The 72,089-nt window shown below is 36.7% G+C and overlaps 1 protein-coding gene and 1 long non-coding RNA gene across 3 annotated transcripts in view; both read left to right on the top strand.

The window, feature by feature from the left end:
* LOC136287869 (uncharacterized) overlaps positions 1-3,687 on the top strand; it is a 13,528-nt gene extending 9,841 nt beyond the window's left edge. For both annotated transcript variants that reach the window (XR_010720403.1, XR_010720402.1), the window contains one exon: positions 2,179-3,687. This is a non-coding gene — a long non-coding RNA (uncharacterized lncRNA). The remainder of the gene's footprint in view (positions 1-2,178) is intronic.
* A 23,696-nt stretch (positions 3,688-27,383) lies between these two features.
* APOB (apolipoprotein B) lies at positions 27,384-63,798 on the top strand. Its single transcript, XM_066179999.1, is given in 30 exon segments — positions 27,384-27,537; positions 28,900-28,938; positions 31,574-31,689; positions 32,546-32,691; positions 33,713-33,866; positions 34,056-34,211; positions 35,200-35,324; positions 35,510-35,595; positions 36,340-36,559; positions 37,337-37,564; positions 37,735-37,852; positions 38,022-38,168; positions 39,657-39,868; positions 40,208-40,445; positions 41,010-41,186; positions 41,477-41,668; positions 42,424-42,591; positions 43,768-43,979; positions 44,497-44,679; positions 44,897-45,018; positions 45,548-45,758; positions 46,965-47,140; positions 47,270-47,457; positions 47,717-47,862; positions 49,534-49,910; positions 50,755-58,335; positions 58,752-58,866; positions 59,693-59,876; positions 60,927-62,536; positions 62,538-63,798. Coding segments are annotated over 30 exon segments (13,896 nt in total). The 5' UTR covers positions 27,384-27,479; the 3' UTR covers positions 62,749-63,798.
* Positions 63,799-72,089: the final 8,291 nt, after the last annotated feature.

Genomic DNA, 72,089 nt, shown 5'->3' with positions numbered 1-72,089 from the left:
TGCAATGCTGTTGTGGATACCTTAAGACCACAGATTAAAAATGTTTTATATTTAATGAGAATCTTACTCATATGTGTATCTTAAGCACTACAATAATCCTGAATATTTTATTTCTCAAATACTGCTACAGTGAAACTGAGAATCTGCCTTCATTTCATCTGGAAATGGCACAGAGTGCTTTTTCTAGATATTTCATTGGACAAACTACATTGTCATTTCTGTAATGGAAAAGGAGGGTTATTGAAAATGGTAGTTTCTCATTCTCCCTGCAATTTTTTTTTTTTTTTCTGTGGGATAATGGAACTGGAAAAGGTAGGAGGAGCTTGAGGGTCACATTCATTCAAATGGTCATAGCAGTTCATGGAACTGAATAGTTTTCTTTCATGTGCTCTGTGTCAGGGTGATCTTTCAGCTGAACAGGTCAGTGTGGTCTGAAATTGAGCATTATCTGTTGATCTGAGCCCTGAAGTGTTTGCTTTGCCTAAATCTTATCATTCTCCATGTCTGTCCATCTCCACCATCCTCCACTTAAAGAATTGCACAATGCGCAATACCTCCAAAAGGTCTTATCAGGAATCTTTTGTATCAAGAACAGTTAAGTCCTAAAAGGCAGAAAAAATTAGTAATTGACAAAATAGCATTATCAAATAACTGTATGCCTCTGGGAGCACATCCAGCAAAATAAAAATCAGAATATAAATACGTATTGAACATAAGCAAGTTTATGAGCACAGTAGCTTTGAACTGGCTACCATGGGTAAACAGGAAAGAGATGATTGCACAGACTTCTCCAGAGATTGTGCAAATGCATGGGGGATCTGAGGCACATGCTTTAGTTCCTCTCCTACTCTGACATCATCTTCAAATTGTGTATTTCGTGCTTCCTTTGACCATTCTCCCCTGCAGTCACACGTTCAGTTGCAGTGTCAACACACACAGAGAAAAGCTGCTGAGAAATATTGTTTTGAAGATTTATGTATCTCTTAACAGTCTTGGCATTTTGGGGACTTCCCCACCCCTCCCACCCTGAAAAAAACAAAACAAAACATAAATTGGAGCAATTTGGGAGCAGTTAATTTATTAAATTACCTCATCTCTTAAAGCTGAAAATCAGACACAGGAATAAACATAACTTTTCTTCAAAATCTAGAACTTTCTAGGAACTTCAACAGACTGGGGATATTTTCTGCTAAATAAAATAAAAATATCATTATTAGGAAATTTTTTCCAACTTTAAATTTTCAATGAATGGTAATTAACAGCTCTGAACTTCTGACACTCTTTCAGAACTCTGTCCTGATCTGCCTTTCTCCTTGCTTGGAGACACAGAAATTTTTGGTCCAAAATTACCATAATGCATGCAATACACTGACACTGGTTTTGAAGTTGCATAGAACTTTGCTACTTAACGGGTGTTGGGGTTGCACAGACTTTCCATATTTCTCCCTTAAGCAAATAAATCCTGTCTATTTTGCACCTTAAATGCCCACTTGTCTTTATGATATTTTTAAAATTTATTTTACTAAATTAATAAAAAGTTTACTTTTGAAATTATTTCATTTAATTTTTTTAATAAACAGACTAATGTTTGGTCTCTTTAACAGTGCCACATCAAACTTAACATTTATTTATCACATTATTTGCCTTAAAATAAGAAAATTCACATAGTTGGCATTGAAATCACAGAGCTGGAGACAGCCTACTTCTGGTAAATTTATTTTCATTTACAGTTCTAATACATAGCCAAAAACTCAAATTGTACTTAAAGTTGGATTGGAAATCTGACTTGCTAAATAAGGGGTAGGCTGGCAATGTGTTACCAATGGTTCTCTTAAGAGAAGTTCATCTCACAAGGCTTCCATCTTCATGAACTGAGTTGATATTGTGTATCAAAACCTTTATTTCACCCTAAATAAAAAGAAATCCTATACAACTAAAAGCAGGTGATACTTAGAACCGTGTAAAACAGCGCCTGTCTTTTTCTATCAAACTAAAAGCAATTTTGGAGTGGGCAGATCCAATTTCTATGTCTTTGTTTCCAGCTACTTCAGAATTGAGGAAGACTTGATAATGGACATCTCTTAAGTATGCCTGTTCTAGGAAAGTCTTACTGTGTAAGAAATTCATAGCTGTTTGCGAAGTACATATTTATTTGATTATTTTATTCTTTCCTCATAGGAGATGGTGCTGATGTATGCTACTTAGTCTTTTTGCCCAGATGGACTGAGGCCACATCTGAAGAGTATTCTAAAAACTAAAAGACAGTGGGTTGAGAAAAGGGTCCTTGCAAACAAATGAATGGTAAAGATATATTGGTAATTTTCAAGGGAAAAAAAACCCAAACTTTTGCAGATGGACTTCACCAACGGGTCTACAGAAAATAGGCTAAAGAGAAATGATGTTAATACATGTGACTTCTCACATAACCTTTCCCTGGAATCAATAAAATAAGTCACAGTCATGGTAATTTCAGGAAGTAAATCACTGAAGATAAACAGTATAACTGATCCAATGATAAAGCAGAAAAAATGAAGATAGCTCAGTCTGCACAACAGCACCCTAAAACTTGGGAGACTGTCCCTTGAGTGTGGTAAACATGCTGTAACTCTTTGCTAACTCACCCTAGAAAAAGTGCATGTGTAGAAATTTAAAATCCTGAATTTATCTTGAAGACTGCTCTATTGCTAATGATTGTACATTATTACTACAAAATGCTGTTAATTGCATTCATTACCTTCCTGGGCCTTTTTAACCACTAACTTACATTTTTCTTTATTTCTGCATCAGTCATGTATGTATCATCTTTTATCTTACTTTAATTTGATGATTTTTTTTCTCTTTGCTTACACAGAGCATTGGTCTGTCTCTGCTAAAGAATTTCTATAAATTGCAATACGATCCTTGTGGTTTGTCACAACTGGGTATTATGGAGCTAAAAACATATATGTTGCCCTAAAAAATTTACACATTGATATCATGACCCTGACCTTATATATGTGGGCACTCTTTGTTCATGCAATTTATTCAACAAATACGAGATTTCTTGGCCTATATTAATTCCAGGAGTCAGACTAATGAAAAGAACTGAGTTTAATCACAACATCAGGTCTAGGGAAGTTTTTATTCCTTTTTATAGAGAATTCTTAGAACTACATCTGAGATACAGTGCCATGAGGCTCTGAAGTAGAAGAAGCTGACAAACTGAAGAGAGCCTGGAGGAAAGCTGATAACAGGGTTGGGGCTGTGGAGCGTGTGATGTGGGACAGCCGGTTTTGTCCAGCCTTAGGAAAAGAGGACTACACAATGGTCTTGTTGCTGCCTCTGACTACCTCATGGATACATCTCTGAAAAAGTGGAACTGCACACTTCCCAGGGGTGAACAGTGAAAAACTGAAGGAGATAAAGTGCAACAAGAGAAATTCCAGTTACATGCAGGAAAGAAAGTTCAGCATGATCAAATGGTAGCCCAGGTTTCCCAGAGAGATTGTGAAATCTCCAACCATAGAGATTATTCAGAATTCATCTGGATGTGGCCCTAAGAAACCCGCTCAGACTTTGAATTCAGCTGTGTTTAGAGAAATGGTTGGATCAGATAGCAGCCTGATTTCTCTGTCAGCCTAATTTCCTGTGCAATTCTATGATCAAACCAGTAAAGGGGATCGATCTTTCAATGCTTACCCCCCATAATTTTTTAACTTTCCTGTACAAAGTTTGGATTATAGGATTGTTACTACCACAAATCAAGACAAAAGATACATAATGTATCCATAATTGTTAAACCAATTTACCTTAAGAAAATAGGAAAACTAAAATTCAGCTGCAAAAATAGCGCAGAATCCCTCAAAAATATAAAGGAATGATAAAGTTTATGGCGCAAATTTGCATAACATTTCATCTAAGTTGATATCAAATATAAGAAAGAAATGTATTTTGGATGGTCCAGATTCAAAAGATGTAGCTTTTGAAAATATTCTTTGGCTGTCTCAATTAGATGCTTTTCAATTCCTTTAATGTCACAGAAATATCTCTGTATTCTGAAATTATTTTGAAAACATTTCAGAACACAAGGGTATGACTTGGAAATACCTTTTAACCTTAAATACCAGTAACTTCAATATTACTAACAGCATTATTATTTATGTCGGTGCTTTTTAACCAAAATATCCAGTGTGGTGTATTTATGATGTACCTATTAAAATCCTAAGTCCTTCAGGAATTAAATGTTCTTAACTGCCAGTTCCAGGTAGTCATGATAAATGACTTCCTGCCATAGGAATGGATTCTGGAAGAGGAAATAATTTGCTTTTGGCCCTTTCCAGTTGTCTGTAGTTTTGGAAGGGCAGAGCCAAGGTGTTGTTACTCTCTTCTTTCTGTTTATTTCCTTCCTACCTGAGATGAAAGGAATGAGCATGTACTGAATCTGCCCATGTGTAATGCTAGGAAACTGGCACTAGGGAAAAAACAAAACTGAAATCCAGTTAGGTCTGTCATGGTCTTATACATCAGCATATGTCTGAGCCATGAAACAGTGCTGGGCAGAGCCACCACTGTGTCACCAGCTGTCACAAGAAATTAAAGGGAACCTATTCTTTGGAAGTAGAAAGATTTCAGTACCGGTTATTTATAGAGGATGATGGTCTTGCAGTTAATTAGCAACCTTCACAGTGGCAGCTCTGACAACTGAAAAATGAGCATGATAATAATGAGATTTTAATAAGTTTGTACTGGTTCCTGGTAACACTAAGACCATTGTCTGGGAGTGGAGCATGAGTTCTTTTCTGTACTTAGTCAAGAGTGCATTTAAACACCTGTTGATGAGTGTATACTTGCTCATTTGTTTATCTCACTTTTCTGGCTAGAGTTTATAATTCCCTCTGTGTTATTTTTTCCATCTTCTTAGTTTTATCATCCAGTGGAGATTGAGGTGAGATGAGTTCTTGTGATGTCTAGTTCATGTTAGACAATGGAATTGTCCTAGATATACTGGTTCCGATTCAGTTTTATTGAAAATATTCCCAGCACTATCTCCTGGTACTTCCTCTAAGTTACATGGATGTGGAGGTGCCCGGGCAGAGTAGACACTGTGGTTGCAAGTGCAGTGTAGTAGGTTTTTAGCTGAAAATAACTTGGACAAATAGCCTAGTGGTTTTTCTCAGCTGCAAGGCCTGTGCAGTATTTGTGCAGGGAGCGGGAGCCTTATCAGCAGTGCTGACTCCAGTGCCATTTATCAGGATTGTGCATGTAGGTTAAAGCTGGTGTCTGCGGGTGAACGAACTCGAGCCTGAAACCAGTGACTGCCTGTACCTGCTGTTTACCCCAGCCCTTATCAGAGGAGTTATAAAGAAGCTGTTCTACCTGAACTCGTTCGGATTGTAAAGAAGCAGCAAGAAATACCACTTAGCTTTAATTGCTAAGATGCCAGATACCTGAACTTTGCACATAACAAATCTCTGTTGTCTGCAACCTTTGCACGGCACAATAAATATGTCTGCTGCGTGGCACTGAGCTCATGGAGTTAGTAACAGAAAAACAAAGAAATTACTTGAAGTTAGTCATGTAAAATTACACTTAAATGCAGAAGGAAATGCTGTTCTACAGAAAATGTTTGGTCTAATTTGTTGAATAAAGAAATTAATAGAGGAAAAAAAGTTTTTGTCTTTCAGTACTGTTAGTTAATAGCAGCATTATATCAATGTTTGAATTTTACTCAGACACAAAAGTCAAATGTAAATAAACAAAATAAAAGCACCTTTTGCCTAGAAAAACACTTAATATGTGCCAATTGTAATGCTGGACTAATAGACTTTTTGGAAAACTAAAACCAGATAAGTAATTCAAAATGTATTGTATTTGTTTTCACCCGAACTTTTTCTTGTGTTTTTTTCTGGGAAGAGCTGAGAAAATTCATGTGATTTTTCAATAAATATCACCTTTGCATTTTTCACTTCAGTAAAAAGACCTAATTTTATCGTTTTAAGAGCTAGAATTTTAAAGAGAATAGCTCTGGGAAGAGAATTCCTTAAGGCAGCATAGTATAAATGACATAAGTGGGATTGCTTGAAGTAGTGGCATAAATGGAAAACATAGACTGGTGTTTTCATTAGGTGCCTTTATGTATCACAAGATCCTTAAATGCTTTTGTAAACTGGCTGTAGTCATAATTCTCTTTTCTTTGGGTTTCATTGTTTCAGATTAAAAAAAACAGTGCAAGATATTAGCAAATCACTATTCTAAAAAACAAAAACAAAAACAAAAGCCAAAAAAAAAAAAAAGGCATAAATTTCAGAAATATTCATATTTGTTCACATTCCCAGTATTCAAACTTACCTGGTTATTTTTCACATTCATGTTTTACAGGGAGATCGTGTAGAATACTGTTCATGGAAGTGCATTTGCTTTCAAAGGGCACGGAAGAAAAAACACCTTTGGGCGCTTGATATTGAATGCAATTAGGATTTTAAGCAATTGATCTCATTAGAGTTGTTTATATAAATCTTATCTGAGTACCTGCTGTTTTGTGAGTGGTTATTATTTCAGTGAGAACTTAATTTGGTGCCAAAATCCTTTATGTTCCCTGAAGCATCACTGTCCTGGCTTCTCCATTCAGGCTGTTTATGATTTACAAACAAAGCATTTCAACCTCAGCTTCTCTGGGAGGTCAGTTTAACCAGTGGTCTCCCGGCACCTCTAACACACATGGACAGAATTTATTTCAACACAAAGTACAGCAGTCACAGACAGTTTCATCCAAGAGTACAGCTGGAGGAAGCATCAGACTTGTGTATAACAGTCTAGAGAGTTAAACCAACTCTCCAGGAAATGGAAGTTAGAATTTCCAGACTCTCCTCAGTCCATACGTGTTCTATCTGACTTTTCTCAGCTTCCAGGTGGCTGCTCAGCCCGGTGGCTGATAAGCAAAAATATAATGTAAACTAGTCACTACTCCTCCTACTCAATAATTTAGAAGATAAATCTGAAGAAAATTTTTATTTTTTATTTTTAATTTTTTATTTTTTATTTTTATTTTATGATTTTATTTTTATTATTCCGATATTAGGTCTGTAGCATAGCCCAGCATTGCATGCTGTGTCAAAATTCTTACCTAGATAAGTGGTTGAGCAAGCAAAGAATACCAGGCTTAGCTTTGTTTCTTACAAAGGTAGTAGCATTGACAAAAGAAGGCTAACACCATCTTTTCAGTTTCTAAGGAGGTGGTAATAATAGTGATAGCATACTGGCTTTTCGAATTAACCTTGGCTTAAAATACCACTTCCTGAGAAGTGATACTTAATCTTACTTGTTCTTTAGTGGAAAAGACACTGTAGCCCTTTTACTTTCCTAAGTACACAAAATAAAAGCAAAGAAATTAAAAAGAAGCAACCAAAATAAATAAAGAAAAAAAAAAAAAAAAAGAGGAAACAAAGTAGCCAAACCATGAATGGCTAGACTTCCCCAGTGACAGCTGGCAGTGTTTCAGGGGTAAAAGGACAAGACACTTCTTTTGGCTATAATTCTGGCTATCTCTGGCTACAATGAGGAAGAGACAGGGGAATGAGAAGTGGGTTGTGATGCAGGTAGGTACACTAAAGAGGAATAAATCACTTGAGATTATCTGAAGATGCAACTACATTCATGTCTTAGTTTGGAGCAGCACGTGTTCCTAAAGGAAGCTTCCCCCTTTTTCTGCTTTGATTCACATCAGAGCTGTCTTGGAGTGCACAAACTGGACTCCTTTGAAATGAGATTAAGGCAGGAGTGTACCTTAAGATCTTCAGTCCTTGCTTGCATTGTCTGTGGGACCAGATCAAAACTGGTCTGAAGTCTGCAGAATGTTCCTGCTATGGTTAGAGGCCTCAGCATGGGCAGTTCTGGTCTGCATGGTAACTCCAATATACAGCACTTACAGGTGAAGGAGTAGAATGATAAATGCCCAGGAAGAAAGTACATCTTTCTAATGTCTATAATTGAATCTCAAGAGATTTGCCAGATCAGTGTCCAAGAACAGGAGGCTGAATAGGATCAGTTAATCTCACAGGGATTTTTCTGCTTTTGTATTAGGCACCACATAAGCCTGTGCCTCCTTATTATCAATGTGTGGCAAAGCCAAAGTTCAGTTCCAAAAGAGTACCATTTTTCAAGATCAATATGAAGTTCTTTATTTCCTTAGTATTTGTTGTGCCCTCACATAATATTTTTTCCTGGTAGGAATGTGTTGACCATTTTTTTCTATTTATGCAACTTTTAGGAGTAGTAGATATAAAGTGCAGATAGAGCAAAAGAATTGCAATCAAACTGTTGTGCACTTAAGAAATCCCTGACCAAAATACTGTATATATTAAAATAAAAATACTAAATATTCACTCAAGTGTTCAGCTTTTAGCTCAGATAAAGACTTAATATATTCTGGCTTCAGAAGTTATTTCATGTCAGCTAAGCTGATCTTGCTGTTGACATACATATGCTTAACCCTATGGAGATGTGAACTTAACCTGACACTGAGATGCATTTGCTGCAAGCTGGGAGTGAGCACATGGAGAATTAATTTGGTAACTTGGCTTTTCAACTAAACCTTCATTCTATTCCTAGTGGATAAGCATTCAGACATATGAAAAAACCCTACAGCCATGTACCTTGCATATTATTTCTTTTCTTTAAGGTAATAGGGATTTATATGCTTTATGATTCACTATAGAGCAGTGGGAATGGTTCATGACCTAAACTATATTAAGCTGCAAGCCCTAAGATTTCAAATCATGTAAACTATTTCTGCAATTTATGTTTAACAGACAATACTTCCTTTACACCTCTTTGTAGATAGAATACTGTAGTACTCACTGGCACTCATAGAAACAAATGGTTAATGGTGAGGATAGCAAAATGAGCTTTGTAGAAACAGTGGTCACCAAATGAATGTTTAACTAAAATAAATTTGCCCTAGATTTCTTTGGCAAAATAACCAGGACACTGAAAAACACACAGAAGTTTTCCCAGCACTTTTCATATTCCCTTTTCATGGAAAACAATCGTTTAAAATTTATGAAAAAAAGCTCCAGTCTCAAAACACTTTGCCTTTCTATTAGTATGTTTTAATGAGAAATTCTTCTTAAATCTGTAGAGGGTTTTCTAGGAAAAGTTTTCTGTGTTTAGAAAGTATTTAAAAACTCATAAAAACATGGTGAATCTCAGTTTAAAAGATACGAGTTCAGTGTTTTGCTTTGGGTTTTGTGGTGGAGTTTTTTTATTTTATTTTGTGGGGTTTTTTTGGGGTTTTGTGGGGGTTTTGTTTCTTTGTTTGTTTGTTTTGTAGTGCATCTTTAAATATTCGTGGCTTCTGTGTAGTGTTTTAAGGGAGCAGAAATGCAAACCCACCACTGGGTGGGTCCATGGCAACATGGCACGTAACTTCTTTTAGCCAGAGGATTCTAGGAGAGCTGTAATCCCAATAGACCCTGACTGTAACTTTGGGCCAAAAACTGTATTTCAGTAGCCTTTACCTGCTGTCACCTATTCGGTTTGAGAGTCTCAATCTGAGCATGTTCTGTGCCAACCCTTGTCCAAGTCAGAGATCTATGAGTGTGCTGATAATACAAAGACAGAGCAACTGGGATTTCTTGGCTTAAACTCTTCCCTTGGCAGATTTTTTTTAATGGATAAGTAATGAAATCTTACAGGCCTGAAAGGTTCTTGAAGGCCCTTCCTAAGGCGAGCTCTATTGGTCTCTGTGAACAAAAGCTCAACGGATGAAATCCTGGCTCTCTTGTAGTTGATGGCAAAACTCCCATTGACTTCAATGGGGATAGGATTTCTTCCAAAGTGCACAGAGTATTCCCAAGTCAAAATGTAAGCACACCAGCTTATTAATAAATGCACAATAACACAGCAAGCCAAAGGCAGTATAAATACTTACATGGAGTCTGATTCAGTTTAAATGCCAATAACAGACTTACTTTTGGAATCTGTGAAGGATCCAGATGCCACAGCTAAGATCTCTCACGTTCAGACATCTGGATTCACTGATTGCTATTCAAAAGGAAATAATTAATAAAGAAAAAGTGGCAGTGTGGTGCTATATATCTAATGGCACAGGACTTTATAGAGATTATGAGCTATTTTCTAAAGTTTAAGTGAGAACTGGATTCCTTTTCTACAGTCCTTACTCTACCTTTTTCCAAGGGAAAGTGAAAAATAACAACTGGAGTTAGCTGAGTGCTTATGAAAATGCCAAAGTTTTAAAATTTCAGTTTAGAAATATGAGAGAATATGAGGATTTTAATTAATATGTTTTCCATTTTATAGATATCTCTACAAATTAGCTGGCATTTGTGTCTGTGTTTGAGTTAGAGGTAAGTATCCCACTATGAACTGCTTTATACAAAAAAATCCCAAATCATATGGTTTGGGTACATCTTTCCTGTATGGAGTTAACTGAGTCTGAGGGCAGTGGTCTGTTCATTTTCTCTCTGCTTCAAAAGATCATATCTGCTAATTAACTTGATGCAAATGAGAATTTTTTTTATACAATATACAATTTTCAATGTTTCTTATCAAAGAAGAGTCTTGAAGTCATTGTTCCTGCCTGTAAGGGCCACAAAAAAAGATATTTCATGCCTTAGAGAGAGAGAGAGAGGGAGAGGGAGAAGTCTTTTACATAAGCTGTTTTTTCTGGTTTTTTCAGTCCTATCTTTGGAGGACTGGTGACCCTAACCAGGGGCTGCAGCGACAACCTTTAACAGTGGTCTGATAAGCCTGTGAAATAATCACCTTTTTTCTAATCACTTCCACCACCATCCTATACTGAAAGCATTTGCAAGGCAGGCATCTACTCAATAAAAAGTTTCTTTATACTCATTGCTACATGATACTTAGTTTAAGAGAAGTATTTTTACCAGCTTGTGTAATCATATGAAATGTATCATACTAAGACTGCTTTTGAAATCCCTACATGTTTTTATGACATAGACCTTCAAACAGTGCTGATTTTTATACTGCAGATATCAAACACAAGCAAATACTGACTTCCTCTCAGTTGTAATTTTTGTTGAGTGGGGAGCATCACACATGAACTCTCTATTTTTTTACAGTGAATTTTATATTTAGTTTCTCATTTTTAATGCTTTTGTTACCTGTTAGGTTAACAAGTTTATGCTGTCTTTTCTTTAATCTTTCTTAATTTTATCCCATGTACATTGCTCCTTGAGCCCTTCCTCAGACTGAGTTCATCTGTTAGGTTAACAAGTTTATGCTGTCTTTACTTTGATCTTTCTTCATTTTATCCCATGTACTTTGCTCCTTGAGCCCTTCCTCAGGCTGAGCTCAGCTTGGCATATATCTGTGTAGCAAGACTGCAGAGCAAGTTGGTGATCTTGAACTCAGTAATCGTGGTTCTGTTCTCAAGCAGAGCCAGCTTAGGGCAGAGGTCAGAGCTCAGAGCACCTTTGCTGCCAGTCAGTCACCAGGTGGGCTTTGCTGCTTTGCTGTCATGACTGATAACAAGCTAAGATTGCCCCTCACCCTATTTTACTGTTAAAAGCCAGAGTTGATACTTGGATGGTAGCAAGACCATAGGAAATTAAAATCTTAGCAGATTTACTGATGCTGCAATAATTGCTGTGGTGTATTTCTTTAATGTCTGTAATTGCAGGAATACATTGAGCTAAATTGAATGCAGATTCAAAGAGTGGTTTTGGTGACACTGCTTGCTTTCTCAGAGATATTCCCTGGAAGCAGCTGCTGCTCTGGCCAAGAAGCAGTTGTTCTAAGCCTGACCCTCTCTCCAGTGTTTCACATGAACTCCCAGTCAACACACAACACACATTTCACATGCAGTGAAATGGTATGTCAGGAGTTATTACCCTTAAGCAATTCTCATATTCTTGAGGAAATCCCACCATTGTGGCTAAGAACTCTGAAAAGTAATTTATTCCACAGTTTTTTAAATACATCAGTGAACATAAAGCATGTCACTAGAGCCTTTTAAAATGCACCCCCCAAAAAACAAATTAAATGTATCACTGAGCATCTGTCAGTTATTAACTTTTGGCTAAAGAAGACCCAAAGTTTTTAAAAGGTTAATTGTTTTTAAATTTTAATTCTTTTTTAAAAGTTGAGCTCCCAAGTCTGTATTAAGTATTGGAAATTGATTTCAATTCAATCAACTTTTTAATCCACTTTTTAAAATTTAAAGGAGGCTACTTGATTCTGAAAAAAAATCTCCGTGGTGCTTATTTTAATTGGTTGACTATGCACTCATATTTAGTGCAGTCAGCAGCCTCGTTTTAATTATTATATTTTTTCAAAATCCTTCCCATCATTACCTTTTATGAGTTTGTCTACATCTCTGTCAGATATATAACTTAAAAATGTTTGTCTTTTAACTGTGTTCATGACATAATGAGTTTTTCACAGTTGAATTTATACCTGTGCTAATGAAGCACAATGTACATGTTTTACCCCACATCACCTGAACATCATTTCTTGGTTGATATAAGTAGCCAGCTATTTTCCAATGGAAAATAAATCTTTACAATATTTATAGGAATTATCATGAGTAATGACAGCATAATAGAGTAAAACAACCCCACAAATGTGAGAATAGTCAATACTTTCTACCAGTAAAGTGTCAACATTCATTTACAAAATTTAGTTCTTTATTAAGCTCTTTGCGTTGTCATCACATTTCCCAGATTATAGCCAGAAAGATAAATTAAAGTTCACAGAGAGTTTTGTGAATTCCACTGTCATTGTACAGTTCATTGAAATGCCTACTATTCCTTATAATTCCTTTCTTGTCACAAAATGGTACATGTTGTCAAGTATATTCTAGTAAGCAGAGATCTAGAAAGTTGTTTTTTTAAAATGAAATTTCTTAATAAAAATTGCCACTGAAGGGAAAAAAAAATTATGAGCATTTTGGAAGAAAAGACAGCAAAGGGCAAAATGGGACCTGGCAAGGTGGGGCTGTCAGTAGAGGTGACTAAGCCTTCCTGCTGAAGGGAGCTGGGATAATCCATGGGAATGAATCACTTTTAAATCACCACTTGCTCCAGACCTTATTAAATAGGTCAGAGGAAATTATTTTAAACATTATTCCTCTACATTAATTATTGATATGAAATGTTTAATAAGCAGAGTGTTTCATGCAGGCAGAGTTCTTGGGAGCAGGCTGACTGACTTGGTTTATCGTATAGTTTAGAAGAATAGCATTATCACATTAAACTAGATACCTTATTGAAAACTGCTGTTTTCTACCAGTTTCAGTCATTGTAGGAAAACAGGTCTGTTTTGATATTGGTTTGCATTATAAAAGCTTTTTTTTTTTCTTTTTTTTTTTTTTTGGAAGTGCAGTGAAACCAATTTCTTTAGTCAAGGCTAAATTGTAAAGATTTTAAGGGAAAGGAAAAAAACGTATCCAATTGTAGAACAGTTGGTCTGACAGAAGTCCTAGATTTATTGCTGTGATTGTGTGCCTTTTTTGTATATAACTGGTAGCTCTACATACATCACTAGCGGCAGAAATTATGAAATCTATATGTAAAGGTGTAATAACCCTTAGGCACCTGTTTTCCATTGATAAACAGTTCTTGGTACCTTTGAAAATACTACTTTTTGTCTTCCTTTATGGTTGTGCATTCCCTGATATAATCATTCATCTCATAATGAAACATAAAAAGTAAAATACTGGACCTGAGTATTTCAATGTCCTAAGATTTTAATAATGTGTGTTTTTCTGCATAACTGTCAGCCATAGACATACCGAGTTTTTGTTTTAGAAGCATTCCTGAAATCTCTTGGTGTAGATTGTTAGTAGGATTTTTTTTTGTCTTTTTCTTTTTCTAAAAACCCATTAGTGTTTGAGGAAAAATACCATCTGATGTTGCAATGAGTGGCTTCAACTTTCAGGATAATGTTTAACCATAGGTGTAAATGTACGCAAACAGAAAAGTTTTTCTGTAAGAACTCTGTAGTTTTAGTCTTTGAAGCAGACAATGTGTATTTTCATCATTCTCTTAATTATTTCTGCTGAGATAAGCTCTGCAGCATTTCTGAAGCCAAAAAAATTGGAAAGGACTATCAAAATTCTTTGAACCATAGTACTACTTCCCATCACAAGCAACTGTGTTTTCTTATGCTGGTAATAAATGTATTAAACTAGGCTCTAAAAGTGTTTAAGTTTGGTTCCTTAAATGCCATTGTTTTTCTGCAAAGGCTCATAGACTAATGCATAATTTCCAGTCTTCAGCCTTGATGTCCCATTGTCTGCTTTATTTTGTGCCTTTAACAACACCACCCTTAAGCTTGTATGGCTCTTCTCTCTTTCTGTGGATTTAGAGGGACCAGTAATTGCCCTCTTAGACTTTTCCAGGATAGAAGTGTCAGGCTGCTTTCTCTCTTCTTGAAAAAAGACTTTTTGCTTCCATATTGATTTGCATAGTCCTTCCATTCCCACCTACTTTGAATCCATGTTTACTGAAGATAAAGAATAAGAAGTGCTTAGAGTGTTCCGCATGAAATCCCACCAGTGCCAGGGAAAACAAACAGTAATACTGTTATATTCTACTGCATAGAACCCTAACCTAACCCTAACCCTAACCCTAACCCTAGTACCACCAGGACAATACTTTCAGTTGCTCCTATCTGTTCCTAGATTCATGACCTTTCCCTTTGTACTACAAAAACTGATGCTGTTCCTAATATTTGAATGCTTAAGTAAATTTAGTTCCTTCCTGGACCACTTTCTGATTCTTCCATGTTCACTATAGCCTAGATCCACAGAGAGATGTGGTAAGATTCAGTCTCAGTTTATGTTTGCTGTTTGTGCTGGGTTGCTTCCCATCTCTGATGGCAGTGTCATTGTATCTCTCTTTATCATTAGAAAGTGTCACAGCAGTTCTGCTGCTGCGTGTGCCCTGAGCTTTGATAGAGAATTGAGTTTGGTGCCAGTTTAATTTTAAGACCAAGCTTAACAGTAGCTTTCTGTCTACTACTTCCTTCCTCTCCTTCCTTTGCTTTCTGTTTTTTCTTGCAGCATTCATGCATTCCCTCTGGAATTTTGACACAACTCCCTCAACCTTCCAAGACAGAAATTTTTGCTGCTTCTTTTCTTAGTCATTGTTAATAGTCTGTTTATTTTTATAGTATTTTCTGACATTCTGACATGATTTATTCAGTTAGGCTGGCAGTTCTTAATTTCAAGTTTTGTCCTCTTGTTTAATATGGAAATTCTGGAATAGTATTGCTCTAAAGAAATTACATTCTACTTCCATGTTCTGTAGATCGGTCTCTTAATCTGAAGGGTTTTTTTTTTCCCCTAACAACAGTCTCTTTTCATAAATGCTCATTGTTGGCTGAACATTTCTCTGATTCCTGAGAATTAATAATAAATAATCTACCTATTTTCCTTCCTTTTTCAAGGCTTTATTCTCCTCCTTTGAAATTAAAAGTCTCTGAAATTGCACCAGAAGAATCACTGGAAATAAGACTTTATTGACTGTTTTCCCTAAACTAAACTAAATAGACCTGCTTTTGTATGAAACCAGCAGAATCATTGCTTTTCACTTCCTTACCTAAAAATTAATTGGAAATTTTCCAGGTTTCCTCAGATTTCTATCTCCCATCCTTACTTTTGTCTAGCATTTCATTCTTTGCTGCCTACACTTTGATGACAAAATATGATGGTTTGATGGCTTATTGACTAATTCTAGGTAAGGTGCTTCCCATTTTTTTAGATCTGACCTCTCCTGGATTTGAGAGGAATTCCAGCATTTCTCCTTCCTGCTTTTCTTTGGTCCTTAGGTCATGGCATTCCATGGCAGTTCTCGGTATATTATCTTCATCTCTCCTTGGACTCTACTCTCCCAGGCTACACCTACACTAGGAAACTAAACAAAACAGTGGCAATTGAGCCTTACTTTTTCTCACAGCTAAATAGCAGAGTCAATAGCAGGGTTTAATGCCCGGGCACTGTTTCAGATTTCTCACCTGTCACAAATCATTCCCAGTACGTATTTTGCATGTGAGCACCTCATGTCAACGAGAGGATTTAACTTGATGCATATGAACTGTGCTATGACCCTTCGACTCTGACCCAGAAAATTATCCTTGGCCCATTTTATGTGTGAGCTCATTTTTTAAGTACAAACAAACTCAACTGTCCTCATCATCCTTTTCTGCTCTAACTATTTTAATTTCTGGATTTTGCCAGACACTTTCTGTTTGTGTCTTTCCTTCTCCACTACAGCAAATGTGTTTGTCAAAGCAGTCTTTCTATAGAAAGGAGTGTCTGAAATTCTCTTCATGTAAATTACTTGTCTGCATTTCTGGACATCTTTAGGTGTGTGAATATTTGAGCATCACATTCACCCTCCTAAATTCTGTGTTCCATCCTTACTTGAACACCATCTTTCCACTCCTCAGACATTTTTCCTCTTATATTCTACTTTTTCAAATATGTAGCTTCGTCCAGGTAGTCATCCAAAGATAATGCACATTCTAGATTTCTGGACCTACTTTGTCCTAACCATCATCACTTTTTCTCTATGGACCCTAACTTTAAAGAAATAGGGGGGAAATCCCATACAAAGTAACCTGTTTGTAGACTGTTTGACTACTCACCATTTGGTTTTTCAATCTAATCCTGCTTCTCAGCGTTGGCTGAGTTGGATGTCCATCAGCAGTGATTAAAAGCTGAAAATTTCCAGCACCAGTTGAGCTAAGAGCTGGTAAGCCCATTTGTAGCTTCACATCAGAATAATTTTTTACCAAAGTGTAAAGTCATGGGAAAATTTCAAGCACTTTCCCAATATAAATTTCAGGTAACTGAAATTCAGCATTGGGCTTGATACTAATCCCATGAAACTGAATAATAAAAATGGTAACTTAACATTTTAAGCACAACTTCCATTTCAAAGAATTGGAGAAGTTTTACATTGTCATATTTACCCCCTTTAAACTCAACCATCCATCAACAGCTGACTTCATTTTACCCTCCACGTTCTCCCTCAATCTACATTCTACACTTTTGGGTGCATCAGGATTTATTCTACCTAAGGTACAGTAAAAAAAAAAGTCTATCTATGTAAGCCTGTTAGAACAAAATTCTATGTGAGGACATAGTTGAATCTTTTAAATTTATTTCCCACTAGAATCAGGCCTTATGAATTAGTATTTAGATTGAATTTTTAATAGGATTTTTAAATGGATTTTTAGAATAAAAGTAGACTTATAGAAACAGCTACATTCTTTCCCCAGCAGTGTAAGATGATTCAGAGAGATATTCTGGAAACGATCAGAAGGAGCTATAGAATTATTTTGCTCTGAAGGTAAATTCTTAGTTCACATGCTTAAGCATGACAATTTGGATATTTCAAAAATGTTATCTATGATGTTGGCATCTGCCGATAATCTGAATGTTTACATTTGCATTATTCTCTGTGGAGATCTAAATGTTTAGTCAGATAAGTACCTGATGCTATCTGAGCTTCCTTGTGTTCCTCAATAATGGCAGCTATTTTATCAACACGTGGTTCTTAAACTTCAGATGTGGCAGCTGGAAACCAGACAAGATCCTCTAGGATATGAAATTACTTAAGGTGTTCAAGTTTGCAAATACATTAATTACATCCTTCCTGTATTCTTTTATTGTTGTATCTGCCTGCTTCAGTATCTTTAGGTTGTATTCAGATCACCAGCTCTGTCAAGGAAAGAAGTCTCCTTTTATATATTTGTAAAACACTATCTCACAGTCCAACCAGAACAGGACTTCCAGGTGGTAAGCAAAACCAGGAGGTACATTAATAAATATATTTAAACCAGAGATCTCAAAAGCTACCTGTGGCTCATATTTATTATTTGGTTTTGTTTAGTTAGATTAGGGTTTACATTCAGATATATTGCCAACTTTCAAGTTCATTGAATGCAAGATTAAATAGGCCTGTGCATCTAGTATACTTTCATTCCATGGTGGATTGTCTTGTTTGAGCATCAGTTGCTAGCTGAGATGGCTGCAAATCTCCTGTAAAATCCATATATTATTTCCAGTCACCATACAAGTGTCCTTGATAGCCAAGGAGCTAAAGATACATTTGGCTGGCACTGTGTCTGGAAAGGATTTCACACACAAGCGCCCTCCAAATGTCTTCCAGAACTGCAAGAGGAGTAGACCTAATGCTTTTAATCTTTCTCTGTATTTCTAGTTGGTTTGAGTACCTTTATCTTAGTTCTTCTTTTCTCTTCTTCAAAGCACACAATTAGAGCCTCTTCAGTCTCTCTCAGATAAGAGGTGGTGTGGCTCTGACCTGTGTTTCTCTGATCCTTCTTAGCTTCCACTACATGTTCATTGAACTGGAACCACTGGAAATGAATATTAGTTCTTTTTCCTTTCTATTATTTTTTATTGTTGCTGTTGAGAACATATCATTGCTTGCATTACCACAGTACTGATATGATATTTTAACACTGTTCTCCATTCTCTTCCTTCACTATGTTACTTCTTAACTTTTTTGCTCACCTCTACACATTGACCACAATCCTGAATTGCTCACAACTATATGCACATTCTCTGCCCACCAAATCCTTACTGTTACAGTGGAATTCATCTTACCTGAATTTAACATCTGAATATTGTAGGCTGAAAGTCTACTCTACACTAGAAAACAAGGTACAAATGTTGCATCATGAGCTTAGGAAATGAGCAAAGGAATATTTCAGGAAGCCCCACCGTAAGTACTCTGAGGTTATGCATGGTTTAATGCCACAAAAGTGGGCATTTTAAGGAGCTGAAGTGGGGTATGATAAGAATCTGCTAGGTTGTCCTAGCAGAGGAATTTTGGAGATGACAGTGGATTAGAAGGGCTTAGTGAATGGGGAAATGAGGAGCTTTAAGCAGTATAGCACTATAGCAAGACTTAGCAAAATGCTAGCTACAAGGAAGAAGTAAAGATAACAATGAGATAGTATGTGAAATGGGTAATGTGCTGAAACAGAAAATAGGAAGAAAAAATGAAAGAACAGCATTAGAAAATAAACTTTTTTAGGTGCAATTGGGGCAAAGAAAAATTAAACAGAGATACTGTATACAAGAGGAAAGATGGTAAAAGGTCAAGGAGTAGAAAGCAAAATGTGGAGCAGTCAACAGAGAAATAGCTACTGAGAACATCAGATGGCAACAAAGACGCAGCTTCAGAATTGAGCCCAGTCCTCAGATTGATTAACATAGCTCTATCATGGTCAACCAATTCCTTCTTGCAGATAAAGTCACTCTTAGTGTTACATGTCTCTTAGAAACCCTTCCTTTTTCATCAATATATGCCAAAATGGGCATGCTTATATATTGGGTGCCAAAAAGTCTAACTCAGAAATCTTCACAGACTCTTGCCAACTAAATAAATAGTTAGATGTTTTATTTACCTTGACTAAGCATGTTTGCAAAGAACTTTAAAAAAAATTAACTTCCGAAAGTTTTCTTTCTGTTACTAAATAACATCTGAACTAAATACTATTTGAACAACAGTATTTCCCTTTTTTTTTTTCTTTTCTGAGCTCCAGCTGCTATTGAAAGATAAACCTTAACCCATCTTCACAGTTTATACCTTATCTTAGTGTTAAACGACATTTGGTTTCATTTGAGTAATCAGCATTATGAGTCACTACATTGTTGATAGCAGAGACAATTGGACAGTCATGCACAAACATAAGACAAAATGCTCCATCTTCGCTGAAATTTTTGAATAAAAGAGTTTTAGCTCAAGTGGCAACTGTCTGCCACTCATTATTATACTGAGAGGCATGTTTTCCACAGATGGACTGATTTCCAATCCCTCAGACCCCAAAACAGAAGCTCTATACAGAAGGAATTCTGTGTCCAATGTGAGACTATAACCACATAATTTGATACTTAAAATTGGAATCCTGTTACGATGTCAGTCTAGCTCCTGGAACATCATCAAGGCAGGGCCAGCAAAGGGTAGCATGTTCATTTCCAGCACCATTCCTTCTGACTGTGTGGTGGAGTTAAAAAAATAACAGATTTTACTGAGAGAAATGTAGTAATATTGGAAATAAATTTTAACCAAATCTTCAGACTTGGAACCCCCTTGATTTTGTCAGAAGTCTGTATTAATCAATGTATGGAAGTATGTATCTATAGACGAGTGAGGAAATAACCATTCCACATGTAAGATGTTTACTGTAGAACTCCCATTTGCTGTGTGAAATAATAGATACAAGTTAGTGTTCTGAATATATACACCTCTCTCATACTGATTTATATTCCATCAAGGTTATAATTCATCAAAACTGAACTTCATTTGCAAACATACAACTCTTACTAATACAGCTTTTAGGCGACACATTTCCTTCTTTTGCAACACAGTAACAACAAAAAACACTCATCCTGGTTAGAAGACTGATTTTTTTTTTTAATCCAAAATGGTAATATCAGAATCATAGAAACACATAATCAGAGAAGTAAAATAAAATAAAATAAATAAAAAATTCATTAAATAAAGCAAATGCTTTACTTACAAATATACATCAAAATATATTGCAAAATTTTAGGTTTGACAGTGTATTTTAGATGACTTGTTCATGTGATAGGGAAGTATGTAGTATTTTTATGCACCACAATATTGTCCCATATATTGTCCCAGACAAGTAAGGATACAATTATTTCATGAAATATTTTTATTATCTTATTATTAAAATGTATTCAAAGATATTTAAAATATTGTTTTCATTCCTGTTAGTTTTATGTTATTCTAGGTTGATATATTGAGTTTAGAAAGGAACTCAGAGAGAGGGTAAAAAGCCCTTTCTTCTCAGATGCCTTCTAAAAATGAAGAATTTTGGATATCATCCTTAGATTTGTGCTGTTTAATCAGAAAAATACTCAGGTGTATGGGTAAGTTAAAGATATTTCAATGACACAATCTATGTTTAGAGATAAAAGGCAGGGTTTTTTCTCACATCTTTGTGACCCTTGGCCTGTCCTAGAATTTAAAATCATAACCACTACAATAATGTTTCTAATTTTGAAAACCTTTTAACCCAGGGAAGGGAACTGAACCCACTGTTTATTAAGGTTACATTTTCAAAGGTGACCATAAAGTGAAAAACCTTTGATGTCAGTACCAATAAGATGCAGAACATGTCCCCCTTCTCTCTGCCTTTTCAGAGCCTCAAGCCCAACAGGTGCAGTTCATCATCCAGGAATGAGAATTATAACCTGGTCAATATAGAGATTAAAGTTCAGTCCCCACCTGACAGCCATATCTACTGTCGTCACTCCTGTGACTTCATGTGTTTCGTTTTCACTTCTGGTAACATCATGCAAAAGAAATTACTCATTCTTTTTCTCCCTTCTATAGCATCTTTACCTTAGTAAAGGAAAAAGTTATCTATAGATACCTCTTTCTCCTCCTCAGATGAGACACTGGGTAAACCTTTTGCCTCAGCTGTCATGTGTGAGTTCAGTCGACAGAGACTTCCTTGTGGCCGTTGAGCACCTGGTGTGTCACAGGGGGCGTCTTCTGCAGATTTAATTATCTAATATTAGGAAAAAGCTGATAGTGAGGGCTTCCTATGCTCTGTAAGGGAAGTTTGTCTCTTTGTGGTTTTATTCCCCATTACTAATAGGAAGATGGGTTTGGGGTTTTTTTTTCCCCTCTCCAAGGAGAACAGTGCCCTAAAAAGACTCAGGAATGATCTAGTAAAATTTCATATAATATTGTGTAGAAACCTGTGTTGCACAGTATCAATCAGTTGAAACTGATGGATCAAATTGATGGATCGGCTCAGAGAGAATGAAAACAACCTGTCAGACTCTTTGACTTTGACTATTGAACATTTCTCAAAAGCAGAAAGAAAAAATGAACTGCTCAGATGGATGGAAAAAATGAGCTCCCAAAACAACTGGAAAATATTTAAACATTACTCCTCAGTGTATTTGTGAGCAGCAGAAGCCAACAAAAAGAAAAATAGCAAGACACTATTACTATGAATGATAATTCTTACATTCAGAGCTTCCATTTAATTGAAGTGCAGAAGGCTCAGCATTTTACTATAGTGTGATTCTTTGAGGAACATGGTATTCTATAGAAAATTGACATATGACAGAAAAATATTTGAAAAGAAATAACAATAATGATTTTTAAAAAACCCCATAACGTAAAAAAAGAAACTGTTTCTGTTTTGATGAATTCAACTTGTAAGTCTGGAAAAAAAATTGAGGCTCTGAGAAGTGGCCAGAAGCAGAGATGAGGAAAAGCATCATAGAAAGCACAGTGATAGTGTGAATTAATTTTGGGAAAGCAGTTGGAATTTTGCAGGCAGGGATAGCATTCTGTGTACATGAAAGCCTGTGGAGATACCATGAGCTCCAGCAGTATGAAAATGATGGAAATTGAAACCATAGGAGAGATGAAGCAAAAAGGTGCGCAGAGTTTCAGGTTGGAGTTCTCAAAAACCATGGCTTAATGAACCACTTATGTCATGAATACAATATTTTGGCAGGGCAGCGATACTGAAATATTACAACCTGGACAGAAAGGATGACCAAATGCCACTGGTTCAATGGAAGTTATTAGAACAGCAGCATGTAATTTTACTACAAGAAATCCCCAGATTGTCATTCTGAGAGTAAATGGGTTATTTCTTAGTCTTACCTTTTTTGCAGATGCACTGAACATCTGTACCAGAAAGAGTATTATTAATACTAGAAGAGACAAGACATGATCAGTCTTCCAGTGGTGAGCTAAAAAGCAAGCATTTGAATGGAAAATATGGGCAAATAAGAAAGAAACGGGGAAAAAATGCTGGTTTAGAAATACATCAAGCATTTCATGATGTCACCTTATGGATGAGAGAGAGACTAAATCTGAGGTTTGCAACATCTTTGTGGAAACACCTTGGCAAAATCAAAACTGAATTTAGAGATTCAACTTACCACAGTTTTGAAAAGCAGATTTCTTTGCCTAATGACAAAACAAAATGAAGGAGCTGAGGAGGTTTAATACTTTGAAAGGAGAGTATGAATAAAAGGTTCAAAGGATTCAGTACATTTTCTTGTTAGTCCTGAAAGAAGTCAGACCCTTTGCCCAAAAATATACTCAAAAGAACTAAATAAATATGTAAAAAGGAAACATTTTCCACTACCTACAAGGAGGGAAATTCTGGAGGAGATGGCTTACGCCAAATATTTTTCTACTCTTGATGCCTCAGCAGGCTTCTGGCAGCATTTCTTAGACAAACAGAGGGTATGTTTATGCACCTCCAACACCTCCTTTGGGAGACACAGTTTCCCCCAATTGCCACTGGGTTATAGTTAGCACCATAGGTGTTTCACCAGAAAATACAACCATTTTTCTCTGATGAGGGACATGCTAAGACCTAAACAGATGACACTGTGAACTGGAAAACACAGTAGAAGGCTAAGACCAATGTTTCCCAAATAACAGAAGTTCTGGACCTTGACCTGTATGAGATTAAAAAAAATATGAATCCACATAGTGGGTATATTTCTTAAAAAAGAAGGGAAGAAAGGAGGAAGAAAATGGACAGAAAAGAAGGAAGGAGGAAAAAAAAAAGAAAAAGAGAAGAGACAGAAGGAAAGACAAAATGATTCTTTGGAATATAAGTAGGACGGAATATAAAGAATATAGTAACCGTACTAACCCTTGCTGCTTCTATAAACTGTCTGTTTTGTTGTCTTGCAAAAGTCATTGAATGAAAATTAGATGCAAAACTTAATAAAGTGTTTCAATGAGTAAATTAAAGAAGTCTTATAGTAAGACTATGTGAAAACCTTTCCTAAAAGTACTGTCAAAACATCTAACCAGTCTCCAGAGAGACAAAGAAACTCAGTATCACCAAGCAGAAGAAAAGACTACACACTATATCATGCCGTAAATATATGCACATACATAACGTATACAAAATTTTTTAGTATATACACTATAGAATGCATAATTAAAGTTAATGGCATTTCTCTAATTATATCATTATTAAGAAAACTATTGTTGCCATTACCAAAAGAGGCACGACAAAAGTAGCTCCTCTCTAAAAGACACAAGTGAAGGAAGGAGTGAATTCAGATGAGTGATTTGATGCAGATTTCTCTGTGCAGTTGCAGAAAAAAGTGAAGTCTGAAAACAGAGTTTCATAAAATAAATTTTTCTGTTAAGAAACAAATCTGGAGTTTGAATGTCATAAGAACTACAACTAAGAGTTTTCAAAAAACTGTGTAAATGCACAGTGTGATTTAGAAACAAAATTTAAACCCAAATCAGCTTAATAGGCTCAGGAAAAGTTTGAGTGTTAAATGGGGTTTTTGTTCAATTCTATACTTTTAACAATTCCACCATTGCTGAGGCTTCGACAGCATGTCAGAGAATTTGCACATCCAAAACATACACGCACAAATTACCTCTCTGTATAAAATTAATTCAGCATGCCGGAAGTATTGTCCTACTTCCTACATTTCCTAAGACCATTGATTCAGTCCGTACACAGTATGTCTGATGAATGCACAAAGCAATGGGCTTTGTGACCCAGAAGGATTGTAATGAATAGGAGAGAAATAAACCCCGACGGAAACAAGTGATGCTCTGTACAATTTCTTGCCGCACTCTGGCCAATGCCCATCCCATCCCTGAATGGTGATTGGCAGTTCCCAGCCAGCTCCCCCCAGTTTGTGGACCAGGCATGATGTTCCTTGGTGGAATATCCCTTTGGCCAGCTTGGGACAGCTGTCCTGACCATGCTCCCTCTTGTGCACCTCCTCACTGGCAGAGCATGGGAAACTGAAAAAATCTTGACTTTGGGTAAAGACTACTTAGCAACAAGCAAAACTTCAGTGAGTTGTTGACATTATTCTCATGCTAAATCCAAACTACGACACTGCACCAGCTACTGAGGAAGAACATTAACTCTATGCCAGCCAAAACCAGGACACTAGGTAATACAGCAGTATAAAGCTGTCACAGCAGATTGGTGCACTCATTACCTGCATGCTTATGGGCTGAGTCATAACTTTAGTAGCCGTTTTATAACCATGCAACATGATGTTAGTACATTCAGGTGCAACTTCAGTCCAAATAACCACGTGAAGGCAGTGAGCAGACAGGCAAAATAGGGAAATACCTAATTGAACTCTGGGCACTCCAGAGCTCTGTTTATTTATAGTGCTACAGTGGACAAGTAAATAGATTTCAGGAAATATCAAAGCCTTTACATTTGCATGCAGAAATTAATCAAATATTATGAACCAAATGCTTTCTTTGTGCAGTCTCTTTGGTACAATCATACTATAAGAAAAAGTCATTTTTACATATCACAGCACGTATTGGGGCAGCTGTGAACACAAAAGTAAATTTAAAAATGTTGCTTTTTGGAAGTAAAAAATAAAAATCTATTATTGATTTATTGTATCTGTGATTGGTAGAAGCCAAGGACAGAAACCAGAATGGTAAAATCAAAGAGGCATTTTCTTCCTTCTTCGACAAGCACTTCTTCAACACCGATGAATCCATGAAAGAAATTTTTTGCAAGAAACGTCTATGAAATGGCATACTTTTGATAATGTCATCAGACAAAATTCTGATTACAATAAAGATGTCTCCCTTATTGGAAAATGCAGGCCATCATACATCAATGGTTACCATTTGGCTGAGCTGATGTTAGGATTTGCATGATCTCAGTGCACCCTGGGAAATGTAATCCAGCTATTAAGTCCAAGAGAGAAAGGGTATGAAGAAATATGAGAGTTTAAAGATAACTACCATGATGTATTATAAAGTACTAACATTTCAGGGTTATAGAAATTACTACTTAGCTAAGCCAAAATTTGATTTTTGATTCAACAAGCTAAGGAAAAATATTTAAATATGTGAAATGTCAAAACATTTCCATTTGATCAGATATATGAAAATTAAATTTACTGAACAAAATGTTCTTAAATATTTCCATAGTCAATTTTTTTACAACAGTTAACTTTGATAAATATGAATAGACAAAGTATTCAAACTACTAGAATTTCTCATTACATAAACCCTGGGGGTTTTTTGCCAATACACATAACCCTAAAAAGGGGGATTTGTTTGAATTTAATCAAGTGTATCTTCTCCATAGGTTTATTTTCTTCATTCAGATAAATTTATCCTCTTGTTTTCATATTTTTTCCTGTTATTAACAAGCAAAAATTGAACCTAAAAATAACAAAACAAAAGAAGTATACAGAGCTTATTTTTAACATAGGCAGGACCTGTTTTACCTGAATATTGTAAGTCAAAGTAAAGTATTTTTTAAAAGGTATATGACAAATTTTGTTCCAAAGAAAAAAAATTCTGTCTCCTGCCAGTAGTTGCACAATATTCTCATTCTCTCAAGTACTCATGTTCTTGAGCCTCTCAATATCTGTACTAAAGCACGATGCAGTGATACTTTCTTCCATCTCTAATTTATGCATTATAATCACTCTTGGTGATTGTGTGGTACATTCATCTGAATACACTGTTAGAGTTTCTAGCTGGGGGATTTTGCTCTTGAAACTCTGCTTAAGGAAAAGACCAATGAACCGGATGAGTGACTTATCTCCAGCTCAGTCTTCTGCCTTCAGATAAGCTGGAGGCAGCATGCCAGTGTTTGAGGTTCCATGTCCTACCAGAGTGCTTTGATCTGCCGTCCCAGCGGAGGTAGGGCATGGGGGCCCGCTTTTGTGGCAGCAAAGACACAAGAGCTGTTGATATGTTACAAACAGTGGATATGCACCTGAGAATAATCACACAGGAACTAGAGCTTCTCCCCTCAAAAGGTGGCAGGACCAGAAGCACGACTCAAGTGTGTCTATGCCAATGCACACACTATGGATATCAAACAGGAGGAGCTGCAAGCCGTCGTGCAGCAGGGGTTCTGCGATATAGAATGGCCATCATGGGAGCATGTTGGGATGACTTGAGTTACTGTACCACCATAGTGGAGTGCTCTAAACTCCTCAGAAGGGGCAGGCAAGGAAGAAGAGACACTTGGATAGCCCTGTGTTTTTGGAGTGTTTGGATTCTTCAAATCATAGAATTCACAAAATTATAGTTTTCGGTTCTCAGAGGAGGAAGGCTGGGGAGCTAGCAGGAATACTCACTGAGCCATTGTCAATCATTTATGAACAGTCCTGACTAACTGGAGCATCCCCAGTTTACTGGAGGTTAGCTCGATGATCTTAGAGGTTTTTTCCAACCTAAATGTTTCTGTGACTATCAGTAACCAAAGCAGGGCATGGTGTGGAGCGCAGTGAGGATCTGGGACTCTCACCTTTGGACCTTTGGCAATTTGCTCTGAGCTTTCTAAACTGTTTGACTCAGCTGCTTGCTACAGACTATATAAATGGAGGTCCAAGTCAGAAGGCTCACTCTCTCCCTGAGGCAGCAGGGAAGACTTGACGAGGGAAGGAAAAAGAGGAAAAGAAAGAGCAGCAAGAGGGACTGGGGCTCACCATGGGCCCTGTGCAGCTCTTGCTGCTCTCCCTGCTGCTCAGCAGTGGTGTTCTCACACGTAAGTACTCCCTTTTATGTCAGTGCTCTTTTTACTGCTTTATTTGTAAGCCCATTAAAACAACAATATTGAAAAAAAAAATAAAAAAAACATGGCTTATAGAATTAGAAAGGTTTGGTGTGGCAAAGATATAATTTCTTTTCTTCATAAGAATGGGTAGTATAGGAGGATCCCAAGGTAGAAAAGTCATGAGTGTTGTGTGATGACTTTTGAACAGATTTAATGTATTTTGCAACTTGTAAGACATTCACTGTTTTTCTGTAGCATTGTCTTTTTAAACCCTCTTGGAGCTACTGTACCCTGGAGATACCATGCAGACTTGGCCCTGCTGTTGCTAACCTATTTTGCAGCAAGTGTGAAGAGAGAGAGCAATAAAGCAAATTGTGTTTGACAGGCAATTTAAATGCAATTTTGTATTGAAGGGACACAGTCATCAGTAAAAGAATTAGGCCAGTAAAAGGTTTTTTCCCTAAGATCAGAAAAGACAACTGGGATCAATATGATGCTATGGATTGTGGGCTATCCTTGCTTCCCAAGAAGTGGCTTTTTCGAATACAGCTCTGTAGTGTTACCTAAGGCTTCAGGGAGCTTAAGGAGAAAAGTGAGTCTAGAGGTAATTATGCAGGCCTGGTTTTATATGAAGATCTAATTCATCATATTTACATCTTTGTTGAACTAATATTCTCTTCCTGACTGACATTACACAAATATATTTCTATACAATAAACTTTGTTTCTTATTGTTATTAATAATATTATTAATTTTATTTTAATAGCAATAGAAGTATTTCTGATGATATTGTTGTTACTGTGACTGATGTTACAGTCTATTTCTATAGAGTGGTCTAGTTAGAATTTCCAGAATGAAAACTTGGAAAGAGTGCAGAGAACATTGTGAAAAATGCTGGCCTTCCTGTGTCATATCCCAAAGAATGTCATAGCATCCAATAAATGCAAAAAAATTAGTAGATTATGTTTAATTTAATTTTATTTCATTTTATTTCATTTTATTTAAATAGAGTCATATGGATCATATCTAAGACTGATTGGAGCAAATAACTCTTCTTAACTTGAATAGGCTTCCAACCAGTGTTCTTTTCCTCCAAGGAATGAACTCTGAATATTCAGAAAGGATTTATTGGCAGAGAATTTTAGTATTAACCTTCAAAGTTGTCCTTTTTTTTAAACATAGAAAAATTACAGTATAGCCATTCATCCACTTTGCAGTATTTTTGTGTAGTCAAATTGACTAAAATTAATAAGAAAAATGTGTTATATGGTACATTTCATCTTTCTTGTTTTACGGACTTTTTTGTAAATAGATTTTCCAACTTTTAATGTTGTTTGTTTGGGTTTTTTATAGAAGAAGAATTACCTGAAAGTGGAAATCCAGGGTGTTCAAGTAAGTGATTTCTTGCATTTACTTTTGTTATCTTATGTCACTATTTTAACTGCATACATCTTTCAAAGCCTGAGTTTTCCTAATCTTTTCTTCTGAAATAACTTAAATGAAAGTGATGGTAATATTCTTCAGTCCTTCTTGACATTTATTTAAGTATTCAATTATCCATTAGGCTTGGTTCGAATAATTTTAAAATGTTGCTAAGATTAGACAATCTGAAGTTAAGTTTATGAACTTGCTTAAAGTTCCCATTAAGAAACTCCTTTCCATTGGAGTTTTGGGGTTGTGTTGGGTTTGGGTTTTTTTATTTATTTCTAAATGTTCAGATGCAAATTCCTTAATCTAGAAATCCTTGGTTACCAAATGTGAAGCTTTAACAGTGAGGTTATTTACACTACACTTCAGTGTGGACTGAATCTCACATTTTATTTACCCTTCACAGCTGCTGCTAAGCCCAAGAATTGCACTGAGATATCTAACTAAATACCTGTAGAATAAATCATCAACTCTGTCAGCAAGGACAGCAATTTCTTTAAACAAGCCAAGAGTCAGGAAATGCTGACTTTATCCACTATCTTTGTAATGAACTCTGACTGGCCCTGACTGCTCAATTAGATACATAATGTTCCACCACAGGGTCAAAGTACTGAATGAATTGTTTTGTTCTTAGTCTTCAGGGTTTTGTTTTCCCTTTCTTGGGTGTTTTAGCACCATCTCCAGGCAATTTGGTTTACTTCAGATGCCTGAACCATCTCAAAGACTGTTTGGCTTCATTGCCAATTTCTTGTTTATTTTTTGATAGAATTACTTATTTGTATTTCTAAGCTTATAATTTCTCTATTCCTTTTTCATTGATTTCTGTTTAAAAGTATGATATGAAGCAATAATTTTCACTTTAGCAATGTAGATACCGGTGTTGCAAATTTTTCTGAGTACAGTTATAGACCAGGATAGCCAAAAGTAACAAGGTTAGTGATGAATCTTTTAATAGCAGCTAATTTTAGGGTTAAATAGATAATTTAATTAAGTTTTCAAATGTTTTTGAGATTCTGATTAATTTATGACAGTTAGTTATTATTGCAATAATTCTGTTTAGCAATTACATTAAAATAATCTCAGCTAAAACATTATTAAAGTATGTAAAGCTTATAAACTCGATAGTGCAATGAGGAAATAAGAGATTTATAGTACTAATTTGTTGTCTTCCCTGTGTATGAAATGGTGTGACATGAAGGGCAATGCTAACATTGCCATTGGCTTCTGACATGACAAAGCTTTGATGAAAGAACAGTAAACTACATTCCTGCAGGCATAGGCAGGCAACGTCATACAGATTTCATGGTGAGCATGTGGGTTTACACCAGGATTACCTATCTTTGATTTTTTCTATAAAAATAGATCAGGACTGTATATGGTCAAGCAATCACAAATAAGAAGAGAGGAGCAATTTAGGAAATTGTCTTTCATTCAGGATCACTACAGAATCAGTTTCAGTGAGTTACTCAGTCTAAACCAAAGGAACAGTAATTTCTGCTTCAGATTGATCTAGACTGCTCTAACACAGACACTTCAGGTGCCTGATCATCATCTGTAGTTTAAAACAATGCCTGCAGTTTTAGTGGGAGTGAATTGTGATTGAGGATATTGTTTAGCCTACGTTACTCATTCCAGACAATAAAGGAATAACTTATATCCCTGTCTTTGACATGGAGACTATTTTTTTTCTCTGTATTTCTATTACCACGTTCATTCCTGCTTGTAGGGTTTAAAATTACAGATGATTGGGTCTGAGAGCAACTGGGAGAGGTTAAATACAGGTGAAATTCATTATTTTGAGGAAGCCTATTAGGTTTTGGGGCTTGTTTTGATAGAAAGAGAAACACCCCTGGAAACAGGCTATCCTGCAATAGTCTTAGTAAAAATTTAGTTCTTTTCCCTTGTTCTGGATGTTCGTCATGTAACAAAAGCTTATGTCCATTAAAAATGATCTACCCTAGTAAAATTTTATGATCTAATAAGTGAATTAGATTAAATCATATTTCAGAGAGTACGGTGCAGAAAAATCCTTCATAAATTCAGGTGAAATTGTATTGAGGAATGGCAGTTTTGGTGCTCTGTCTATTTCTATGTTGTTTTGCTTTCAGTCTCAGTCATGTGACTGGTAATTTGCTCCTTGTATTAGCATGATTGAAATGTATTTTATGATGGAAAAATCTGAGATGAAAGGAATCTTTTTATTATCAATTTGAAAATTACAATTCAATTGGCTCAATTTAGAAGCCATAGGGTAGTTTTTAACACAGTTAAAATTTCTCAGTTTTCTCATTTGATTTTTGGGCGTGATTTGAAGGACAGGTGGGGTCCCACTGTCAGATACCATCTAAGCAGTGGACCCCAAAACTTACGCTGCTCCCACAGGTTTTATCCTATGCTTCAGAAAGTATCCAACTGACATGAAGGCATCACTTCTCTGTCTGAAAGATATGCTGTAAAAGGAAATAGTGAGAGCGTGGGTCTTCAGGCTTCCTTTTTCTGACATTTATTTTAGTTTAACAACACTAAAGGATGCACTGTAAGGATTACATATGTATATCCGACCCAGGTCATAAAACCACTCTCATTTTCCCAATTGCAGAGGATGCCACCAGATTTAAACCCCTCAGAAAATATGTTTACTCATATGAAGCAGAGACATCAAGTGGGATCACAGGAACAGCAGATTCTCGAAGTGGTTCAAAGATCACTTGCAAGGTAGGCAAAGAGGAGTAAATACTCCCAGATGAGGACTGTGCACTTAACAACATGGGACCTGGCAGCTGGGGAGCATCTTTCAATGGTTTTCCAAACAAGATCATCCTTTTGAAGGGCACATATTGAGAATCATAAAGACTAAGCCCTCCCTGTTCTAGGCAGAGGGCACTGAGGATGGCAGAAGTCCTTCATACCTCTGTGCTCGTGCATTTCAATCCCAGTCTGGCTGTACTTTTACATGAGAAAGGGGCAAGACCTGATACTTCAGTTTTCCTTAGCTCCCAGGCTCAGTCTACCTATGTCCATCAAACATTCTAGGAGTTGAATTAAAAGAACTCGATGCCATGAAGATCACATGAGAGCCTGCTGATGGTGACTCAAGACAACACCAGGCCTGTAGGAGTAAAAGGTCCCATGGGCCATTTAACTACCCAGTGTCACCTTGTCTTGCCCAAAACCTTCTCATCGTGATGTCAGTTTTGAGAGGTTTTTGTTCCTGAAATGCAGTAACTGGGGAAAATATTTTTTATTTAGCACATACTGTTCTGATAGAGTTTAAACACATTGATCAGGGTAATGACTCAAGTTTTCACACAGTCCTAATACTCAAAATTCTCAGAAACTACGCTGGTCATTTAGTATGATCCATGCTATTAGCCAAGCAAGTACTTGCCCTCTTATCTCCTCTGTGGAATTACCTTAAGCAATTTAAAGCACTTTGGAGTCTCTCCCAAGAGCTGGTGGCAGGGTGATCCTCACATTTTACAAAACCCAAGGAATTTTCAAAGTAGTAGCAGAGTGATCCTGGAAATGTGATAATGCTAAAAAGAATAACATATAATATTTGTGTTTTCAGGTTGAACTTGAGGTACCCCAGCTATGCCGCTTCGTCCTGAGGACAATGCATTGCTCCCTGAGAGAGACATTTGGTGCTGACACCGAAGGAAAGGCTATTCTGAAAAAGTCCAAGAACTCTGAGGACTTTGCAAGTGCCATGTCCAAGTAAGCAATATCAATTATCATCAATACTTGGGACCTTTACATGGAACAGGCTGCAGTGTAAACAGTCCACCCTGATTATGTATTTCTAGGCATGGAACACATTTCATGATGACATGGTAGATTTATAAGCTGGTTCCACAGCAAAACTTCCCCTGATACACTTTAGAGTTAACATAGTTTTCAGTTGCCAGTAGGGAAGGGGAATTTACATACAACATCTTCACCAGGAATGGTTTCTTCATTTCTGTCGTCTACATCAGGAAGTTGTTGGGTAGTCCCCCAAAAGATTATTGCAAGTGTAATTGTTGTTCCTTCTTGTAAGCACATTCTCAAACGTCTGCACTCAGCCGGTTTAAGATAATTTTCCTTTGCTAACAGACTGTGCAATAGAAAGGCATTTGAGACTGAAGTCCAGATTTCCAATCCCAATCTCTAATGGCCTGTTTAACTAACCTTTTCCTTACTTATCTGCTTTTGTTACTAATTTTTTTTACTCCCTCCACCCAGCAAGTCTCTAGTGCTTGTCAGTGCATATTTTAGTCATGCACCTCCATGCTTCTTTCAGTGACTCGGTAGTAATCTCACAAGCTATAGATCTAAAACAACTTGAGACAGTGTTAAAATATGTTTTACAGAAAACAATTAAGGTTTTATTTAAAGACTCCGACTAGTAGAGAATCCTTCCCATCATTTTGTAGCCTATTGCAGTAGTTAATAATTACCTCATTCTAAAAACTTATTTATCTCCTCTCCGAATTTATGCAATTCCAACTTTCAGCCATTGCTCTTGGTATTTGCTTGCCCTTGAATGACGTGATCTGGTGAAATCAAAATGTCCTTGGTTAGAATTTTGCTGCTTTAGTAGTAATGCTTTCTGTTAGTAACAACAGTGAATTGTAAATAATGATAGACCAAGATAAACATGATGCTTTATCTCTAGCCCAACAGATTATTGATAACACGTTCTTCACTGTGTGGCTTTAATATGATTTCATACTAATGTTGTTTCTCTGGGGTGCAGGAATGAGCTGAAATTCAGCATTCAGGATGGAACAAAAGTCAAGCTGTATCCAGAGAAGGATGAGCCCCTGAATGTACTGAATCTCAAGAGAGGCATCATCTCAGCTCTCCTCGTGCCAACAGAAACGGTGGAAAACATAAAAACAATTCCAATGGTAGGTCTTTTGAAAGCATTCACTTTATTGTGTTTACCAATGGAAAAAAGCTCATCTAGACACCTAGATGTACTCCTGAACATCATTTTCAAAAGGCCTGGACATTCAGATCAGAAAGGGTGCCTTTCAAGTAGATCAGAAAATGTCTGACAACATTAGCAAAGGCACTGACTTCTGTCCTCTTTACAGGATACTGTGTACGGAAAGTGTGATAGTGAAGTTGAATTCAAGTCCAGAAAAGGGAATGTTGCAGAAGATATTTCAATTACCAGGTACCTGAAAGGCTGTGACAACTTCAGTCCCATCAGAGATCATGTCAGCCCTTTTGCCATTGTAAAAGGACTAGTAAGTATGACATTAAAAATTATGTAATGTAACATCTTTCACACCAGCACTTAAAATGATAAACAACCACTACCATGACTATATTTTATATTTATTTTTTGAAAACGTAGTTTTTCTGTACCCTTCCATTAGATCAGACTGCAGTATTGCTGCCTGTCAATAGAGAAAAACAGATGCAGAGGAAGTGTAATTACCTTCTTTCATGTTCTTCTCTATTTTAAAGGAGAACTTTTCATACATGGAGTTAGTACTATTGATTATTCAATAACCTATCAGAGCATAGCCAAATTTTTAGTTTTATGGGTCAAAATTTTCAAAATTGCAATTTTATCTAAAACATGTAGTCCTCTAAAGTGTGTGTGAGGCCCAGGAAGAGAGGGCTGTAGATACCCCAAAGTAAGTGATTTGACAAAATGTTCAGTCTACTTGTTAATCCACAATGATCAGATGCAGTTGTTTGCATGAATATTGTCAGATTTCTTTCTTATATGATGATATCTGTGCTTTTGGGTGTTCTAACTGAAAAAAAAATAAAAGAGGTTTTATATAATGCTAAAAACACATTTTATAATTTCTGCCCCTTCTACAGCTTTTTGTAGAAGTCTTTAAAATTTGTGTCATAAGACTGAAATTAAAGAGAACATCACAGTTTTTACAAGGGGACTGAACTATTCCAAAAATTACAAATTGGTTTTATAAAGGAGCCTTTGTTGTAGGCAGCAGGGGATCAATCATGAAGTAACTACTAACCCAAACACCTCAATAAGGCCTGAGGGAACATTTCAGTGGGATTTTTGCCTGAGAAGGGACTTAAGTCCAAAGGTTGTTACTGGCACAGTTTTGTCTTTGTGTAAGAATGATTCTAGTTATGCACCTTCATTTCCAATATGTAACTGTTAATCTTACTGTAAAACTGTGTCAGCTTTTAAAACTATGATTGCTTCCTATTCTACTCAGTCAGCTGACAGCCAAACTATTTATTTTACAGAACAGCCCATTATCTACCCTTCTGAAGAGCACTCAGTTCTGTCATTACAATATTGATGCAAAGAAAAGGCACATAAGAGATGCTGTCTGCAGTGAGAAACACCTGTTTCTGCCTTCCTCATACAAGTAGGTTGCTCACTAATTATTCTTACCCTTTATTTATAAATATCCATTTTAAATGGTGATGTATCACATTCTGCCCTGACAATTTCTAAATAGACGTTTTGTTTTTAAAAAGGCAGGAGGCCTGTCAAGACCTTGTAAAGGCACTTGGAGTCAACCAAAGCACTGAATTTTTCTTTCTTTCCTAGAAATCGCTATGGTGTCATGACAGAGGTCAACCAGACCCTGAAGCTTGAAGATACCCCAAAGATCACTAACAAAAATTTTGATGGAGGTATAGCTGCAGTTCTCAATATTAAAAATACAGAGACAAAATATAAATACAGGGACAATTATTTTTAGGAATTTTTTAATAGTGAATTAATTAAAGATGAGGGGACCAAAATAAATTAATCATTTTAAATGAAATTTTAGCAACTTCGTAAGGAAAAGTTTGAGTATAAAATGGGAAAACCTGAGAAGTTTATAAACACCACTAATTTTAAATAATCTTTTTGTTTTCATTTTAATTTTGAAATTATTCTTTATAATTGAAAATGTATAATTTGCTTGAAAAGTGATTTCAATCTTATTGGAAATTAGTTCAGTGAAACCTTTTCAGCTACCCATAATTTCTTATGCATCTTTTAGCTTCAGTGCCAAATGTAAACAATCCATTATTACTATATATTTTGTTCTGAAACATACTTTTGTGACCTGCAGTTGTTAATTCCAGTCATAAAATATTTCTTGTAATATATATTCATTAAAAGTTGAAAAGGCAAACTATGCTAATATGAGAGGCGTTATGGAATAATCTTCGTGAAAATATCAAAGAATGTATTCAAATGTTCAACTTTTGGGACAATTATATTAAATTTCATGGCATTATTTTTGTAAACTGTTCAGCTGATAAACTTCAAAAGTTATATAAAATAATGTACAGGTTTTTTATTTATACTGAATGTATGACAGAAGATAAAAATTAACATAGGTCCCTGATAAAGACATAAAGAATGCATTTTTTTCCAATTTCTAGATGCACTGGAAGAGAAAGGGCTTGCACTGGAAAGTACAGATGCCAAACTGCCTAGGCAGGGCGATGCTGTTCTGAAAACCCTGCAGGAAATACAGAAACTTACAGCCTCCCAGGGGAACCAGCAAAGAGCAAGACTATTTTACAGATTTGTTTCTGGGCTGAGAAGTTTGCATAACAGCACTCTTGGCTCCCTTGTTCCAAAGATGATGGAAACCTCAAGGTATGTTTCAGCAGTTCACAGTGCAGGAACACCACACATCAGTGCCATGGCAAAACCATGCTAATGGTTTGCTGCAATTGGTTTTAAATTGGAGGTATATTAGAGGTAAGGGGTGGCTTTCAGAAAGGTGAATGTTATGAGAACTGTACAGAGAGGGAATAAAGGAAGGGAGTGTCAAGACAACTCTGTGTGCCTGACACAATCCTTCAGATGCATTTTTATAGCCAAACGCCTTTCATGCAGCTTTGCTCAAGGACAATGACTGTAATTCCAAACTCCCAAGTGTGACATATGGAGAGCACAGTTTTGAGTGTTAGACTTCTGCAGAGATGGAAGTGCTATTGTTTTGTCTGACCCTGCCCTCCACTCCACACCCTTACTCTTTTGTCTGAGCTGGACTTGTGCCAGTTTACACACACTTTATGTCCTCCATTTGTAAAGGAGCTAGAGCCTCAGTCTGGGTCAATATATTACATGATAATACTTAAAGTTGTGGAAAGTCTGCTGTGAAAGAAAGAAAAGATATATCCATGTAATGATCATATCATTAATACTTACTTGTTCTAATTTAATTGAGTTATTAGTATAACTTGTAAAACCAAGAAGTTTCTTTTTGGTAAGAAATTGTATAATTTTCTTCCTGTCACACATAGGATCACATCATTTATATTAAAACACCTTAATAAACCTGCCATACGTTTGTTTCAAACAGTTAACATGCAGCCATAACTGCAAACAGGGAATTCATTAATAAAAAGTCATCTCTTCTCCTTTCAGCTCCATCACCGTCCAGGCCCTGGCCCAGTGTGGGACTCCAGAGTGCTATAGCGCAATCCTTCAAATCCTGAGAACTGGAAACGTGAATCCAGTCGTGGCAGACGTGGTCACATACACCCTGGGGCTGTTGCCTTCTCCAACTCCACAAAGAATACGGGAAATTCTTAACATGGCCCAGTATCTGCCGAGTAGGGCTTCATTTTATGGCTTGAGTCATTCTGTTACTAAGTAAGTAATGATAGCATGCAATTGTACAAAGTTACAGTGCTTAGAGTGTACCCTAAGAGTGTTCACTTTTGGAGGATATTTTTATTTTCATGTATTTGCTCTTTAGGGGTAAAATATAGACATTTCCCAATTTTCTCTCCTGTTTCTGATGTGCTTATCTATTTCTTTAGGTTCTATAATGAGAAAAAGATTGTGACAGAGGAAATAGCAGATGTTGCAGACTTCATGGTATCACTGCTTGGCACTGATTGTTCTGGGGAAGATGAACTCACATACCTCACACTTCGGGTATTTTTATTTCCTTCTTGCCTTATGCAGGCTATTATTATAATACTAATATTTTATTAATACTAATATTATATTAATATTAGTATTAATATTATATCACATATATTACTCTACTTCTCTTCGTGGAGAGGAAGTTTTTATCATCTATCTCTTTTTTCATCACTGCCAGGCTATTGGAAACATGGGAGCAGTAATGGAGAAAGCTAAACCCAGTGTGAAATCTTCTCTGAAGACATGTATCAGAAATGAAGCTGCATCACTTTCAGTTCAGAAAGCAGCCATCCAGGCATTCAGGAAAATGACAATTACTGAAGAGGTAAATTGGTCACAAGAACTCAGTTTACCTTGGCTGTTCACAGGAGTTACTGAATATGCAAAGCTATTCCCCTTCTTTCAATTCTGCTATCTCCCTTTCAGCTGTGTCCAGATTTTTAGAACCCCTTTAGTAAGTTTCCATACACATGTCTAGGAAAACTCCTGACTTAGTAGGTGTTGCTCTTTTGAAATGCAGTTTCTTTGTATAGATAGTCTCAGTTTAAATGGGAAGTTTGGATCTGTTCCTTTTAGTGTCTTAAATGGAGTTCTGCTTATTTAAAGGTGGTGTTAACTAGTGAATTACTCCGGTCTTAAACGTATTTAACTAAGAAAAAGGTCATGTCCCCATTTTATCCTGGCATTTTTTTGTCATTGTTAACAATACTGGGTAGATGTGTGTTTGCAGTTCAGTGACATTACAACATCCCTTACAGAATAGGTATCATTATACTCACTATGTATACTCAGTAGGTATCATTATACTCATTATATCATGATGCTCAGTATGGTGAGATAGTTTCAATATTAGAAAATTTCTTCTCTAAAAGATATACTCTTGTTTCCAGACAAGGCTTAAAATGTCTGGGAGACTGGAAACACCTGAAAATCATATCCTCAGATTCAGTTTAATGCATTTAATTTTTTAAATTATTACTTAGGTTTTAACTATTTTTTAAAATTTTCCTCCAGCAGTAGATTTTTTTCACTTTCTTTTCCTAAATTGAATGATCTTTTTTTCCAAATTTTGAGAATTTGTCTGCGCATGTGATTCCCAACAATCAAAAATCAGAATTCTTAGGTAAAAATGTAGCCTGTCTGTGTAAGATAAAAAATTAAGGTTAAAAAAAAAAAAAAAAGATAAGGGCAAAAAAAGAGGGGGAATATAAATTAAAAATATAAGAAAATAAAGGAAAAGAAAGACTATTTACATAATCATATGGTGACAGGACAAGGGGAAATGGGTTCAAATTAAAAGAGAATAGGTTTAGATTAGACATTAGAAAGAAATTCTTTACTGTGAGGGTGGTGAGGCCCTGGAACAGCTTTCTCAGAGAAGCTGTGGATGCCCCATCCCTGCAAGTGTCCAAGGCCAGATTACAGGGGGCTTTGAGCAGCCTGGTCCAGTGAAAGGTGTCCCTGCCCATGGCAGAGGAATTGGAACTACTTGGTCTTTAAGGGCCCTTCCAACACAATTCTGTGATCCTCTGATTCTCTGAAAATCAGTTTTAATAAAGCCGTAACTTCTATGATGTTTTCTAGCAAAAGAAACTTTAGCAAAAATAACTTAAAGGAAACTGCTATGATAGGCTGTAGAAATAAGGTACAAAAATAAGTATGCAGTCACTAAAGACTTGGACTCAATGGTCCTTATGAGTCCCTTCCAATTAAGAATATTCTGTGATTATTTCCCCCTATATATTCCCAAAGGAGTTTAGCAATATCCTCCATGAGCCAGTTCATCAATGCAAACCTTTCTCTATTTATATAGGACCATTCAGCACTTCTCAAAGCATTCCAAGAATTGGATGCACCCACAGAAAAACGTCTAGCATCTTATCTCCTAGTGATGAAAAATCCTTCCCCAAGTGATCTTGCAAAGATTTTGAGAGTCCTCACAAAGGAGAAGAGCGAGCAAGTGAAAAGCTTTGTTGCCTCACACATTGCCAACATCCTGGACTCTGAAGAACTGGGCATTGAAGAGTAAGTGAAATTTAGGTGTATATTGGTCTCATTGGAAGAAAAAATAGTTTTTACCATAGTTGCAGTAATAGTTATCTAGCAGTGGAGTTTTTGATTGTTTTTTCTGTTTATTTGAACAAGCACATCAGCTGAGAAAACTGTCTTTGTCAGAACAGTGCCAGATGATAGTCTTTTCCTTAAGTCTTATGTTTACTGTTAAGTATGTGCAGAGAGCTATCTATAAACAATCAGTACAACGGTATGAATGTCTGCAAGCGGAATAAAAAATCCTTTAACTAAGACTAAGTGAGTGTTTGGAATATATGCAAATCATATTTTAACTGTTATCCTCTTCCTTAGTCTAAAAAGCCGAGTTGAAGAAGCTCTGAAAGGAAATCAGCTTCCAACAGCCAAAGATTTCAGAAAATTCTCACAAAATTATCAGATTTCAAAAAGAGTTTCTGTGCCTGGAATTGACCCCATCTCTGCCAAAGTGGAAGGAAATGTGATATTTGATCCAAACAGCTATATTCCTAAGGAGACCATGCTGAAAACCACCCTGCATGCCTATGGATTCGACCCAAGCGATGTCTTTGAGGTAGAACAATTATCAAAAATGTTTGCTAGTATTCAGCTGCTTTCTTTCTCATTTCTGTTTTCTTATAACTTTCTGTGGATAATGTATTTTTTTCCAAGCCTTGGGAGAAGTCTAAAGATCACTGTGACTACAAGGGGACTTTGATTTGGTCTCAATGGGCTTTAGAGCAAGCCATCCATTATGTGATGTCACTTGCCACTGACTGGATGGACGACTTTGTTGAAGTTATTAAAGGGCTCAGGGTAAAATGAACCCATCTGTAACAAATTGACCTTGTGCTAATGAATCGTTACAGGCACACTGAAATACTCATGGTAGACTTTAAGTGAGATACAACCTATGCGTGGGTTTTTTGTTGAACCTCAACACAGATAAAATGAATTATAAGACATTATTCCATATCTTCCCTTAAGAGTTATGGGCTTCTAGGCTACACTTAAAATGCATTTTTTGCTCCCCAGAAAGTTGTACAGTAGTAAAAGTTGTAAAAGCTGTTTGTTGTAAACTTCCAAAGAAAAGGGGGCAACTGTCTCAGTTATGCATTGTCCTTTCTGTTCATTTCAGCTTGGCTTGGATGGAAAGGGATTTGAACCAACACTGGAAGCATTGTTTGGAGAGAAGGGATTTTTCCCAGACACTGCAACCAAGGCCTTGTACTGGATTGATGGCAAAGTGCCAGAGCAGGTTTCCAAGGCACTTTTTGACTATTTTGGTTACTCACAGGATGACAAGCAGGATCAGGTACAGCTCGAAAACATTCTCTGTGCAGCACTTCATTCCTATTTTTACACAGTAATTACAGCACTTACTGCTTTACTCTATACCTTCCTTCTCCTCTCTGGTGAGATAAATAGAAATTCTTAATGTTATTTATCAACAATTTTTCATAATTGTATTTGGAGGGTTTTTTGTCTGGAGAGAAATCTTTCAATTCATGTGCAGAATAGCTGACATTCACCAAGCACCTGTTCTAGATATATGACCTTACATACTCATAAAACTGTTTTATTGCTTTCTGACTGAATTTTCAGGATATCATGAAAGGAATATTACTTAACCTTGAAAAACTGATAAAAGAATTGGGCAGCAAAGAAGCTCCGGAAGGAAGAGCATATCTAAGGATCCTGGGAGAAGAACTTGGGTACATGAAACTCAATGATTTTAAACTGCTGGGAAGCTTGATTTTAAAGAGTGTTAAAACTCTTCAGACTGTTCCTGAAATGGTACGTTTCTGATGCAACAATGTGAATTATCAACTTTTTTTATCAGATTTTTTTAAGATTTAGATTATATTTAACTATTCTTTAAAAATATTTGATACCAGCATGAAAATAAAATTGTTTAAAACAAAATATACAGGGTTTTGTTGAAGGACTCTAAGAATCTATGAAGTCTCCTCAATAACCAAGTGGAGACCTCCTGGAGGATTGGTGAGGGGAAGGAAAAAGGGGAAGTTCAGATCATTTTTATTATTGAGATATCTACTGGAACAATTCCCAAAACTTTAGTACTGGCTATTAAGTTACATGACTAATTTTTTAAATTATGTAAATATGTGTTAATATTAAAAATTTCATCCTTGTCATGTTAAAAAGAAAAGATGTAGCACATTTTAGGAATATTTGGTAATATCCTTCTTTCATTGAAGTAAAATAATGCTTTGCCATTGACTTTGGGGAAGCCAGAATGTTATGTGGTATCTAACCAATTCACCTTTGTATGTGTATGTAAAGGTATATAACCTGTGTGTATCAAGGCTGGTAAAAAACCTGGTATTCATTTAAAGTTCAGATTTTGCTGACAGTCTTTAGTATACTTTTTGAAACAATGAATCTGTGGAAATTAGATTCTCTACTCCATATGAAATTAACTTTTGGATTATAGAGTTGCAATCATTCCCTGATCAGTTTGAAACATACAAAATATGCATATCCCAAAGTGTGGATTTGTTAGTGTGCTTTCCTTGTTTGACTCACAGATTGCACAGGCCATCTCAAAAGGTGTGGACAGGGATCTATTTGTCCACTACATATTCATGGACAATGAGTTTGAGCTTCCAACTGGAGCAGGTTTGCAACTGAAGTTTGCCTTGTCTGGAATAGCAACACCTGGGGCAAGAGTAGCTGTAAAGCTTCATTCAAAAAGCGTAAGTCCTAATAGTTGTCTATATTTTTTCTCCTTCTAATAATCTACATTTTCATTTATGGATAAAACTCTTAACACCAGAAGCATTTTAAAGATTGCAAATTGTTCTCAATTATAAATAACCCTAACTAAAGATCTTGGGTTAATTTGTCAATGACATTTAGATTAGATTAAGAAGTAATGCATACAATAAATTATGAATGAGATGTAATAAAATTTATAAATTTAAAGTATTTCAATCACTCTTTCAAAAATAAAACATTTTGATCTGTTTCTTTCTCTCCCTCTGCACTCAAATTGCAATGGTAGCAAATTATACGTGAATTTGTTGTTCAAGCAAAAAAGTTAACAAAAAATTTTGTTGTGGCCAATTTAAAGTGAAAAAATTTGATTAGCAGTTAAAATATATATTGAAAATTGAGTCAAGTGAAATATTTTTTCACCTGAGAGGAAACATCTTAAAATTGTAGCAAGGAAAAAGCATATGACACAAAATTAATTATCCACTTAAAAAAAAAAGTTTCTATTCCTTTTTACAGTTCTAATAACTTCATTACTCTAAGCTAGTCAACATTTGGTAAAAATTTCTTAGTAGTTTCAATTCATTTAAAATTTCAATTTTCTACCATGTACAAGATCTAAATAAAAATAAATCCTGAAATTTAGTACTTGTTGCCCTTTAGTTAGCTTCGGAATCTTTTGCAGAATTTTTCGTTCTGTCACTTCTTTTTTAATGGCCAAAGCAAAACCTTGACAATAAGCTGGTTTGTGGTTAGAGAATCTAAACGAATCTTGGATCCATTTCTTTTTTGTCAAACAGTTTGTTCATTGTCTTTGAAAACTGGTATTTTTTTTCTTACAATGGAAAACTTACTCTTGTCTTCAGATTTAAAAACAAATGCAAATAGCTCTATGTATAAAGTATTTCTGAAACATGAGTATTTTTACATTAAAGTAGGTTGGGATACTTGGCCTTTTCATCTTGCTGGTTTTTTTAAATTACAGTTACCACTTATATGGGCCATTTGATTATGTGATTTGGGAATCAGATTTTTTGAATATCAAAATCAATTCTATAAAACTTACCTCTGTATTATCAGGAAAGGTATGGGGTTTTTTGTATAACCATCAAGAAGTATTGGGCAAATAAATACCCTATTTTGTTTTTATTAAATAGATGCAAGCAGATCTCATTGCTAAACCTTCCATAGCAGTTGAATTTGTGACACACCTGGGAATAAACATGCCTGAATTTGCTGGAAGCGGTGTGGAGATGAATTCTAATATATTCCATGAATCTGGAATTGAAGCACATGTTAGTGTAAAAGCTGGACAATTCAAATTCAGTATTCCTGCTCAGAAGGTTCCAGTAAAACTCCTCAGTATCAGGTAACGAGAGCTGAATAAGAACTTTCAAGGCTATTTTCTTCCTTCTCTTCTTGGTTTTTATTGTGGCAAAATTGAAAGGCTAGGGCAGGCATAGAGAAATTTTCAGTTCAGAAAATTCCCAGACACTGTAAAACTGGGATTACATCTTTTTTTAAGACAAGAAAATGTGCCAGATAAGTGAAGATTTAAATTTATGGCTCCCAGATTATTTGTTACTATTTTTGAAATTTTATACAGGACTCTTAAAATTTCCATAATTTTGTTTTCTTTCAAATAAAATTATTATAAGAGCAATACATATTTTAATTGAATTTAAATTAACTATTTACATTATTTTAGAGAAAATGGCTCAATACACTAAATTATTATTATCAGTAATAATACCTACACCATTTAAAGCCAGGTGTTATTTTGGTTAGCCCCTACATTATTAAGCAAGTTTTGTTCAGAAGTAACTGTGTTAATAGGATGTCTGAGCACTTGTCCTGGGAATAAATGACTGTTTTTTCTTTTCTAGCAATACTCTGCATTTGGTGTCTCCAGCCAAAACTGAAGAGATTCCAACTCTGATAGAGAACCAAGCAACCTCAACTTCTTGCAAGCCTTTCATTCCTGGTCTAAAATTCTGCACCAAAGTATTGTACCCTAATTCTACTGACACAGAGGCAGTTCCGTATTTTCCCTTGACTGGAGAATCCAAGTAAGTCATGTCAATGTAAACTATGTTTATTTTGTGTTAACTACCTTCCCTCTTAGTCTCCAGCAGTCTCTCACATCCAGCTTACTTTTAAAAATCTTTCAAAATTTTCTGGCAGCAGCAGCTCAGAAAGAGAGCTGTTGAGAACTGTATGATTTCTTCTGTTTGTGGTCATGGACAAAAAAGTTATTCACAATGCATTTGTTTTCTGCTTCGGTAGATTTGAGGTTGAATTAGTGTCCACAGGCGAAGTAAAGGAATACTCTGCAAGTGCAAACTACGAACTGCAGAGAGAGGGAAATGACCAGTTAGACACGCTAAAGTTTTCTGTCCAGGCAGAAGGTAAGAGTCAAAAAACCTGTGGGGTTTTTGCTCAGTTTTGACCTGTCATTTACCAGAAAAGACATTTTTATTAATAAAACTTAATAGTATTTTTAAGACTGTAAGATAGAATGCCATTTTCACACGCAAACAGGCCAACAATTTAACTACATTTCATTTCATGTATGTAATCCCAATGCAAGATTTTTGTGATGAGAGGCTGATCTTGTATTTTGCATGATTTTAATTAAAGGACCATGTTGGTAAACGGAAGCAAGGAAGAAGAGATATTCAGGGGGTCTATATAAGCAAGTTAAAATGTCTTTTGTATGAAATAGGAAATGAAAACATACAAAACATCTGTGAGATCATTTAAAGAACAAAAGTATTGTTGCGTTGGTGGGTCAGCTCATGGTGTGTTTAGAAGATGAGAAGAAAAAAGATCTTTAGTGGGATGTAATTTTCAGCTGATCCTTTTTTATTCTCCTTTTAAGAAAAGTCCAGACAGATTCCATAGTTGTGAATAGCCAAAGTACATTATATTTTCTAGGGGTAAACCAGCATGAGGCCACATTGACCTTCAAGTATAACAGAGACAAAATGATTTTGACCAGTGATGTCCAGATTCCAGATGTTGATGTTGACTTTGGTACAAACTTCAGAATTACTGATGAATCCATTTCTGGGAAGAAGGCATACACCTTTGTCTTAGACATCAACAACAAGAAGATTACAGAAGTTACTCTTACTGGCCAGATACGGTAACTCGGGAAAACATTTAGAATTTAACAGCTGCCTTTGAAAAGATTTTATTGGATGCAAAAATGTGGGGAAATTTTATCTTTTTTTGGAGAAATTTCTTAAATACAGAGACAGATAAACTTAAAACCTTAAAGCATATTGTTTGTAATACATCAAATGCATGCATATTGATCTTTCCTACTATATGTATATATATAACATGTATCACAAGTTCCTTGAGGTAATTCTTCCACGTTTGCACACATGACTACAAGAATGCATTGTACTACTGTTATTGCAGGTGTGATAATCCAAGGATATAAACAAGGCATGGTTTGTTCAGAGAGGTATTATCCTTTACTGGATATGCTTGGCTCTAAAAAAAGTTATTACATCTCCCCATGAAGAAATCTAATGGCACTCAGTAAGAAACAAAACCTAAAATAACTGAGAGCTTCCTGTAAAAATTCCCACGCTTCTCGATGAGAATATTTCCGGGAACATCTACGGGGGAGCTAACAAAAATGTTCAGCCTGCCAGGGTTTCTAAAATTGTCTGCCTCACAAGCCCATAGTGAAATGGGCTGATCACATTCTTTAATAAACCTCAATCTTCCATGGAATTCTGTGATCTTGATGGTGCCCCAGGGAGTCTTTGTCTTTGCTGTTCATTTAGAATTGCCTCTGATATCAGTGGGAGCTTTGGACAGATGTCAGGGACCTTGAGTCCCTTTCATTTGCCCTAACATAACATTAGAAGTTTGCTCGAGTCAACAAAGTTACAGAGATATAAAATAAATGTGAATAAAGGAAAATTAAGCCCACTGGCATAATATATTTTGCCAAGTGTTTTGTTTCTATGCGATTCATGGCCGCAGTCTCTATCCTGAGTAGAGAATTCAGCTTGAGTAAGGCATTTAGAATTTGGTTCAGTTACAAGTTTACCAGGACAGGTATGTATTTCCATCCTTTTCACTCCTGTAAAATCAACACAGGCTCATTACTGTGTGTATCTGCACAGTAGCATTATAATAGTCTACTACAGATTTTCCAAAGTAACAAGCAGAAGCTGAAAATATTCATTGAATTAGAACAGTGTTTACAAGTTTGATTCAATCTAATTTTTTATAACACCTATTATGTCTTTTCTATGGTTTTAAATGCTGAAATTTCTCCTCAAAAAATACAATTAAACATTTTTATTCACATTAATTTTTTCTTTCACAGATATGCTGGAGTGGAAGAGGCAATGTTAAGAGGCACCATTTCTTTTCCTCGCCTGGAAACCGAACTTAGAAGTGAAGCATTGGTTAATTATTCACCAAACAAAGCATATCTTCAGATCAGCTCAGCTGCAGCAGTCCATGGAAACTCAATTACAAAAAGAATTCTTCTCAGATATGGTAGGGGCAAATACATGTTCCACGTACACAATCTGTAAATTTAAGCATCTTTTTACATTAGATCATAGTCTTTCTCAAAAAAAGAATATTCTTAATTTTACCCTTTTCTTTTGAATTCATGATTTTTAGATGCTGAGAAAATCGAGCTTGAGTGGAATTCGGGTGCCAGTGCTGCTGTGAAAAAACTGTCTTCTGCCTTCCCAACTGACTTTTCAGACTACCCAAAAACCCTAGAGAAGCATGCCAGTGAACTCCTGGATCGGAAAGTGGCTCATACAGACATGACACTGCGACATATTGTGTCACAATTTATCGTGGTATGGTTTTCAACCTACAGTAGATATTACAGCTCCAGTAAATAGCCCTGAGGAATTCTTAGCCCTGCCCTATGAAAGCCAATATCAGAACTATTTGTAAAATCACTCATCAGATTGAATAAGCTGTGTATTTCCAGCTTTGACAGAACAAGTAACTTTAGCAGATACCTAGATCCCAGTATTTGAGTAGTTCAAATAACTTTACTGGGAAGTCCTAAAACTTTTTATTTACTTTGAAAAACTTTTCTCCTTATTGCAGGCAATGAACACCTGGCTGCAAAAGACATCAAAAGATGTCCCTTATGCCCAGACTCTGCAAGACAAACTAAGTGCACTGCAGGAACTGGACATTCAGAAGCTTAACCTGCCTGTTATCACCATTCCTGAAGAACTTTTCCTGAAAAGGTAGGGAGTGAAATAGGAATAGTGAAACAGGAAACTGAAAATAGGTATATGTTCACATTTTAGTGTTATTTTATTTTATTTTGTTTTTTAAAAACAGCATGGAATTGCTGTAAATATTAGCCTAAAACTGGAATAATAACAAAGAACTTTAAGGTCAGAGAAATTATATGGAGCAATTGATGCACATATTTAATACAGATTTGACTTCATGTAGTAAGTGAATAGATCCCAAAGTATTGTATTATATTATAAGGGGTACTGAATAAAATACAGCAGTCAACATTCTTTAAGCCACGGAACTACTGAAACCACATTTCTCATAGATTTGTATGCTACAACCCTGCAGACAGTTCAGCCATAACCCTCTTAGGTCTACATTTTCCTGTGCTGTCCTGTTGGACAGTTCTTGCCATCCCCCTACACATTCTGGTTAACCTCCACCAGTAGAGGAACCTGACCTACTCCCATTCCTGACGTGCTCAGGGGGAAGCTGTACACATATGGACTGGATGCTTGCACTAGTCTGGTCCCATCTCTTCTACCTAATAGAGTTTCACAGGGCTTGTATGAATGTCATTACCCTTCTGTCAAATTTCATGGAAATGAAATGCTGAAATGAATGTGAACAGAGGCTAGTGTAAGATTGGATTCCAAAAATAAATGGAGGAGAGTCTTGAATTTTCTATCTCTTAGGTCTGTTTTCCCATGTATTATCTTTCATTGTGCTAATATGATACTGTGTGTTAATGACACACGTGTCTATTGCTGCCATTGTGCTCCTGAGCTAAGTGTAAGCAAGGAAGAAACTGCTTTTTCTCCTAGGTTGTTATCATCGGTGCTAGTAATAATAATAATAATAATAATAATAATAATAATAATAATAATAGGGTTTTTACTACTCTTTTATGTAGCTTCTTAAATGTTTTGATGTAAGGAACAAATTTCAAAAGTGTTTGCTTAATTTTCGTCCTAGGGTGTAGCTCTAAATTTAAAAATTCAAGATTTTGCAATATGAAAGACCAGTCAGGGAAACAAGAAAAGTATCTTTGCCAGCTTATTGTTCATTCAGAAACTAAGGCCAACTTTCCTTCTGTTTTGCCTTTTTCTAATTACACTTTTTCAGTCAACAATCTATTTACCAGTCCTAGTTCCTGGTCACATGCTTAGATTTTTATTACCTTTTATGCAAAATAAATAAATGCTCAATATTTGGATGAAACTTTTGAAATGCTTATAGTGAGAAAGATAAATTCTTAATTTTGTATTCTTACCATGTCCAATGCTGATTTTATGCATCTCTATAAGAATGCATCACTTTTTAAAAAAACATAGTTGCCTTTCTCTGGTGTTCAGCATCCCACAAGTGTGCCAGTGATTTTGGATTATTTTTTTTTAACTTTACCTACAAGTCCCTTTGTTTATGAAATGAGAGGAAAAAAACTTTGAAACAATTCCCTGATACCAAAAGTACTTTTCATAAATTCTGATAAATGAGTTCTTAAAAATGTTGATATTAATGTTTGAGCATCACATTTCTCTCTAAAACTAAAGTCAAGACATTGATATAAGCATGTAAGTAAGCTCAGTACCATGGGCCAAGGAGGAAATTGTGAAAACTCTGGTATATGCTTTATGAACTCAGTTTCTAACAGAATTATCTTTATTTTCCAGTGAAGGCCGGGTCAGATACAACTTAAATAAAAACAGTTTTGTAATTGATATTCCACTGCCATTTGCGGGAAGATCATCCGATGAGATATGGCTGCCGAAGACTGTTAAAACACCTCCTCTGATATTGGAGTCCATGGGAATAAGTGTGCCATCTCAGGAATACAGAATCCCAACACTTACTGTTCCAAAATCCTATCCTTTCCGTGTGCCTTTGCTGGGCAAGTTAGAGGTCTCTGCTAGTGTGTACAGCAACTATTACAATTGGACAGCCGCTTGCACCGTGACCAACAGCACCACAGAGAGAGTGACCAGTGTAAAAGCTACTTATAACACAAATGCTGATTCAGTTTTGGAGCTGCTTTCTTACAGTGTGAAGGGTAAGAATGTTTGCTAATACTGTAATGTTTACAAACCTACTTTAGTTATTTTATATCCCTTATATCAGGTACAATACATTCATTTGCCTGCACTTATTTAAAGACAGGTATTGCATGATCTCAAATCACTTTTCCTTTGATTTTAAAGATATTGCTTGTATCTGTTTATTCAGGCACTGAAAGTGAAGTTAATTTAATTCAGTAAAGACTTCTAGATTTCATATTTTCCTGGATATTCCTTACTGAAGAAAATGTCCTTCAAAACTGAAGGCATGATTCTACAAACATTTGTGCAGCTGATAACTCAGCTGTTTTCAAAATCAGGTGTGCAAGTGTATGTGTAGGTATGCCCACAATTTATTTCTCAGTCTAATATGTGTATATATGTATATAAAATTGTTTTATCTTTTTTTTATGTCCATATATTGCCACAATATGGTATTTTTAAATTAGTTCCCCTAAAATTGCAGTTTGGTTCTCAAACTGCAAAAGGACAACCTGACTTCATTTTCTTCTAAACTCCTCGCCATAACTGAGGCATGATAAAGAAAACACTAAAATCCAGGAATGTTAGATATAGGCTATCCTTGAGTCCATTATTATATTTAGTAGAGTAGTGTAGAAACTTAATTTATTTTTAGTTCAAAACTTTAGCTTCAAATATCAAAATAGTAGTCATTTTTGTAGAAATATTCAGTATTTACCAAAGCACTTAGGGCTTTAAAACAAAATGGTATAACAGTAATTGCAATTCAAGCAGTAGCATAGAAGTTCAGTGGCATCAAACAAGTTCTCAAAGATGAAAAGGTTACACTTACCTTTTGTCTCTTTTTTCCTATTTCAGGTTCTGGAGAAGTGTCATATAACAGAAATGGATTAATCTGTGCATATGAAAATCACCTGAAGCACAGAGTCTTAACATCAGTTTTTAAGCTGTCCGGCAGAAAGAATTATGAACCTATTCCAGTTGCAAACTACACCCTATCACTTACAGCATCAAGCACTCTAGGTCCTCAGCTTTCATTTTCCAGTGATATTGTTTCTGAAAAGATAAATAACATGAATACCAATAATGTCAAAATGGAAGGGCAGCTGGAAGTGGCTTCAGTGTCTGCAAGAGGCATTTACACTCTGTCTACCACATACAATGAAAAGAGACGGGTTCTAGAAGGAAAATCAAATCTGAAGTTGGATTCTTCTTATCTGCAGGCAACCAATCAGATATCTGGCAGATACAGTGATGGTTCATTTTCCATCACTTCAGTTTCTGATGTACAAAATGGGCTATTAAAGAACACAGCTTCACTGAAGAATGAAAACAGCCAGCTGAAAATGTCATCTGAAACTAATGGGAGGTATCGATATATTGCAGGTGTCAATAAGTTTGAAATAATTTTGTCAAAGGAGATGGCAGCACTTCGATCTCAATACCAGGCCACCTACAAGCAAATCCAGTATTTTGCCTTGTTTGCAGGTTCTCTCAATTCCCAGGATCTTGTTTTCAACACTGATGTCTCCCTGACTGATCAGAAGAATCGAGCTGCACATAAGTCATCACTCAATGTCAATCGGTATGGTCTAGCCAGCAGTGCAACAACCAACGTGCAGTTGAGTCCCTTGGCAGTGCAGAGTGAAATGAACGCCAAGCTCGACACTGCTGGAGGCTCCATGTCACTGTCCTCTTCCGGGCGCTATGGGAAAAACAATGCAAAATTCAATGTAGGTGGACGAGTGAGCCTAACAGAAATAACACTGGGAAGTGAATATCAGAGTACAGTTCTGGGCATGGACAACAAACATGTTTTAAACTTCAGAGTTAATAGAGAAGGACTCAAGTTTTCAAATAATTTGCAGGGATCATTCAAAGACATTAAGTTGGAGTACACAAATGATTTAAATATTCCAGGTTTATCCTTAACATTTGTTTCAAAATTAGACAACAGCTTCAGCTTTGACAAGTTCCACAAACATGTTTTTGACCTTCAACTGCAGCCTAGCTCACTAACAGCTAAACTGAGCAATAATCTTAAATACACTAAAACAGAAGTTTCCAACAAAGCAGAACTCCTTCTCGAGCCTCTGAATATGAACCTGGGTGGCAATATCAGAGGAGCCCATGGATCAGATGAAATAAAACACACCTACACCCTTACATGTTCTGGTGTAACTGCAGACTTGAAAACAGACACTGTGGCAAACGTTCAAGGCACAGCAGTGAGTCACAGAGTTCACCTGGATGTGGCAGGACTTTCTTCCTCAGTTACCATGAACACCAACTGTGATTCCAAACCTCTCCGTTTCAGCAATGCTCTGCGCTCCACCCTGACTCCGTTTGTCATCACCACTGACGTACACACCAACGCTAATGGAAAGCTGGTTGCTGCAGGTGAACACACAGGAGACTTGTACAGCAAATTCCTGTTTAAAGCAGAGCCTCTTGCTTTCACTTTCTCCCATGATTACAGAGGCTCTACCAGGCATAGCTTGAAGTCCAGAGGAAGGTACACTACACTGCTTGACAACAAAGTTCATGTGCTTTTTACTCCATCAGAGCAGTCAAGTGCCTGGAAATTGAAAAGTCAGCTAAACAATAATGTATATTCACAAGATTTCAGTGCTTACAATAACCCAGAAAAGATCGGTGTGGAACTTAATGGAAGAGCTTTAGCAGATCTCTCTGTAATGGACACATCAATCATGCTACCATTAACATCTGAAGAAGTTAATTTAATTGATGTACTGGGTCTCAGGGACAGAGTATCAGAGCCTCAAGAATTCAGCATCTCTGGCTTTGTGAAGTATGACAAAAATAAAGATATGCAGGTTATTAACCTACCCTTCCTGGAAAATTTGCCAGTTTACTTTGAAAAACTCAGAGGCACCATTTTATCCACATTGCAGGCCATACAAAGTTACCTTAAGAACATAGACATAGAAAAACACATGAAAAAATACAAGGCAACTTTGGACAAACTGCCACAGGACATTAACGATTACGTGGACAAGTTAGATATCAAAGGCAAAGTTAGCACCATGAAAACTAATCTTGTTGCTTTCACAAAGGACTACAGAATAACCTCTGATGATCTCCAAATTATGCTGGAAAAAGCTATGGACAATCTTAAAGAAATACTGTCTCAGCTGCAGATCTATCTGATAGAAGTTGAGCAATACATCAAAGACTGTTACGAGCAGTATGACATGAAAGCACTTATTGCACAGCTTCTTGATCAAATAGTTGAAACAATGACAGCTCTAGATAACAAATATCAGGTAAGAACAACTGTAATCAACATCATTGAAAAATTGCGGGTTTTTTTTCAACAATATGATCTTAACAAAATCAGAAGCAGCACTTTGGCTTGGATTAAAAATTTTGATGATGAGTACGGGATTACAGCTAAAATACATGAAAACCTAGAACTACTCAAGATTCAGATTCAGAATATTGATCTCAGAAGCATTGCGGAAAATCTGAAACGACAGATTAAAGAGTTTGATGCTAAAGAATGCTTAGAAAAATTTAAGCAATCTTTGCCAATCGAAAAAATTAATGAAATTCTTGAACAAATCAAAGACTTTATTCTAAATTGGATTGAAGAATATGAATTATCTGAGAAGATCAGCGCTTTCCATGGTCATATGCAGAAATTGATTGTAAAGTATGAAATTGATAAGCAGATATATTTTTTAATTGACAGAATGACAGAACTGCTTAAAACTTACAGAATAAAAGAAACTGCCCAGAAACTGACCATCTACCTGCAAAATATTGATGTGAAGTCATGCTTTGATAAAGTTGTTGCTTTTGTTGATGATGCTGTCAAGAAAGTGCAAACCTTTGATTATGAAAAGATGATAAAGCAAGTGAACAAGTTCCTTGACATGGTTATTAAAAAGCTCAAGGCTTTTGACTATAACCAATTTGTAGATGACACAAATATCAAAATTCAAGAAGTCACCCAGAAAATAAATGAGGAACTCAGAAATCTAGAACTTCCACAGAAAGCAGAAGCACTGAAACAATACATAAGAGATTTTAGATCTGTGATTTCAAAATACATGGAACAACTAAAGGACACAAAGCTTGCTGCAATAATTAACTGGCTGAGGGAGCTCATAGACTCAACAACATTTGCAAATCTCAAAGCCAAGGTAAATGAACATATGGAGGACCTGCGAGACAGGATTTCTGAAATGGATATTTCCCAGGAATTTCAGTGGTGTCTTCAGAAGATAAGCCAATTCTACAATTCTGTTGTCATATACATTTCTGACCAATGGAACACAGCTTTCAAAAAAATGACTGTGTTGGCTGAAAAGTATGATCTAAAAAACTGGGCTGAAAATTTAAAACAGTTTGTTGAAACTGGATTTAAAGTCCCTGAAATCAGGACAGTTATAGTCACTATACCTGCCTTTGAGGTTAGTCTCCGAAGTCTTCGGGAAGCAACATTTCGAACACCAGAATTCATTGTCCCACTGACTGATCTTCGTATCCCCTCCTATGAGATCAATATTAAGAGACTAAAGGACATGAAAATCCCAATGAAATTTACTACCCCAGAATTTAAAATTCTAAATACCTTTCAAGTTCCTTCCTTCACACTTGACTTGATTGAAATTAAGCTTCAGATTGTGAGAACAATAGACAAATTCATGTCTGCGGAATTTCAGTTACCATCTATTGATGTCTATTTGAAAGATATGAAGATGAGAGATATGCCTTTTTCCGACATTTCTTTCCCAGAAATACAAATGCCTCAGTTTCAAATACCAGAATTATTGATTCCAAAGCTAAATCTAAATGAGTTCCAGATTCCTAACATGAAGATACCAGAGTTCCAGCTCCCACGTATCCCACATACTGTGACTGTTCCTACATTTGGCAAACTGTCTGGTGCTTTCAGAGTCACCTCTCCATTCTTCACACTGTCTACACAAGCTGAGCTTCGTAATACCACAACATCTGCAAACAGTCCAGAATTTGTTACCTCCATTTCAGCTCAAACAACATCCAAACTAGACTTCCTAGTTTTTAGTGTTATTGCAGATTCACGTCTTCTGGCTCCTGACATGAAGCAGCTGAACCTTAAAAATGCCATGAAAGTTAACCATAAGTTCCTTAAAGTTGATCACACCAATGAAGTGGTATTTTTAGGGACCTCAGTAGAAGGCGAAGCTGAAACTAGAGCAAACTTACATACAAAGAAAAATTCAGTAGAACTACAGAATAATTTAATGGTCAAGCTGCAAAGAAAAATTTGGATGCAGAGTGGAGTGGCATATTCTCACAGACTGAATATTCCACAAGCTGATTTCTCCAGCCAGGCTGATTTGGTCAATAACATGACAACAGAGGTAGAAGCGGGATACATATCATTTACCTCTGCTGGTAAAGGGAACTGGAAATGGGCTTCACCTAATTTCTCTGATGAAGGCACTCATGACTCACATGCCACTTTCAAGATTGAGGGCCCCACTATTACATTTTCTGCCAACAACAGAATAAATGATAAATACCTGAAAGTCAACCAAGCTATGAGATATGAATGTCAGTCCTTAATGTCTGCAACACTTCAGGTTCAGTCTGAAATTGAGTCACAGCGTGTGGGACGTAGCCTTCTGAATATGAAAGGCACAGGAGAACTTCTAGGAATGAAAGTAGAATTAACAGGCTCTCACAATGCTCGGCTCCATGGACGGATTACTGGAACTGTAAATAATGAGCTTTCCTTCTTGGCAAACCCTTCTGAAATTCGTCTTTCAACAAACAATGATGGAAACGTGAAAATCAGCTTCCCAATGAAACTGACTGGCAAAATTGACTTCCTGAATAACTATGGGTTTGCCCTCAGTTCTTCTGTTCAGCAGGTCAACTGGCAAGCTACCGGCAGATTCAATCAGTACAGATATTTCCATAATATGTCTGCTGGCAACAATGATGACAGAATTGAAGCTCATATCGAAATGAATGGAGATGCCAACCTGGACTTCCTAAACATTCCTCTAAGCATTCCTCAGATTCAGATTCCCTACACTGGAATCAAAACTCCTCAGCTGAAAGATTATTCACTGTGGGAACAGGTAGGCCTGAAGGAATTACTGAAGACAACAAGACAATCCTTTGATTTAAATTTGAATGCTCAGTATGAGAAAAACAAAGAGATGCATGCAATCCCACTTCCTTTAGCAAAAGTCCATGAAGTACTTAATAAAAACATCCTTTTATTCAACAAGCATTTTGAGAAAGGCAGAAATGCAGCTTTAGATTTTCTCACAAAGTCGTACAATGAAGCCAAAACGAAACTGGACAAATACAAAATACAAACATCACTGAACAAAATACCACGGACCCTCAAAATTCCAGGATACACCATTCCAATTGTGAATATTGAAGTTTCTCCTTTCACTGCTGAGATGCCAGCCTTTGGTTTCACACTTCCAAAAGAAATAAGCACAAGAGGATTCACAGTCCCAATAATTGGGTTTTCGGTTCCATCTTACACACTAGTCATACCTTCTTTTGAGCTTCCAGTCCTTCATATCCCCCAGGATCTACGCACTCTAAAGCTTCCTAGATTCAGAATCAATAGCTCAGCAAACCACATCTTAATTCCTGCCATGGGTAACATTACTTATGACTTCTCATTTAAATCCAGTGTTATCACTTTAACTGCAAATGCTGGGCTGTTCAATCAGTCAGATATTGTTGGACATGTCAGTGTCTCATCCTCTTCTGTCATAGAGGCTCTGCAATTTAAGCTGGATGGTTCAACAAGTTTGACAAGAAAAAGGGGGTTGAAGCTGGCCACAGCATTGTCTCTGAGTAATAACAAGTACCTAGGAGGAAACCATGATAGCACTATCACTCTCCTAAAGAGGGTCATGGAAGCTGCTGTGGTAACAAATGTAGAAGTTGACACACCAGTTTTAAAAGTGAATTTCAGCCAAGAGCTTTCTGGAAATACAAAATCAAAACCCACTCTTTCCTCAGGGATAAAATTAATGTATGATTTTAATACTCCCAAATATGGTACCAATGCTGCAGGAGAAATTGCTCACAAATTTGCTTTAGAGAGCCTTACTTATTACATATCAGTAGAATCTTCTACAACTGGGGATATTCATGGAGTATTTTACACTGGAAATGCATTTTCTGGAAGTTTAGACCATGAGGCAAATGCCTATTTGAATGCTAATGGAGCTCGGTCATCCCTCAAGTTTGAGGCCCACTCTAAAGCAGATGGACTCTGGGTCATTGAAATCAAAGAATTACTTGCTGTTGAAGCATCTACCCGTCGTATTTATGCAGTCTGGGAGCACAGTGGGAAGAACTATGTACAATGTACATCTCGTTTCACAACAACAGGGACTCAGAAATCCAAAGCAACCTTAGAGCTGGCTCCTTGGGACGTATCAGCAGATCTTCAGATTCAAGCCATTCAGCCAAATCCCTACCTGGGCATGGCATCAGTTAATGAGGTTTTTGTAGTGAAAATCAGTCCTGCAAACCAGAAAGCTGGCTGGAAGGGTGAAGGCCAAATTCACTCGCTATCTCTCAGTCATGATATGCAGTTATCAAATGAAAAGTCAAAGGCAGATTTTTTTATTTCTGGATCTTTGGAAGGATACATAGACTTCCTCAAAGCCATAAAGTGTCCCATTTCTGAGAAGAGCTTATGGGATATTTTGAAGCTGGACATCACTACCAGTGCTTACAGGAAACAGTACTTGAATGGCTCGGCATCCCTCGTGTACACAAAGAGTGAGGATGGTTACTTTTACCCCATACCTGTGAACAAGCTGACCGATGGCTTCACTGTCTCTATTCCTGAGTTACACCTGAAGGCTCCAAGCCCTGTCCTCAGCACTCCAGAGTTCAGCCTTCCTTTCACCACTCTCCAGGTCCCAGCATACACCGTTGACTTGCGTAATATAAAAATTCCACAGACACTAAGCACAATGCCATTTGATGTCCATTTACCCACAATGCCAAAGCTAAGATTCCCCAAAGTGGATGTAGGAGCAAATTATATTACATTAGAAGAATATAAAATGCCATTTTTTGAGGTGACAATACCTGAATACCAAATAACCATGTCTCAATTCACTTTACCAAAGAGTGTTTCGTTTGGCAGTTTCTCTGTAGATCTAGATGAAGTAGCTAATAAAATTGCAGATTTTGAAATGCCTACAATTACCATTCCTGAACAGAAAATTGAGATCCCCCCTCTGAAAATATCCTTGCCTGCTGGAATTTACATCCCATCATTTGGTGCCTTGACTGGATCTTTCAAAGTTGTTTCCCCATTGTACAATGTCACCTGGAGAACAGACCTGACAAATAAGAAGGACTCTTTTGAACATTCCATTGACTCTACTTGCAGTTCAACATTGCAATTCCTGGAATATGACCTGAATGGTAAGACATTAAAATTCTATGTGCCATGATTTTGGGGAAAAAAAAATATTGTAGACTAGACTTTTTCAGATCTTTTTTCCCCCAGGCTTTGCATATGAAGATCTTTCTATCTATTTAGCATTGACATTAGGTGACACTTCTTTTAACAGCAGTGGCATTTTTTCATGAATTACTATCAGAGTCTCAGTCAGTCATATCCATGTTGAGATATAATGTGAATTTTAAAATGCTCCAGTCAAACAAATTTTTTCATGTCTTCTTATTTGGACATTCAGTTTTATGGGCATTCAGTTTCTCAAAGTTTCTCAAATTTGGCATATCAGTAAATTACCCCACAACTGGCCATCTAACATACAACTGGATATGCTTTTTGTATTTTTTGTTGGTAATACACACATTTGAAATGTTTTTCACAGTTGTTTCAAACTACAAATATAATGAAGGCGTGTTTGTTGTGATGACAACTGGCAGCTTTTCACATCGTGACCTGAGTGCAAACTACAAGGAAAATCTGACTATTTCAGGATTTGGGTAAAGATTTGCTCTAATAATGTAATTTTTAATAGACCTACTGTAAATGTTGTGTTGTTACTTTGATCTCTGATGCCCTAGGATGCTTTTCAGTAATTAATAAGAACCTGTGTATCTACCCTGCCATTACTGGCCGTGTCCTTTTCCCCCTCAAGGTAACTTGAAAGCTGTTCCCTCTCAGGATTTCTAGAACAGCTTTTCTCACCGGCCCCATGTCAGAAAACCACTGAGACATTAACAGAGTATTTTATAATCAGAGCAATCCTAGATCTAACCATCAACATAGTTGGGTTTCTTCCCAGTGGATCCCTCTGTCACCACAAGCCACTACAGAGTAATTTTTATTCACAAGTGCCCACACCAGGGATTAGACTTGGCTCTCTTACTGCCTGTTTTGATCTGCAAGTGCTGTGTTGATATATCCAAGGGACAGAATCAGTGAAGGCAAGTATAAATGCAGATAAACAGTAGCGCCTATACTTGTGTTTGTGGAAAGATTGCAGTCAGTTTGTAGAAATCTGTAGAAAGCTGACAACAATACGGCTACATGTTTTGCTTTGCTGCCCTAATTTAATGAAAATTCAAAACATAGCTCAATATAGTTTTTACCTGAAACAGAAAAATTGGAATGACCTGAAGTTTTGAATGTGTCAGGCTAAACTCTAAGAAATGTGGATAGTAAACCCTACATTTTCTTTTCATCGTAAAGGCATTGTTTACTTACATATGTATATGAAATTATGGGTGGTACTATGTTCAGGCATACAGCACTGGGGGCTTGTGCTTTCTGCATTGCTTCATGTCTGTGTATTTGCTGTGGTTGCAGAGTCCTGGAGGACACTTTATCACTAGACATCATCAGCCCAACTTTCACAGATGTTCATGTGCGTTACCAAGAGAATGAAAGGAAATCATTTGGCTCAATATCCTCACCCTCAACTGGGACCCTTGCTTATGTCATGGAAGAGGACAATGAAATTTTCCTTGCCAGAGTTTACTACCAAACTCAGGTAAGCTTGATATGAGCAATAAAAGGCAGAAATGTTTGGTGTGGTCAAAGGAAAAGTTCCCTTTTAAATTTTGTGTGTGTTTATGTTGAGATATAAATTAACCACCAAATAAAAACTAAATTATCAGTAATTAAAGGTTTTATTTCCTACACTGGCCTTTCCAGTACTAAAAATATTATCTGTGTAAAGAGGTGTTTTCAACTCCTTCACAGTTATATTTTCTATCTCCTATGGTCAAGAAGGCACACCCACTGAAAGTGAACAATGTACAAAGTCAGTTTTAGATAAGCTACCCGTCAGATTTAATAGATAGCCATCAGGCTACTTAGAATTACTGCATAAGTGACCATTATAGGCATAAGGTGACTAGAAGAGGTCAGACCATCTGTGAAGTTTCTTTTTTAAACCATTGATATGTTACAATACATGCTCTCATTAGTGGCTTACTAAACTAATTTCAGAATTAAAATCTTACTTTCCAAACTTAGATACTAATTTAGGGATCACAAGCAACTCATAATTCACTGTTTATTATAAAAATGGAAAATCTATACATGTAAACATATTCTCATTTGAGGATTTATTAACTACTCTGAGTAACTGTCTAGATTGTCTCATTTATTTAAATGATTACAAAATTGAATCCTCTAATATTTTCATATGAAAAAGATGCTTTTTGAATTCACTTTAATTGATTTCAGGAATGAGTAGAAGGCTCATTTTTCCAAGTAATTCATCTGCATTATGAGACATGATAGACATTTAATACAAAGGAAGGAAAAAAATCTTATTTGCAGTCAGGTATTAAAGACCAGACTAAGTTATGTTCTAGTTTTGCTCTTTGAAGAAGCTCGAAGTAGCTTGGTACAAGATGATTTCTTCCAAAATAATCTTTCAAGATGAGAGCAAACAGACAGCAAACAGACAGTGGGCAAAAAAATGGAGAACGCTTGTCTTAATAAATGATAACATTAATGATGCAACAATGAGAATATTGAAATAGGCTCATAAATAATATTGCAGTTTTCTTACCCTGTTTTGTGTTTTCAGTCTGCTCCCCAGAAGGACATTGACATACTAAAAGGTGAGATATCCCTCAAGGAATCTGACCAGATTCAAATGAAACTCAACTGGAATGAGGATGCTGCCAAAGACTTGCTGTTGGGTCTGAAAGACAGAGTGCCTAAAATGACAAAGGCAGTCTATGGGTATGTTGATCGGTACCATAAGGAGCATATGGGACTGGAAATTAGTGCTGCCACCTTAAAGATGAAGAACTTAATGCAGAATAATGTTGAAAAAGCGTACACTTTTGCTGCAAATCAAATAGATGAAATAGATGCTCAGCTTCGCACAGCCGCCAATGAGGCCTCTGACAAATACCAGGAGCTGAAGTTCAAAGCTAAACGGCTTTATCGAAGAGCAGCAGATCAGGCTGAACAGTTTGACTATGAAAGAATAAAAGCAAAACTTTTGGATGTTTTAATTGGCATAATAGAAGAGTACCACCAGAAAATAAAACACGTAATTGACTCAGCCACTGAATTCCTGAAAACCACAAAATTTCAGGTCCCTGGGCTGTCTGATAAATACAGTGGTGCAGAAATATACATCATGACTACAGAGAAGGTAGCAAAAACTGCGGATGTATGCCTCTCAAAACTTCAGGAGTACTTTGATGCCTTGATTGCAGCTATCAATGAGCTGGAAGTCAGACTTCCTGCTTCTGAAACAATTCTTAAAGGGCGCAATGTACTTGATCAAATTAAAGAAATGCTGAAAGATTTGCAGGACAAAATCAGGCAGACATTTGCTACCCTTCAGGGAGCCGACTTTGCAGGAAGGCTGAAGCAACTGAAACAAGCAGTGCAACAAGTTTTTCAGAAGGTAGAAGAAATGGTTAGAAGCTTGCAATCCAAAACTTTTGAAGACATCAAAGTCCAAACACAACAGCTGTTCAAAGATGCAATGCCTTCAGATTTTGCCCAGAAGCTGAGATCCTTGACAAAAGATGTTAAAAAATACATTTCTCAGTTCAGAGACTTTAGCGAGAAGACATTCCAGGACCTTTCAGAAAAGCTGCACCAGCTGCTCCTCTACGTAAAGTCATTGCGGGAGGAATATTTTGATCCAACTACACTTGGATTGTCAGTGAAATACTATGAGGTGGAAGACAAGGTACTGAAATGGCTGAAGGATACCATCGATCTTCTCATGGATTGGCACAACCACTATGTTCGATATCTTGCTGGCATGGCTACACGCCTGACAGAGCAAGTAAGCCATTTTGTGGAAATCCAGAGTCAGGAATATTATGACCTTATAACTGATGTTGATGGAAAAGGAAAACAGAAGATCATGGAACTCTCGTCTGCTGCTCAGGAAAAAATCCGATATTGGTCTGCAGTTGCTAAGGGGAAAATCGATGAACATAACAAGCAACTCAAGGCAAAACTCTGGGAGATCTCTGGGCAGCTTAGTCAGTCCCAGGAAAAGCTAATCAGTGAAGCCAAAAGGTTAATTGATCTAACTATAGAAAATTACTCTGCTTTCCTGCAATATATCTCAGAGCTTCTTCGCTGGCTTGAGCAAATAACAGCTGAGAGCATCAAGCCATATGTAGCTGTTCGCCAAGGAGAGCTTAGAATACAGGTGCCCATGTGACTGGCAGTCCATTTACCAAATGCCCCAAAAGAGCAGACAGGCACTCAGGAATTAAGTGGAAATGACACACATACTTATTCTGCAAGGCATTGAGAAAGGCTCCTGGAAATGGAAAGAATTGCAACACTTTACTGAGGAACAACTTGACACTGAGCAAGTGAGTCCTCAGGAGATTATGGAAAATATTCAGCAGTGCATGAACACCTGAATGGACATGTAAAAGAGGAGAAGTAACAAGTTTCTACCAAAATGTATTTAAATATAACAACAATCAGTATACTGGAGCTTCAGGTAGATATTTTTGAATCTGAATTTGTAAATTTTAACTTAATAATCTATACTAGGTTATTTTAATAAGCTTAATAAGCCAATAAATGAATTCTTTATTACATTTTTGTGTCATTCGTTACAACTACTTTTATTTGGAGCATGAGGCTTAATCCAACAATTTTCAAGGTCAATGGGAAGTCTTTTCTTTGATTTCACAGTATGTTGGATCAAGTTGATAATGTGCAATGCATATTGTAAATAGTCACAAAAGCTATGGAATACATAGAATAAACAGGTTTTAAGATAAAGGTCACATTCATAAGCCAGTTGAAAGAAGACTTGGAAACACAACTAATTCCCAGCATAGAAATACCTTCATAGATAAGGAAGAAAAAGAGCATGTATAAAAACATGAATTAAAAAAGTTTTAAATTCTGAAAATGGCATCAAAATTCGAAAATTAACATAGGAATATGAACATATGTAGAAATCTGACTCCTGGAAAATTGCAGATGATAATAATAGAAAGGTTTTCTTAATAAAAATTAATTTATGCCTGTGTCAGTTTACAGACAACTATGCTAAGAATTTTATGTAAGTTTTCTTTCTACTGGCTAACTTTCGTTTCAGAAATACAGGGTTTTCTCACCTGTTTCCCCATGATATTTCTGGTTTCACTTTAAATTGTCTATGTTTTACTTACTATGAGGTTAGTTGTGTCAAAGTTTCATGGGCATCACTGTGTATGATGTGAGTCAAAAAGTTTCCCCCTCCTCGGCTGAAGCTTAGACCATTTTAATGAATTCTCAGTTTAAAGATGAATTTAAAGCATGTTGAAGAAGTCCCTCACAAATAAGAGTATTTTTAACTAGAAAATATGTTGACCTGCAGTGGTGTACTATATAGACAGTCCTAGAGAAATGCATTCTCAGGCTGAAATAATGTTGCCTCTTTGAGAATAAACTTTTTGACAAACAACACTAGAAAATTTGTGCACATGTCTATTTTGATACTATCAGTTCACTCTGTAATGTGTTTGTTGCTTTTTCATTACTGGGAAAACAGAGAATCTGTTTGGTATGGTAGAGTACATACATGAAGGAATGGAGCACCAAGACTTTGATATCCCTATTAATAGATAATATTATTACCTGAGTAACTTTGCCAGTAATGATTCTTATCAGATAAGCTTCTTTAACCCTGAAATCAGAATCTCACAAGCATAGTATTATGCACCCACCTACCTAGCTGTTAGCAGATGGGTATCTCTTAGAAAGTAAAGTAAATTCATTTTCTCTTCAGAGATTTCAGCCATCACAATTACAGCAAAATTTCTCAGAATAAGAGATAGAATAATACCCTGTGAACTATAAAATAAGTTTTGATTCTGAATAGAACTAATCTGCATATATCTCTCTGCCCAGGGGAACCAAAGGTACAAAAATCCCTGTTTACAGGTTCTACTGAGCATCCCAGTAGAAAAGATGTTGGCTGAAGAGCCCTTTCACCTTCATTCACAAGGAAACTGAAGCCTATGTCATCTGATCTTTATTGGAGGTCAGATTGCACTACTCATTTCCCCGAATTTCACAAATGTTTAAGCACAACCAGATTTCTCAGTCTGACTGATTGTTGCTTCCCTTTGTCATGACAAACAGCCCTGTGAAACAAAGGATAATAGAGTGAATTATAATAGTTATGGGAAAAGAGAGATTTAAAGGGGTTTTTTTATTTTGTTTTCCCCCTCATGCCTATTTATTTCTGCCCATCATCCATCGTTCTTGGAAGGAATGTAAATGCTAAAAAGGATTTACTTAAAAGGAGTGGATTAATGAATAATAAATATGCCAAATAGTATAAATACTGGCTTTCATTGGCAAGAGTGACACTTCCCAAAAGCAAACACAATAGTTTGCACACTAAACTGTGGTTAGAGGTTAGAGGAGATTTCCAAGTCTCGTAGCAGCATTGCCGCCAATTGAACTAAAGCTCTCAATCCTGTAATCCATTTGCCATCTTAAACTCATCCCACAGTTGGTCTGGGGAGGGCCTGGAAGCAGAACACTGCTCTCAAAATTGATCTTACCGAAACTTACCCGTTTTGTAAATCCCCACACCAGAGAGGTCATCTCAAGCACCCCTTGGAAACTCGGGCAATATTCTGACACAGGAAGAGGTTGTTTGTGTTTGTGTTTGTGTGTGTGTGTCCATCCCACAGGCACAACCAGGTGTCACATTAATTTCCATTCCTTTTTCAGTTGTTTGGTCATTTTTGCTGTTTTCTTTTAGGATCTAGAAAATTTTAGCCTTATTTCCCATGTAGTAAGTTACAGAAATATAGACAAAACCATAATTATTCAATTTGTGTTGCAACTTATGAAATATTTACAATATAATAATTTGTAGTATTATTAGTTCAATTTTGGCTTCTTTTCAGTCTAATTTATATAATAGGGAATATTCTATTTCATTAAATCAAATTGTGTGGGAGATAACGGAATCAGCAACTATGTGGGGCTCAGTGGCACTGCTTCTCTTCTCTTCTCTTCTCTTCTCTTCTCTTCTCTTCTCTTCTCTTCTCTTCTCTTCTCTTCTCTTCTCTTCTCTTCTCTTCTCTTCTCTTCTCTTCTCTTCTCTTCTCTTCTCTTCTCTTCTCTTCTCTTCTCTTCCTCTCTTCCCTTCCCTTCCCTTCCCTTCCCTTCCCTTCCCTTCCCTTCCCTTCCCTTCCCTTCCCTTCCCTTCCCTTCCCTTCCCTTCCCTTCCTTCCCTTCCCTTCCCTTCCCTTCCCTTCCCTTCCCTTCCCTTCCCTTCCCTTCCCTTCCCTTCCCTTCCCTTCCCTTCCCTTCCCTTCCCTTCCCTTCCCTTCCCTTCCCTTCCCTTCCCTTCCCTTCCCTTCCCTTCCCTTCCCTTCCCTTCCCTTCCCTTCCCTTCCCTTCCCTTCCCTTCCCTTCCCTTCCCTTCCCTTCCCTTCCCTTCCCTTCCCTTCCCTTCCCTTCCCTTCCCTTCCCTTCCCTTCCCTTCCCTTCCCTTCCCTTCCCTTCCCTTCCCTTCCCTTCCCTTCCCTTCCCTTCCCTTCTCTTCCCTCCCCTTCCCTTCCTTTCCCTTGCCTTGCCTTGCCTTGCCTTGCCTTGCCTTGCCTTGCCTTGCCTTGCCTTGCCTTGCCTTGCCTTGCCTTGCCTTGCCTTGCCCTCCCCTCCCCTTCTTTTCTTTCCTTTCCTTTTCTTTTCTTTTCTTTTCTTTTCTTTTCTTTTCTTTTCTTTTCTTTTCTTTTCTTTTCTTTTCTTTTCTTTTCTTTTCTTTTCTTTTCTTTTCTTTTCTTTTCTTTTCTTTTCTTTTCTTTTCTTTTCTTTTCTTTTCTTTTCTTTTCTTTTCTTTTCTTTTCTTTTCTTTTCTTTTCTTTTCTTTTCTTTTCTTTTCTTTTCTTTTCTTTTCTTTTCTTTTTTCTTTCTCTCTATAGTTTTCATCATCTGAATTCTCATAAATGCCAGAGGGGCTTTTCTTTATAATTTACAGCAGGTATCAGACATAGAGCAGAACTGGTTGTAAAAGTTTAATTACATGAAACATTTTAACAAGAAATTGAGAGAACAATATGCCCTGCTCTAACTAAGTGACTGTAGAAATAACATTGACAAGAAACGTGTGTGTTCCTAAATGAAAAGCTTTTGCAGACGTAGGACAGCAAAAATGTTCCAGAATTTTAGATTATGCAACCAACTAGAGCTGATCTTTTATTAAGTGATTTTAAAGTACATGCATATTTTGCTGCATATCCAGAGATTCTACACACTTATCCACATCCACACACACACCATCATCCACCTCAGGTCCTAAATTGTGCTATTGATACTTTTAGAGCAACTGCCATTATGGCCTACTGATACCTTTCAAAATTTATATTAAAATATTTAGTTGTTCAGTAAGTGACACCAAAATTCGTACTACTCTTCTGCTGGCAGATTTATTGCCCAGGTGGGAAACCAGAATTTATTAGAGGCCATGCGGACATACAGAATTGCTTGTATTCCATTTCAACACAGCCAAATCCTGGCCCAAATGAAATCGATAGCAAAATGTCTATTGGCCTCAGCAGGAGTAGGCTTTGGCCAGTTAGGTGTATAACTTGAGAAGCACTCTGGGATCCTGTAGGACAAAGCTATATTATTATCTATAAAAATCTTCACAAAAATATCATTGAAAAGAACATGCAGACAAGAAAATTAATCACTAACAAATTTGAGACAGATCAGAATGAAGCCTGCCTGCACAACATTAAGCAGAGCTTCTTCATAATTTTTTTACCCAGTATTACTTAGTATCACAGAGCAAGTCTGCCAGGGCCAAAAATTCTAGGTTCTAGTCCCAGGCCTTAGATATGGAAATATACACAAACATCTCATCACCCTTTCCCTCATTTCATTATCCATTCAAGGCATTAAGGGAAACTGGGACCTTACAGAATAAAAACCTGTGTTGGATGTTTGCAAGACCCAACTGGGCAAATTCCTGAGCAACATGATCTGAGTTAAAGCTTGCCTCTGCTTGGAGAAGTAGGTTGTGCTAGACACCTCTGTAAGTCCCCTCCAACTTGAGTTACTTTGTGTTACTTTTTCACTCTTGTGACTAAATTGACCTGGCTTTAGGTTGCCATCTCTAACACTGTGCCTACCCTTTGGTAAATGGTTCATAAGCAATTGGCTGCGTCATTATTGTAATATATTTTAAATAGACAGAAAAGTTTCATGGTACCCCTGCATGTAAACACATCCTCATTCTGATTGCAACCATGAGGCATCCTAAAATTCCCTGAAGCATTCCAGCAGTTGAAGCCCTCTCAGTTGGTTCCGCGTCTTTCCTCTTCTATGCTTTTCATGTGAATACCTGTGCCATACCAAACCATAGACACTTTCCCAACATGCAGGAACTGATGTTATGATTATTACCATTAATATTCTGACACTATGATTGTTGTGGCTGTTAGTAGAACAAGATGCACATCTTCTCAGAGTGGCTGGAGAAGGGTCCTCTGCTCGGTTGGGCATTGTCAGAGTGAGAGGATCAAGTATATGAACAGCATATCCACCACAAACTTGGGGAGGTAACAAAGGTCAAATGCCTACACAATGCATCTGTTGTGAAGAATTTGCCAGGTATTTGCTGTAAGCAGGGACCCACCACAAGATATAACCTCATATTGATTTCCCAGCAAATAAATTCAAGAGGGCATGTTAAAAACAATCCTGAATTTATGGATAAATCTATTAATCCACACTGCCTTTGGGACTCAAGGAGCAAGTTCTGGTCTCTGAACAAGTGATACAATCTAGCTCAAACATTATATAGCATATAGGAAATAGGACTTGGAACAACTCTCTGTTCAAGTGTCCAAGTTTCCTCTAGGAGTGAGCCAAAAGCCATATGCAGCATAGGTACCTGGGGGACCTGAGACTTGGTCTGAAGCAAGGAGTGAACCAAATGTGCAGCAGAGAGAGCATGAAGAACAAAAATACTCACTGCATCTACCAGACAAATGGCATGGTTAGATACTTAGAGGAGGCCGCTGGGGTGAGTAAAGATGGTCATAATTAAGGCCATGCATGGGGAAAAGTATCAGACCCACAACTTTTTAAGTGCTGCCTGCCACTTCTATTACGCTATTGAAAGAGGCTGGTGACTCCTGAGTTTCTGGGCAACCTGGTTATTCTTACAGGGATAATATTCTGCTCTGGTTTCTGTGCAGCTGTGACTAAGGATGGAAAGGAAACACTTAGCCTCCATACCATACTTTTATTTCCCCACGTTTTCCCTGCTACCACTACCTCTGCCACAGTTAAGATGTATTCCAATATTGTTGCCAAGTAGAGGAAAAAAGTTAACATACTTGTTAACTTGTTATTTTGCGGTAGTATATTTTCTGGTATTTGCAATGACTACAGGACTTTATTTCTAAAAAATTGATAGTGCTTTCATTCAGAACTGTTTTCTGTAGAAAGTGTTTTATGGATGTCTTTGTATTCATCTCTACTACTGCTCTGAAAGCAGTGGTAATTGTAGTTCTCTTGGTAGGTTTCATCTGTGGAAGGTTTTTGCACGGGAACCCTCAGAAATTTCTTCATCTGCTAACACATTGTTTTGTCTCATAAACAGTCCCACACGGTGCCAACCAGTCACTTTGAAAGGCCATTTGTTTTCTTCCTTCTAATACCCGTAATATTCTTAAGTTTTTAATCAGTGGCTCTCCTGGATGGAAGCAAAGATCCTAAGCCAGTTACAAGATGCTATTTATACCCCTACACTAAGGCCACCAGATCAAACTTTTGCATTTAGCCAGAAACTCCCCATTTCCCAGGTATATGCTCACTCCTTTACACTTCACAATCTCATGAAGACTTCACCATATTATGCTGCTAAATAGGAAGAAAAATGGAAAGGTGGTATCACTGTCTCCAAAGTTCAGCATGGGTGTTAATTTAATTTGTTTCAAAATTACTACCTTTGAATGCTCTCAAAGAGAAGCTGGATTAAAAAAAAAAAAAGCTCTCACCAACACCTACCATCTCTGTGCTGCATGACACTTTGCACAGATATTTCCTATTGTTAGTAGGCTCTTTGTCTCTCCATAATGCTCTTTCTCTGTTGTTACTTATTTGTTTATTTAATAAGCCTTTGTTTTTCTCTATGGAAATGACTAGCTTATAACTGCTTACAAGCAATATGGACAGTTATGCAAAAGCATTTCATTTTAAAGCTGAAGAACAGAAAACCAGCCAAATCTGAAGGAACACACATCTCTCACACATAGCCCATATTCCAGCAGAACAAACCCTACAATGTCTCTCTCTCAGACACATCTGTCTGTATGTGCAAACGTCCATGCAAACACACGCACATGTACTATGTACATTACTGTCAAGTTAAAAGCCTAAAGTTAGTCCTTAATCCTTAGGTCATCCCCTTCATTTCAGCACATCAAGCCAGCCAAGCCTTCTCAACACCCCTGTCAGCAGTAAGCTGATGTAACCCTTCCCACTCAGGACCCATTAATTCAGCAGTTTCACCAGTGATGTTCCACCAGATTCACCAGGTTCATCTTCAAAACTTCAATTTTTGTTTAAATACAGAATCAAAAAGTTATAGTTTTGGATCTGCAGGGAGGCAGCTTTCCTTTTTTTTTTTTTTCCTTTTTGCAGTCCATTTCAGCTGAAATGTGCTGATGAATTCATTGCACTATTTTTTAAAGTGGTACAGTTGATCTTATTCAACAATGGTCAGTTCCTCGTGCAAAAGATTTGAGCCTAAATTTTCCAATCCTTTTAGAAATACACTTTTTTAAAGAAAAATTTTGTTTATATTTTGCTAGCCCAGCATTGACCTGGTGACTTCTTTGTGGCCATGTGTATCTGTGTCATTTGCAGTCTATGTCCCTTTTCAGGTTTCCACTGAACATCACTATCTTTTTGCTTTTTATAAATCTTGATGTACACCCCATGCCGGACTCCTCTTAAAATGTGTTACCCATTGAAGAGAGAGGGTCAGTTTTTAATAGCTCATGTTCTGGATTGGGGTTCAGTTCCTAGGCCAGTTTTTCATCCATTGCATCATTCATCCACCTCACTTTCTCATATATTAGTTTCCCATGAGTAAAATGGGAATTGTACTTCTCTGCTTTTCAATGGAATTGTCAGAATGAAATTAGCTAACTCATGACCTAGAGATAATCTGTTAAGTCTCAAAGTGCTGAAGACAATGAAGTAGATAGACACACTGTAATGGCAACAAGAAATCAAGACACTTGTATTGACTTCTGTCTCCCATCATCATGTTTATTGTTTTAGAAACTTGGAGTTCATTCATGTGCTAAATCACTCAGAAACACTCCAGTCCACCCCAAAACCATCATACATACCAGGCATCAAACATATAGCACTCTTATACAGATAAATGATCCGAGGAATGGACTCAACGGCTGCTAGCAGTTAATTTATATCGTGGTTTCACCATAAACTTTTAACTTTGGAAATAATCTGCCGCCCGTTTCAGTTTTTGGCTGCCACATAATGCACCTTTGTGAAGTCACTTTTCTGTCTAATAGAGATATTCCTTTTTACGGGTGAACATTTGTTTAAAAATAACAAATAGTAATCTCATTTACCATGCACAAAGAATGTGCTGCTTAACTGTATGTAACCAAGACCCATTTTGTCTGGTTTAATGTTTAGCAAGGCATGCAAACTAGTCAATATTACAGGGAGAAGATGATTTATTTAATAAAATTACATTCCTTCTTTTTTTTTCCATTAAAAAAACAAATAATTGTAACCAGAAAAAAAGTGCTTAAAAAAGAAAAGCATAGCCTGAAAAGATTGATACTGAAAAGTCAGCACATATTACAAAGTATGATGCTAAGCTCAGCTGCTTCTTCACCCCATCTCCACTTCTGTTCTGGGTCTGGTGTGCAGCCAGCCTCTGTTTCTGAAGTCGAGTACTCCCATAGTGATTACTGATATCCACCATAATGTAGTTAGCAGATAGCCCATTTGTTCCGCTCCGGATAAGGTTGCAAGAGAACATTTTAAGCCCACTTTATTCCTTTGGGGAGGATAAAATTTAGGATATATATAGATATAATATATAATGTGCAATGTCTAATGTATACATTTACATGTTTTATCTACCTGTCTGTACTCTCCTTGTGACAAGAAGTTGAACAGGAGTCAGCAGTATAGTCTTTTGCCCAAGACCAGCCACATACTGGGGAGTTGTAGTTAGCAGGTCTGTGAGGAGATCCCTCTCCTCTATTTGGCATTTGTGAAACCACTTCTGGATTACTGTGTCTGGTTTGGGGATTCCCAGTGAAAGAGAACCATGGACATACCAGAGTTCAGCAGTGGCCAGCAAGCTACTCAGGGGGCTGGAGCACACAGCATGCAAACACGAGGTAGATGGATGGGTTTGCTGAGTCTTAAGAGGAAAAGCCTGAGGAGAGACATTATTTCTGTTTTCCATGACCAGTTGTATGGTTGTAGAGAAGACAGAGTCAAGCTCTTCTTAGAGCTTAAAGACAAAAAGCAATAAATAAAAGTCATATGAAGGATAAAAAATATTGTCTGGTGAATAATCTAACTCTTGCACAGATCCAGGAGAGGTTGTGGAATGTTCTTCTTTGGACGTGTTCAGAACTCAGATGGGAACATTCACAAAAAACTTCATCTGACTTCAAAATTCAACATAACTTCTAAGTTAGTCCTACATTGTGTATCCAATTGAGTACTGGATCAG

This window comes from Chamaea fasciata, unplaced genomic scaffold (assembly GCF_029207755.1).
Source record: "Chamaea fasciata isolate MVZ Bird 193981 ecotype frontalis unplaced genomic scaffold, bChaFas1.0.hap1 SCAF_3, whole genome shotgun sequence".
NCBI lineage: Eukaryota > Metazoa > Chordata > Aves > Passeriformes > Sylviidae > Chamaea > Chamaea fasciata.
The sequence above is the reverse complement of the archived record's forward strand: the minus strand, read 5'-3'. Positions and strand labels throughout refer to the sequence as shown.